At 39.4% G+C, this 68,527-nt stretch overlaps 1 protein-coding gene across 5 annotated transcripts; it reads right to left on the bottom strand.

Annotated features, from left to right (window-relative positions):
- Positions 1-12,494: 12,494 nt before the first annotated feature.
- On the bottom strand, positions 12,495-64,480 carry arhgef28a (Rho guanine nucleotide exchange factor (GEF) 28a). Of its 5 annotated transcripts, none has more exons than XM_081613379.1 (36): positions 63,981-64,480; positions 59,350-59,404; positions 52,479-52,623; positions 52,018-52,392; positions 49,496-49,685; positions 48,582-48,771; positions 48,023-48,086; positions 46,382-46,428; positions 44,992-45,064; positions 39,920-40,029; positions 39,608-39,849; positions 39,339-39,513; positions 39,153-39,249; positions 38,654-38,749; positions 37,675-37,717; positions 36,249-36,350; positions 35,573-35,696; positions 34,681-34,816; positions 34,553-34,608; positions 34,405-34,465; positions 34,138-34,273; positions 33,937-34,052; positions 32,412-32,558; positions 31,859-32,109; positions 31,667-31,792; positions 31,464-31,581; positions 31,113-31,361; positions 30,926-31,002; positions 30,664-30,842; positions 29,187-29,278; positions 28,897-29,082; positions 27,744-27,955; positions 27,049-27,096; positions 24,873-25,391; positions 20,616-20,865; positions 12,495-15,121 (listed from the first exon to the last, which is right to left on the bottom strand). In XM_081613379.1, exons 2-36 carry the CDS (start codon positions 59,380-59,382, stop codon positions 14,964-14,966), a joined length of 5,223 nt encoding a protein of 1,740 aa, XP_081469505.1. In that variant the 5' UTR covers positions 59,383-59,404; positions 63,981-64,480; the 3' UTR covers positions 12,495-14,963. The 5 variants fall into 5 exon arrangements, with proteins under 5 accessions (XP_081469505.1, XP_081469506.1, XP_081469507.1 ...); XM_081613380.1 differs by lacking the exon at positions 63,981-64,480 and adding an exon at positions 60,638-60,662; XM_081613381.1 differs by lacking the exon at positions 38,654-38,749 and having other exon boundaries at positions 63,981-64,479.
- Between the last annotated feature and the right edge of the window lie 4,047 nt (positions 64,481-68,527).

The following is a 68,527-nucleotide window of genomic DNA, read 5'->3' as shown; positions in this document are numbered from 1 at the left end:
GGATTTAGGTGGGTATTATTGTTAAAGTAACTTATTTCTGCTCCTGTTCTGACCAGCATTGTCATTCTGATGACCGAGAATGCCAGTTCGGTCAAACTACTGTCTGCTCAAACTTTATAATTATGTCCACACTATTTTTCTCAAAATATGCTGTTTGCTAAGCTCATATATGCATATTAATGCTACATGTAATGAAAACTGCATCGTGTCCACATCTCTATTTTGAGTTTCTCTTACTCTAAAAACCAAGATGCACCAACGTTTAAAAGAGTTTAGTATGTCAATAAAAAAAAAAAGCATATCTATTCAACACATTACCATTAAAACTGCAATTTTAGTCACAATTTTAATTTTTAGTTTAGGCCATCTGTTCTAAAATAATCAGGAATTTCAAGACCATGAGTCTCCAGACACAACTTCATCATCCATGGTAGAATCATCTTTTACCCACTTTTTTCTAGAATAACATGATCTAAAATTGTTTTTTCAGATTCATACTTTCAAGACAGCTTTTGGGCTCCAATGTATAATGAGTAATATGTGCCCTTTATGTGCAGCTTAACTTTCACACAGGAATAAAAATCAAACTATGTCAGATACTGAGCCAGTTGTTTTATATAAGCCGGATGGCCATTTGGCCAAGGTGGCATTTGAAAGTTTTGAGGAGGCGCTCCAGAAAACAAAAGTGACTTATACGTCAGCTGCATTTTAAATGAAGTCTCCATCTTTACTTTAAAACCTGTTTTTGTTTAGCAGCAAAAGTGAAACGAGTGCGGACAACAAAAAGGAAACATTCGAAGAGAAATGTTTCTGACAGGCGTCAACCAGCCCTACAGTCATGAGACGCCCAACTCTAGTTTGGTACCTACTGCGGTAAAGTGAATTGTGCGGTAAGGAATGTTTTACCTTTCCCACAGGCTGGGTGTAGACTGGAATTTTTCTGAGGAACGGCAGCTGAGCAAAGGTGGTTATTATTACCAAGTTAAAAAGTGGAAGTGGATGTCTCAGAGAACGTAAGAGTATGACTGGGATTAACAAAAGACGCGTGTAACCGTCAGTAAAAATCTAATTGTTTGCGTCCATTTAGTCAGTTCTGGTTTACACATTTCATCAAGTACTGGTTGAGTATTCAAGGTACTAAAGCAACCATGAGGTTGTTATTCCTGAAGATTTTAAATCAGATTGCCAGAAAATGAAAATCAAACAGCCTGAATCAAAATTTGAAAGAGCAGTAAGATAAGAATGTCCAGTGATGAGTCATTTTGGGGAGGGTAGTTTTTTGTTTTTTGTTGTTGTTGTTTTTCCTTGCAGTCAGTACAAAAGGTTGACTAAGTAGGCTCTTAGTCATTTAAAAAAAATTGGCTCCTGAAACAATTCAACCATCCTTATATCACGACAACGACACAGAGGCTGGATGACAAACCTGCTGCCATGCTAGAGAATTACATCATTCCACCTGCTTTGTAATGCAAACAGTATGCAAGCTGTCTGTTTAGCATCGGCTTACAAAGCCTGCCGGATTTCAGAAGGCTGTCGATGGCCAAAACATTTCTCGTTTGCCGTCTTTAATCCTAAAAAAAAAAAAAATCAAACATGGGGTTTTTGATTTAAGACACATTTGTTGAAAAGATATAAGTATCTCCTTACTTTTGTTTTTAACCTTCTCCTACTACACTTCTATTTTCCCCTGACGCAAGTCAGCAGAGGACATTTTTTTGCATCAAAACCTGAACTCTTACGAATGAACAAACTAGAACCGCCAGGCTCAGAGCTCAGCAGCGTCCTCAGCTTTCTTCATTGATCACAGGGAGACCGGACCCGTAACTAGGAGCAAATTGCCCTTGAAGGCTGTAATTGTCGGTTCCACTTTGCGCATCCATGGACGGAGATAAGCACTGACCTTACTCTCACCTATTCTAATGCCCAAGTGTTCATTTCACCAGGTCAGCATGTTGGGGGCCTGCCACTTCTGGAGTTGTAGTGGGGAGAGGGAACTAAAACTAATACAAGTAAATAATTTTATGGCGCTCAAGCTCCAAAACTTTAATAATCGGAAGCACGCCATTTGCTCTGGTGTCACTAAAAATTAGCATAAGGATTTGTTGTGAGGCATATTTTACTAAGTGGGTTTAAAATATGCCTCACTTATCTCATTAAAGCATAAATAAAATGTGGGGAAAGGACTATGAGACATGTTAAAATAAGGCAGTTTGCATTTTTCCACTTATGATTCCATGTCTTACACCCTGTTAACTCAGACCTTACTACTATTCTCCTTTTATTATTTAAGCGTTACAATCTCCTAAATGTTCTTGAATATAACACACATTTTTCTTCTTGCTGAAATACTTTTGATTGCCATTTAAAGGTTGAACAGCTAATATTTAAGTGCAACCAACCCTAACCCATCGCATGACCACTTATTACATCATGTCGTACTGAATAGACTCAACCCGACACAAAAACTCCACTTATCCATGACTCAGTAAATGAAGCGCATTTTGCTCACTGTCTCAAACAAAATAAGCTCTCGACTGTCCTCTGTAATTTGAAAGGACAGTAAAAAGAAAATAAGGGTCCTTTAAAAAAAAAAAAAAAAAAAAAGAAGCGGGTGGGTCCTCCTGTTGAGGATTACCCCACTGTCACGGTGCTGCATCCCAGTGAACAGCTCATCCAGGAGCTCGCACGAACAACCGCCGCACGCGCGTCTTCCACTCCCTCCGCAGCGTCGACAGTGTGACTCTCACCTCTTGGAGCGAAACCGCAATTAAAGGAAGATGCTGAACAAATGACCCCAACCTTGGAAGTCACAGATCAAAAAATAGTTTTTACGTTTTGGGTACAACCTAAGCCACAAAAGCAGGCATCTTTTTTCTTTTTGTGCATGCAAAGAACATCAGAGGATAAATTGATGACGCTGACGACAGAAGGACTAGAGCGGTGCTGACAGGACGGCAGGCCGTCAATGAGCTTTTTGTAGCAACAACACAAAGAGGAGAGAGACACTATTCATGGCAATAATCCGGCCGTCTTAAACAGTAAGCAGACTTTTCTCACCAGGTTACCGCATTGAAACCACAAACCCTGATGATTTTTAAATTGCGTTTTACGTAACAGGCCAACACAAGGCCAGGCGTAAGTGTGAAGAGGAACAAGCTAGAAAACAAATACAAACACGATGTGGCAAAAAAGAAGGTGTACGGACCTACTGCTATATTGACTTGCATAGAAAACAATGTGTGGTGAGAAACTAACGCCAACTCCACTCTAAAACATGGTGGTGGCAGTATTTAGATATGGGTTTACAGTCTCCTCATAATGGGTAATAAAACTGGAATGACAGAAAAACATTTAGAAAGCTCAGGAACCTGCTGAATATTGATCATTTGTTACAAGTAATCAAATGAAATTTACTCAAGCAAACATATCAAGTTTATTAAGTTGTCATGTTAAGCAAAAGTATAATTAGGTAAGTTTGCCAAACTTAATTTGATGACATGTAGCAAATTAACTTTTTTTTTTTTAAGTTGGAACTCTATTCTCCTTCTTCAGAGTATCTTGCAGTGGGAAGAATTCAGATGTTGCATTTTAATTCCGTTTATGTTTTGCGCATTTTATTTTAATATTATGCAAAGTAAAGAGTCTTTCAAAAGACTGGCGCTATAAAGAGTGCTTAACCCATTTTGGGAGTATTTTTGAAAAACAGCACTTAAACCACAAATTGTGCAACAATGACGCATAATATTATGACCACTGACTGGTGATGTGAATAGTTGGCACCTGTTAGTAGGTATGCTACAGTGACAGCCGTGTCCTCAAAGTTGACATGTTGGAAGGAAAATGGACATTTATAACCAGACAAGAGTCAAATTTGACAGGCAGGACGATTATGAACCTAATGAAGATTTGTCCGTGTCATCTAATCGAACAAACCAGCTACTGCAGCTCAAACTGCTGAAGAGGTCAATCCTGATTCTGGTGGGGGAAAAAAAGAGGAGTCAGAATAAACACTTGGGTTTGTGTATGAGGCTGCGGTGCAGCAAAGCAGTCCGGATGTTCATTCTGGACATGAGATTATGCTTGGGTCACTGAGTGCGGTTCATCTCTGATCTCTGTCTTGTCCTACTGTCGGCTCTGACTGCAGCGTTCTGGGTAACAGATGGCTAATTAGCATTTCTGCTACAGGAATCACCTAGGCTAATTTCCTTTTGATAACTATAGCTTAAATAAAGAACCGACTCTATTGACCTTGTCGTGTTAGTTGGCACCTACATGCTGAAACTTGGTGCTTAAGGTACCAACAGAAACCCTGAGCACATCCAGTCACATCCAGTCACTCAGAATACGGATTACAATGAGGCTCATTCAGCGTAGTGTTACTGAACAAGCAGTTCAAACCCAAGATGCTATGATGATTCACTCTAGACACACTAAAACTTTCCTCAATAGGCTGTTAATTTCAAGTAAAATAAATTGTTAAGCGGAAAGCACATTGTAGCCCATTCAAAGGATGACTAATCTGTTGTAATAAATTGTGTAATGAATTCCAAAGCTAAAGCCAATTAACTTTTTTTTTCTTTCCTGTCGGTACACCTCGTATCACAGTCTCGTGAAGTTTTGATAATTAGTATTGAGATGTGGTCAAAGACATACATCAGTATTATGCAACTGAATCAGTACCTTGCATCACGCAGATGGAGCAATACAGACGTCAAAAGTCGGTTACTTCAGGAACAAAAAGCGTCCAACCAGAAAGCAGCAGGTTCGTTAAATTTTAATGAGATTTATGCAGAAATTTCCAAAGAAGCGGCGTAACGACCGTAGGCCTCTCAGTGCTGCGATCGAATCACAAATCAGAAGCAACACAGTTGCCACTTTTCCACCTTATAAAACCAGCATCCAAGTAGTAACCCGGAGCCGCTAATGGAGGCTTTTATTTTCTTTTCATGCTTTGATTCGGAAAACAAACGCAAGTGCCTTTTGACAAATAAAAACTTAAATGAAATGCATTAGGAGTTTACAGCTTTTCCGTGTTGACGTTTTAGGCTGGTAGCTCATGATAGTCGCATTCATTAGGTTAATTGGTCTCCATAAATTGCCTTTTGGTACATGCATGTGCATGCATGTGTGTGTGCTTGTCCTGTGATGAACTGCGTACCCTGCCTCTCACCTCTGGAGGTCGGCACCGTCACTGCAACCCTGCGAGGTCAAGCGAGTGCAGATGAAGAGTGGACGGGTGTTGTCTAAGAACAGGATCTTGAAGACCCAGTAAACGGGCACATTATGCAGGGATTTAACCCCTTGTTTGTAGAAATGGGGTCCAACCGACCCCACACACGTAAAACCTGTATCATTTTCCACAGTTCTCTACGTTTGCCTCAGTCCTCGCACGCACAAGGGTTAAAAGAGTTCACATGAGGATTTGTGTTTGTCCGTAGTTCGTGAATTGCTATTGAAGAACAATCCCAGTGGATTTAGAGAACTAAATTCAGGCAGAGAATTTTTGTGCAAATTTAACCCCAACTTGCAATGTGTCGTGACCAAAATGGCCGACGAGGGACATGCGGACAGCATGTCACAGTTAATGCAACGTTACATTTACAGTTACTTTTTGATTATTTCAAAGCCAGAGAGTGGAATATGCAAGGTGAAAATATCTTACCATGCAAGCTCAGACAGCTGGTGCATATTAAATATCTTTGTATTTTATGAAGTATTAGTTTAGAAATAGTGAACATTTCATTGTGCTTATTTTGTATGTTTGAAACGGATTTGAAAACCATTATTTGTAATAATAATAAAAAAAGGATAAATACATTGTAGCAATAAAGCCATAAAATAAAATACTGCTTTTCATAGTAAGTGGAGGAGGATTTCTCACCACTATTCCCTCTGTTAGCATATTTGATGTTAGCTAGCTTTGCAGTGAATTATAAAACAGCAGCAGCAAATGGAAATCACACAGAAAGTTTTGCCCATACAATCAATTGCACTTAAGCGTAAAAACGTCATTTGGAGGACACCGTCTGTCACACCACACAAAACTCTTCGAGTTCATCTACGGTTCGTTTCATCTCTACAAAAGGAAGTTTGGCCCTGAAATCTCACTTCAAGGTTGTTGGTTGATGGAACAGGGTTGGGCTGCCAGATGCAGAAGCTGGCAGGTAAGTTGCTCTGGCTTTGCTCAGATCCAACCCGGTTGGCGCTGTCTGGTGGGTGTTGGAAATATGGGTCGCAATCTGCTCTGCTGGGGTGTTTTATATTTGGGAGGAGGTCGGTCTACTCTGGCTCTGGCTCTGGCTCTGGCTGGCATCTTCCCGGCACTGCTGAGGTTTTTCTCCCTTACTGTGAACTTGAAGTGACAGTGGCGGAGTTTGTGAGAAATCATTCATCCCGACGCTCAGTTACGTTTCCCGCATATAGCAGATCTTTGGGGAAGGTAAGAGCGCTCACTCAGTCTTTTTCTGTGTTGCAAAGAGGTTCCAGAAGTCCATCCAGCACATTAAGCATCAGTTTTTACTTATTTTGTCAAGAAAACCACGCCAAGTTTTCTTGACGTTTACTTGTAGCGTTTACTACAAGAAGTCAATACTTTTCGTAGTTTTCTTGATAAAAGAATATAAAATCTACACTTGTTTAGAGCCTGCAGGCTCATTAATCAATGAGAATTAGAATTACTAATACAAATGGAATATATGAGATTTATTTTCTTAATACATAGAACATTTTCTTAAAATAAGAAAATTTTACGCTCTTTCAAGAAATTCAGTGTCAAGTAACATTTTTCTTTACTTGAGATAATTTTTCTTAAAATAAGATAATATGTCTTACTCGTATAAGTAAAATTGGCTTGTTTTAAGTAAAAATACACTAATTTTAAGATATTTGTAGGTTTATCTTGGTTAGATATTTTTTCTTGTTTCAGAAAATCTTGACAAGATAAATTTTCTTGTTCTGTTGGCAGATAATTTTTCTTATTTTAATAAAATTATACCCTATTTTTGTGCTTTTTTTTCTTGTTTTTGAAAGGGGACGTTTTGCAGTGTGCAGTTGTAACTGAAATGCATTAAAATAGCTCACCATGATGGAGGGAGTTCTCTACCGAAATAGGATTATTGATTTCACGTTGGGTTTAATTCATTTACAGACCAAATTTTTCTTGGTTCAGTTCTGCGTTTCAGTTGTATTTTTGAAATTTTGTTAAACATCATTGTGAGTGGAGGGATTCTCCATACTTCCGGTACAGGATCAAATAGGAAAAAGTGTAAAAAAAAAATTTCTTAAAGAATTTCTTTTGGTTTAATGTATGAGTTCAACAATTATGTTGTTTGAAAAGAGCCCTTACATTTCCAGCTGTGTTTCCTCAAAAAGGTGGAGCAGCAAAAGGAGAAAAAAAAAAAACTCCATGTGCTGAGTAAAAAGCTGCTGGAGCGTACCATCTAAATTAGGAGGAGTACGACTTTTGAGAAGTTATGTTACCGTATTTTCCACACCTCACTATAAGTACTGTACTGCCAGACCGATCGCCTTCAACTTAAAAGCAACATTATATGAACTTCTTGTTGTTTCCATGATAAGGGGGTATGAGTTTGAAAACATCGTTCCTGCTGCTAGCATACTATTCTAAATGAAAATCATAGACATAATATAAGAATAGAAGCCTCATGGACCACTCTCGACTATTGTTGCTGATGAGATTTAGGGTGGCTGTCTTGGAGCGGTACAGCTCCAGCTGACGTTCCAGGCGAGAGGTGGGGTTCACCCTGGACAGGTTGCCAGTCTGTCGCAGGGCAACACAGAGACACACAGGACACACACACACTCACACCTAGGGACAATTTGGAGAGGCCAATTAACAGTCATGTTTTTGGACTGTGGGAGGAAGCTGGAGTACCTGGAGAAAACCCATGCGGAGAACATGCAAACTCCATGCAGAAAGACCGGGGCCGGGATTCGAACCCAGAACCTTCTTGCTGCAAGGCAACAGCTCTACCAACTGCACCACTGTGCAGCCACAGCTGAACTAAACTAAGGTCAAGCAAAGAATAGATTTAACTTACGGCATTTTTTGGACTTTACCCTTGTGCGTGCAGGACTGAGGCAAACGTAGAGGACTATGGCAAATGATACAAGTTTTACGTGTGTGGGGTCGTTTGGACCCCATACATACATACATACATACATACGTACGTACGTGCATACATACATACGTATGTACGTATGTACGTATGTACATACGTACATACGTATGTACATACGTGCGTGCGTGCATGCGTGCGTGCGTGCGTGCGTATGAATGTATGTATGTATGTATGTATGTATGTATGTATGTATGTATGTATGTATGTATGTATGTATGTATGTATGTATGTATGTATGTATGTATGTATGTATGTATGTATGTATGTATGTATGTATGTATGTATGTATGTATGTATGTATGTACGTATGTACGTATGTTCGTACGTACGTATTGGTACCACTTATTATTTTGGTGTTAGGTTTGTTTAAATAATGTTTATTTCTTGGCATTTTTTTATTGATTACCTGTTTTCTTTGGTGTGTCTGATGTAAAGTGACCTGAAGTTGTTAAATAAATCCACCTCAATCTTCTCTCCACCAGTCAAAGTGACTCTCACGAAAAGCAAAAGGTGTTCGATTTTAGAGGGAGAATAAATAAAGTGAATTCTGCTTCTGTAATCGAAAGGTGAAGCTAGATTTTCACCTCTTTGTGTTAGCTTCACTGTGTTAGCTTCACTGTGTTAGCTTCACTGTGTTAGCGTGAGAGCTAGTAGTTAGACTATGTTTTGCATTAAGTGACAAAACGCTATCGACTTTGAATCAGCCGAAAGGAGTTTAAAGAGATACATTGAGTAACATAAAATTTAAACCAGGGTTAAGAGGAAAGGTTAGAGAATGAGCTCCAAAACTAGATCCCTCTGTTGAATAATCTTTGGTAAATTATTCCACAGGCTAATGCAGAAGCTTACAGAAACCCCCTCAAAAACAACTGAATATCCAACAATTATGGATCCGGTTGTGGATTTCTGCCCCTCTGGGCGTTATTCTGAACAGTTTGTATTTATTCTGGACCTCGCCCTGTCACCATTTTTCACCCTAAGAGAAATCTAATAACCTGTATATATTCTGTGTATTGTTCAGGTTTCTCATAAAAGCATCCCTCGGTGGGATGCGCTTTAATGGCTGTTATTTATACTCGGGCCCGGGTGGCTTTATTCCGCGCACCCACAGAAATCATTACGCTTCCTCTTGGGGACGAACGGAGCGATGCACGTTTTACCCTTGCAGATGACTCAGCGGTAACACGGCTCTCCTTTATCGGCTTCGCCTTTGGTGTTATTGGTTACCCTCCACTAAGGTCATTAAAAATCAACTAAAGAGAGACATGGAGGACACGTACAGGGGTTTCTGAACAGTAATGAGGAGGGAGGAGATTTTAATTATTGGACTCACACGCACACACACACACACACACACACACACACACACACACACACGCACGCACACGCACGCACACGCACGCACACGCACACGCACACACGCGCACACACACACACACACACGCACACGCACACACGCGCACACACACACACACACTAAGGAAGTGATGGAAATGGATATTAAACTTTTTAGCTGTTGAGGCCGTTGAGCATAAAAAATCCAGGTTTTACAGAAAAACAGAGAGATTTTGTTTTATTGTTGTTATTATGCAGAGAAATAAACGTGGAGTCAATACTCTGGTGCTTTTATACTGGTAATCTGGACATGAAAAAATACATATTTATTATTATTGTTATTGTTATGTCAGACAATAATAAACTGTCATAAGCATGAATAGGTTTATTGACTCATAGAGATTTTGCAATAAACCAACACAAAGTTGTATGTAACAAAAGTCAAAGAAAAGCAAGATGTTTTCTTTTCTGTTTTTCCCAAAAAAGTGACGATGAGGTTCCGGCATTCAGCCCCTCTGAGTCAGTTCCACCATGGAGCTTCCCGTAGGCACAGATCTTTTTGAGATATTCGTCTCCCAACTTTGCAGCGAGGATGGTGTGTTTATGGTAATGATTGTTTTCCTCCACACGTGCTACTTTGAAAGCAGACCAACGGTTCAATTTTGATTTGACTAGAATGCTTTTTTGCACGTTTATTGTGCTCTCCCCTCCCCATGGCTTGTGGCAAAATGTCAATGGGACGTGCCATTCTGGGCGGACAAGGCCCGTCTCGGTAGGTTTGCAAGTTGTGCCACGCTCTTTCCGTTTTCACATATCGGATTGGTGAGATGTTCAAAAGCTTGGGCTGTTGTTTTATAATGTAATTTGGTGTGAGAAATCAGGGTAAAAAGAAGAGAAGAAAATTTTAATTCATTAAACACCAAAAAACTTAGAAAACAATGCTGTTTTTTCATTCTCTTCACAGTTATTCAGTAACTTGGATTGGATTAGCACATAAAATAATAAAATGCATTAACATTTGCGGTTGCGGTGTTCTGCAGGCAGCAGATTAAATTGCGTTGGCATATCTCCACTAAATGAATGCGAAAGCACTCAGTACAGTAAAACGTGCCTCTATTTCAGTCTCTTAGCCCTAATATTTCCCATTCAAACAGCTGTTCAAGTTTCCTTTTGTGCAGAACCACGGTCTTTAACATGGGGGGGTAACATTACCTAATCATTTCAAAACTGATTAGAGTCGTGTGTTTGATGCCAAGTTCGACTGGAGCTGATGGTACTGACAGTAAGCTCAATATGAACAGTGGAGGTAACAGGATGGATCCCTGATGGTCTGTTGAAAGCAAAGCGAATCAAATTCAAGGGTAACCGCAGACTAATGCAGTAACATCAGCATGCATAAGAAGTAAAAGCACTAATATACCGGTGTTTTATATTGAAAAAAAAACTAACATAGACATGTCCTTAACATTTAAGACCAGGGGTTAAGCACAACCCACATATGGAGGCCCTAGTCCTCAACGTGGCTGTCGCAGGTTCGTTTCCCAACCTGGCAACCTTTGCTGCATGTCTTCCCCTTCTCTCATTTCCTACTTTCCTGTCAATTAACGATCAAATAAAGGCCACTAGAGAAAAAAAAACAAAAAACATTTAAGACCAGATACTTAGATGTGCTGTTATTAAAAGACACAATCTTTTTTTGCTCCCTGTCTGATATACAATCAGAATAAATCGTTACAAATTACTAATAACTAAGTTGAATCCATTTTTAAATGGTAAAGCCTGAATGGAGTGTTTTAAGTTCCTGATGGAAACAGTGGAACTGCATTAGGCATGTAATTACGGACACCGTTTCAGATTTCTCTGAACATCAGGAAACTCCAAAATCTTGGCTTTGTTTTCTTCAAGCTAATTAGTCACTAATTTACTGGTCTGCTTCTGTTCAGTGTCTTTTTCTTCTCATGCAAAGTGCACCAGTCCCTCTTGGAGTCAATAACCCACATGCAGCTTCCATGCATCACCCTTTCTCTTTGATATGCAACTTCTCTTTATGTTGCAACTTAGATTTTGCTTTTTATCAAACCACAGAGAATGCCTCCAAATAATTAAGTAGTGAAATCTGCCTTTTGGAGTGATGGTTTCTTCCTCACTGAACGACCCTTCAGCCAATGTTGGAACAGGACTCAGTTTACTGTGTATAATGTCGCTCTCTTACCTTTCTGGTGGGATGAATAGATATATTTCTCTCAAAAGGATTTAGTATTTCTCAAGGACATAGAAGCCACCATGGCGTTTATGCGCTTAGCTAATTGTTTGATGAACATGACGCCTCTGGGCTTCTGAAAATCGAACCCAACGATTAACCAGACTTTTTTGATTGATAATTTAATCCCTGGCGTGTCGGGTGTGTTTATTAATCCCCGTGATGCAGTTTGAGTGAATGCAGCCGAATAAATATATGCCACACTTTTCAGGTTTTTATTTAGAAAAATAGTCTTCCTGCTCTTTTGCTGTCATATAAAATCCCCCAAAACATTAAAAAAAATAAAAATTTGACGTGAATGCTATTGCAAGGAACATCACTTCAAAAAGTAAACATATCAGACCAGATAAAAGAATGGCTGATGAGGAAGGATGTGGGCATTTACAGGTTGATTTAATATAATGAGCAGTATGTTCAGGTGGGACACCGGTCTGACATTTCTGCTCTCCTCTGACGGCAGCAGACACAGGTGGTTCATAAGTGGAAGCCTCAGCTGAGAGATCTTTCTCCGACCTGGATTTTCTCTACTATTTAAACCAACAACATCATCAATAGAATGTTTAAAAGTCTCGGGTGTTTTTTTTTTTTTTACTGACGGTGACTGCGATTCCAAGGTGCAGTCAGACACCGAGTCGTTGACATTCATGCACCTGGTCTGCCACCTGTCACTGCTGGCAGCGGAACAGCGGCCAATCGCGCTCACATCTGTCTGCACCCATGGAGACGCCACAGTGAAATCAAGGACACGATGCCTGGGGTGATGTTTGTGGCTACGCCACTCGTTTGTGCGGTTTTATTGAAATAGTAAAACAAAAGTGGATTTTTATTTAACATGCCACAAGGAAAACAAAACTCTCATCACGGAGTCCACAAATGACATTTTATCGACACGTGTGACTATTTAACGCTCATGACATGACAACGTTCACACAGTTACACAATTATGTACAATTCAACTTTTTAAGAAAAAACAAACTAGTAAAACATAAATTGTTATGCAATAAATAAATAACATTTTCTGTACATTTTACTAAATACCACATTAAATACTGCCACTGCTTCACTGCCCTTGCAGCAAACATAAAAGAAAACAGAAAAATTGAATAATTTTCTGCCTTATGGTGTATGTAAAAACAACAGGACACGGCTAAAGCATTGGCACAAAGCTGTTTTAAGAAAGCAAAATGCTCTGGAGAAACAGCATGCAAATGTGCAACATGAATATTCAAGTGCAATCGCTCAGAAGTAAGCAAAACAGCATCAGGAAGGCAACTTTGTATTGTTCTCGACACTTAAAAAAATATTCTCAGGGTGGTTTACAACCTGTAAGGCTTAACATGTTTTCTCTTTTTCATAAAATATAATAGAAGAAATGAAAGCCTTCTGTGCATGCAGGGTTGGGTGAGTTAGCAGAATTGTGGTTTTAGCTAAATTTTTGCTAAAAATGCCCAAATGACAAATTATTTTTTCCTTTAAGGCAAAGTGAAGGCAGCATCGCTTATTTACAGACCAAAGGTCTTTGTTAAATAAATGCTGTGCCTCATTTTGACTCCAGATGAGGTATAGCTTATGAGAATTTCTGAGAAATTGTTTGAAGAATATATGGCAATTAAAAAAAAAAAAAACATTTCGACCACACTGCCACCTTAAAGACTTAGTCCAGATTTTAAAAATTAGGTTCTATGAAGTTAATATCATAAAGATAACTAGAGATGGTTTCTGTTGCAGATATGTCATGTCGGGAAGTTTTTTAGAAAACAAAAGAAATCCTGTGTTTAAAGGCTAACAGCTAGCCAGAAACTGAGCTACTCAAAACAACTCAAACTGAAACTGTTCACATCCATTGAAATGGATGATATAAACAAAAACAGTGTAAAACGCAAAAAAAAAAAAAAAAAATTATATGGCAGTTTAAGTGAATCCTATTTTATTGTTTGTTAAACTGCCTTACTTTTCTATTCTGTAGTTACTCAGTACAGCACAATAAACAGTAGTCAATAATCATCAACTACTGTTTAAATATCCACTCAGTGCAAATCTAGAAAAGGTATTTTTAGTGTTTTCCTAAACCACTATGACATTTTTGGGACTGAACTTGTTTTACAACTGAAGAACAGAAAATGTCTGCTTTAATCAGGCCTCCCATAGCTAGCTAGAGGTTAGCTTCAGCCTTTGAGAAATATTAATCCCAATTTACATCAAATGGAGACATCAAGAGAGTTATCTGCAGCTGAAATATGAACAGCTTACAATCTGCAGTAACACTTTATTTGAAGGGGGTGATTAAGACTGTCATGACACTGTCATAAACATGACATAACACCTGTCATAAACATGAATAAGCCTTCATGAATATTTATGACTGTTGTTGTAAAGCGTCATTCCGTAAATTACGACACTTTTGATACAAACTTGACATTATTCAAAATGTCTTTGTTTTGACAACTTGACATTAACCAAGAAATCATTACTGATATAAATTTGTTATAAAAAGTATTACTGATTGTACTTTAAAAATAAGGTAACTTTATGTTATTAAAGGTAAAGTTTAAACAGTAATGATTTCTTGGTTAATGTCAAGTTGTCATGACAAAGACATTTTGAATAATGTCAACTTTGTATTAAAAGTGTCATAATTTACTTAATGACGCTTTATGACAACAGTCATAAATATTCATGAAGGCTTATTCATGGTCATGACAGATGTTATGTCATGTTTATGATGATGTCATGACAGTCTTATTCACACCCATTCAAATAAAGTGTTACCCAATCTGCTAACATCACCTCGCTTCAAAAACCACCAAACTATTTTTGAAGTAGGATTTGCAGTACTTGAAATGTTTGCTTCTACCGTTTCGTGTTAATCCCTGATTTAACAAGCACAGCAACACAAGGGCAACATTCCTCCTGCAACCATGTCAGACGCTACTTTTTCTTTAAACTGAGAGACAACATATGTTCATGGACAACAGGTCTGCTGAGCTGCTCTGTAATTTACTGGAGTTGCAAGGAAAAGTAGGACTTGCAGACACGCAGCTGACATTTTCATTGTCACAGGGTAGAGCCTAAGTTAAAAGATCTTTTTCAAGGGTATTAAACATAGTGCTCAAGAGATGAGATGTATGGGAGAGGAGATCTGCAGCGAGAGGCGTTTGACGCAAAACGTAAGATGGAAATGTTTCCGGGTGGCGTGTCGACCTCCTAAGTCTAACACGGCTCAACATTCACAGGAACACAATCTTTTCCTCCCTTCCCTCCTCCTGATCGCTGTCAGTCTCCAAGGAAACCAGCGTGCTCAGCTCCAGATGACGCTCACTGGGATGTGGGAGCTCCGGATCAGGGTCAGCTGTCGACATCCAGGTGTTACCATTGTAGCTGGACTCTGAGTGAGCACAAAAGAAAAAAAAGAAAGAAGACAGTTCAATTCCACACAGTAACACCTCAACCTAGATAGAAAGACATTAAATAAGCCTATTCAAAAGAGGGAAAAAAAAAAGCCTTTTGAGAAAGCTCAAAAGTTTACAGTAATTTTTAGAAGGTGGGTCAACCTTACACAAGCTTTTCACAACAGTGAGCTAGAATTTTGCCTGCTGGAACTGCTCTGAGTCAGATTTGTTCAAACATCTTTTCAGTTTTGCCTGAAGATTTTCTTATCAATCAACCACTTTGAAACTAATTTGGTGACATGATCAAAGACTCAGTTGTACCTAAGCTTTACCTTCCTGACTGATGTCTTAACATTTTTCCTCAAGTTCTATCCCTAAAGAGGATATAAATAAATTATTTACATTACTTAAACACATTTTGTGAAGTGCACCAGTCCCTCCTGGATCCAAACATCCCCACAACATGATGCTACCACATCCGTACTTCACAAAGTGTAATCTGGATTTTTTAAAATGCTTTTTTCAGAGGAATGGCATCTTTCCTTAAAGAAATGTGTGATTTACTGGGAATAAAATAAACCAGTCACTCCATTATGCAGAGTTTCTGAATATCTGCATTCATATTTCAGAGTCTGAAGACTCTGTGTTGAGTTCACACGTAAAAAACTCTTTGAAAACCAGTGAATTGAATTGACATTTTTATGCTTAAGATTATTACTGCTAATGCTCTAAAGGGATAGGATCATAGTTCAGCAAGTGCTGATAAATTATTTAACAATCTCGCCCTAATTAGCTAACCAGTGTATTTCTAATCGCAGTGTTGTTGTTTTTTAAGATCAAAGTACGAGGTTCATATAATAACAGATTCTAAAGCCATAAAGCATTGCCCTTCATCTCAACACTATCCAATTTATCATCCATTTATGATCATCTAAAACTTAGGACTTGACTTTAAGGAGCCCTGCCGGCTCACTCTTGATGACAATACAGGGTCTGAGATACTAAAATTATTAAATAATATGTAATTATTGTAACAAGCAAAATCATAAAAAAGGCAGTAATATGTGGGTTGCATGTAGCTGTGCACTTATGGTAGAGCTGCATCTTTATGTTTGTCTTAATGGTCTGGCTGTCTAGTATTAGGGCAGGTGTGCTGTCATGGTAACAGATGGCATGAACTATAAATTGCCTCATTGTGTCCCTGCAGGAAAGTGTCTCTGTTTGATTAATCATACAAGCGTCTGTTAGAGTCGCCCTCTCAGCCGCCACATGGTTGCTGATAGATGAGATATCAACGTGGAGCCAGATGATATAAACACTCAGTCTCTGTCATGGAGATATCCCATATTAGTAATATTCATATACGATAACATAGCTAGCAGCTTGCTTCAGAGGAAACAAAAAAACAAAACAAAAAACATGGTTAAGAATTAGAAAATGTATTTCCTACTTGGCAAAACGCTTTCTAAATAAAATATAAACTTCAAGGTGTAACAAGTAGGTTGCTCGATGTTGCAGTTGTCAGTCACATCAACCACATGTTTATGATATCGCTGTTTGTGGCTTGCTGTGGAAGGCCAAAAATACCAACTCAAAAAATGGTTTATTTTTATCCCACAGGGAAATTAAATGTTTTAGCTTGTATTATCCAAGCAAGGTGGTGATATCCAGTAGCAGTCAGGCTCTCAAACAGGCCTCTGACTGAAGACAGTTGCTGTATGATAGTGTCATGACAGTCGTGAAACTAACAGCTTTGTAAACAAAGTCCTACTTTGTTTACAAATTCAATTTTGACATTTATTGTGTGCTTATGTAGAATTTTTCAGTTTGAGATTTTTTTCGTCTCATTTCCACAAGTTAAAGAAAGTATGGTTGTTAGACATAACATATTTGATTTTCATGGAGGCGACATTAGATTTTTTTTTTTTTTACTTCCATGGCAACAACAGGACTTTCTTTATTTCCATGTCAACGCCAGAGAATGAAAAAGTAGCGGTCTCACATTTGTCACATTTTTACTTTAATTTTTCCATTCTGTTCACTTTTTTTTCCCCTGACTGAAGGACGTATGACTCACTTATGAAGCAGCAGCAGATAGACAGAACTCCGATTGTGTCGCTTCAAGCCCACATGCAGAAGAAACAATTAAATTAAACTAGACATTGTATAAAACAGATGCTCTTATCAGCTCTTTTGCTAAGAACCTTCCAAAAACAGATGAAGTCATGAATATTCATACCGATTGGTTTAGGAAGCACAGGTAAAAATGACAGACTTCAGATTCGAAGTAGGATCTAGATGCCTTTTTGTTCTGTGCGCTCACAAAAAAAAACTCCTTTACAACAAGCCTCTGTCGTCCCAACATATTTGGACATATGGATATTTATTTAACTACTTTATGTGCAGGACAAAGGGAAAAACAAAACCTACACCGCAAATTTTGTGACAGACCCGAGCCTCGGATAGGCGCGTACGTCTTTATGATCCGCAGAAACTTGGCTGGACCCATAAACAATACGATCGCTCCAAACACACACACTTAACTGGATACACTGAAAAAGGCACGAACTGATATGTCCTCGGTTTGTTCGATCAGACCGCATTTTTCTGCTGCAGTGCTTTTCATTTGTTTTTTTGTTTTGTGCCAGAGGGACTTCAGGAAAACACAAGATTGTATAATTTTATTACCCAATCTTGTGCAGAGCAATGTTGAGAAATTGAATCTTAAATCTAAATGGCTTGCGGTGAAGTACTCCATCTAGTTCAGCCAAAAGCAGAATGCTGGTGCTGTCAAAACACCCTAAAAGCGAAAGGATGACTTCATTATATAGTGCCTTACAAATACCCTTTGACCTTTTGGATATAATTTAGTGTTAAAGCAACAAAACAAAAAAAAGAAAAAGCATTGCATAATAGTAAAGTGGAAATTAAAAGTTTTACTTCTTTTTTTTTCTATGAGGTTCCAACTCATCCACATTCCACCATAAAGGTGATCTGGTTTTATCTTTTCCCGCTCTTTTTACTCACATCTCCGATCCTTTTCAGAAACCCGTGAAAAGGATGGCGACTCGTCAGCATCGTGTCGGTAAATTCCACCCAACTGCTTCAAAGAGATTACATTGTCCTGGATCAAATTATGGAAATCTACTCCGTGAAAACGGGCGACTCAGAGAGAAGTAGTTACATGCTAAGGAGATGAAGGGATGTGTGATCGTGTCTTGAACCGTGTGACGGCACAGTGGGGAATTTGCATTTGAAAGAGGATTTTTTTTTCTTCTTTTTCTCACTAAAAACAGAAAGTTCCTCCGCATGCCACGGAGGGAGTGTGAGGGTGAGGTTCAATCTAAGTGTAGTGACAAAGAAGCTCTTTAAATCTACATAAAGTAAGAGGATGGGTCTTTATAGGGGTGTTTAATCAAGCAGGAAATTAAGAAAAGGTCAATTATTATATTCCCCCTGTGTGGATTAGTTCGTTCCAGGCCCTTGTGGAACTCACTGAGCAACCCATTACAGATAAAAATGATCTGAAACAACCCTGATGCTGGGAACCGCGGCCTTCATTTCCCTCGACTTGTTAACAAGTAACTCGGGTTTCGTCGGGGCCTTGTGTGCGCTCGATAATGGGGAAAGGGGTTAATAAGCTAATCAATGAACGAGAGACAATAAAGAATTCCAGGAACTCGGGAGGGTGATGCGGGTAGCTCCCACCCCCGTTTCTGCGGAGGCGGACACTTGCGCCGAATGCAAACGGTTATTTTCCTCATCTGCGGTTTGCGATATCAGGATGAGAGATGAGGAATGTGAGAGTAGTGTTGCTGACTGCTGACACCTCCTGAGAGAAGAAACATAGATTAATTTGTGTGTGGATCTCTCATTCCTCTACCCCGTACCTCACACCTTCACCCCGCTCTCCACTCCCCCTCTGTCCGCTCACCTGCTGTGATGACAAGTCATGCAGTAATGAGTTTTGTAAAGATTTTTTTTTTCTTCAAGATCAATGTCCTAATCAGTCACCCGTCGCTTGTGAACTGTGATTCACATACTGTTGTGTCCCCTGGCAGGCGATAGATAGAGAATCCATTGATTTTTTTTCTCTTCCTTTGGCAGGGCTGGGGGGCGGGTGGTGGGGGTGATCAGGTGGAGGTGGTGAGACAATAATGTGGCGTGGGGGGGTTGAGAGGAAGGGCAGACGAGGCCTCACCAGGGATACAGCCTTGAAAGCTCAGTGTGCTCTCGCAAGCGTGGGTGAAACCAGTGAAGCTCCGCTGTGTTTACATTCTCACAGGCAGAACATTTCTCCTTTCAGCTGACAGGTTGATGGCAAAACCCCTCACTGTGCCATTAGCACCAACACACCTAATGGTGTTAGGTAAAAACTGAAAAGAAAACTGGAAAATGTAATCGGAGCCATTCGCTTACAGCCCTGAACATAAAATGTTGAAAGTTAAGTATTGAGAAGTTCTGCCGTGCACTTAGCATGTTATGCGACATTTATTTAATGGACATATTGGTGGGTTTTTAAATGCAAAACCTGGGAAAACCAAACAGTGAGAAAAAAGGAACACACTAATGACACAAGGAAGAAGGCATACAAGGAAGGAATGGGAGACAGAGGGAAGAGAAGAAAGTAAGAAATGGCACAAGGAAGGAAGGACGAGAGGTAGGTTAGGTAAAAGGAAAGGCGGAAAGGAGAAAAAGAAAGATGGGAAGGATATGAAGGACCAAAGAGAAAACACAAGGAAAGGACTAACAGCAAGACACCAGAAAGAAAGAAAGGGAGAAGGACAGTAAAGGACAAAAAGAAAGAAAAAACAATGACACAAGGAATGTATCATTCTTTCCTGTCTTCCTTGAGACAGGGAGGAAGGTAAGACAGCATAAAAGAAAGAGGGGAAAGAAGATAACACACAGACAGTGAGACATGACATAATATCTGGAAATACAAACATTTCTTTAAATTTCCTTTTCTTATCCAAGACAAGGCAAATACTGACCAAATTCTACAATTTCCAGATTATTTAAAACCACATAGGAGCTATGTTTGGTAAAGATTTTGTTGGATGCAACATAATATGCTTTATAGTTACAAAATAAATATATACAGGACAGCATCAGCTGTGCATTTTATAACACAATAGCAAGGATTGAACTCGTATAACACTGCAGTCTGTTTTATGAGCATTAAAAAGGCTTTAGATCAAAGTAGATATTTGAAATATTTCAATATGACTCATTCAATTGAAAAATAATCCAAGTCTTAAAAACAGTAATTCCTTCATTCAAGTAAATGGTTTACGTGCTACATGGTTGACGATAGGACTCAACTGAGTCTTTAATTCAAGCCTACATTACAAAAGGAGGCAACGAGATAACAACAATTGTCTGGTCAATGCCAATACATTTATTGCTAATTTAATGTCAATACTAATTTAAAGATATTACCATACAATAAACCAGCCTTCTATGTACAAGGTTTTAAGTATTTCTTACCACTGGTTGAGTGCTTAAGACTTCCCAAGGGATTACTGTAGATGTATCCAGTGCCGTGCGGGCTCGTGTCACCAGGGTACTGTCTGTTGTTAGATCTGTCCAACAGGCTGTTGAAACAATTGTGTGCCCTCGGGTCATTCTGCTTGTGGTGGAAGTGGCGATTGTTGACGCTGCTGCCGGCAAATGCCGCCTCGTTCACAAACACAGAGCCGTTACCGGAGTGCTGTCTGGAGTTATTTGGCGAAGAGGCCTGTCAGGCAGAGAAAAATCCCACCGTTACGTTTCAGGTTGAAAGCAGTGTGAATTCAAAGGAAATTTTAAGATGTTCCCACTGTGTCCCCAGCTGTAAAATATTCTAGCAGGATGAGATGTTACATTGAATAAGTAATAAGTAAATTATAGTCATTGCCGATGTAGATATATGTCACGGCAAATATATACAATGAAATGGTTCTGAGAATATCGATGACGAAGAATTTTCCTTTAGATGCAGGAGATCAAAGACCATTTAGGGCCTGTCGGTATTTTCAGATTTTGACTCGTAAAAAGATCCACATTTGGACGGAACCGCCAAGATACCTCAAGTCAGCTGTAGTTATTATGCCAGGCCACAAGATGGTGCTGTGATTTTAGAATGTCATGGAACGTGCATGTGTTTTTCACCTTTAGCTTCCACCTAATCGTAAATAACAACCTGTCTCAGTCTCCCAACAAAGTGCTCATGGAAAATATATTCCTCATCAAGAATTTTGCTAAGCTAAACTGGTTAAGTAGCACAATACAGCACATTGCTATTTTGTTTTTATCTGCTCGTGCATGCGTAGAATGAACCCTACTGCTGTGCATTCTAGTTTTCATGATGTATGAAAATAATACAAAAGTTGTTTGGACTTTATTTGCTGATGTTTTGAAATCGGTCTTTCAAAGTCAAAATTAATTGACTTCTAAAACACAACCTGTTACAGTGTATTCAATTTTATGAACTGACTGATAGACTTTTTTTTTGGTGAAAGATGTCCCTCTGGACCTGTCCAGGGTGTAACCCCGGCTACTCGCTCAATGACCGCTGGCGATCCTGTCTAGTGATCACGTCAACAGGGCTTTTCCACTGTTGAGTGGAGGCAGCACAACTAATTAGATACGACCTGAGAGCTGATGTGTGTGTGTGTGTGTGTGTGTGTGTGTGTGTGTGTGTGTGTGTGTGTCATTCGATCCGTCTCTGACCCTATGAACTACTGCCTTAGGCTAAACATTACCAGGGAAACATTAGGACCTCCACTGCCTCCGCTCGCCTTTGTGAGAGCACCGCTTTGTTACTGGCGACTAAAATAGATGAATGGAAATACATACAGTAAGTCTGCTCAAAGCAAGGAGAGCCTTATCAAATCTAGTCTACAAAGGAAAAAAAAAAGACCCATAGTGGTGTGTGTAAATTAATGAGGGAGACGGGGAATATTGTAACCTGAGTGTGCTCATTTGTCCGCCTATTGTGGTGTAGAACCACCTGCCAGCAGAGCTCTGCATACATGGTGCATGGAAAAAGTACTTATTTTAGGGGTGAAACGATTGATTGGTTTAATCATGGCAATTATGAAATAACTGATCTACTCATTTAGTAATCAATTAATAGTTGACTGGAGCATACGCTCAAAGAATGGCCAGTTGCGAAAAGAACAACATACTCAGAGCATTAAATAAGGCAAAATAAGTCTACACATGTGTTCTACTGAGAACTCCACAAATGGTATAGTTTTAGCTTCACCCGGTTCAAATTCTGTAAAAAATAATAATAATATCCAACTAAGCATCTTTTACTATTGAATTATTAATTTGGTAATCCAAAAAACAAAAAAACCATCAGCAGAAAGGGCTGAGCTTTTCACATGTTGACGTTAGAAGAATTTTTTCCGCTGCATTTTTTGCTACCAGTAATCTAGCATACACTAAAGGAACGCTGTGTTATTGAATTTTAGACATTAAAATGTTTAGTTCTTATTTAAAGAACTGAATTATTTGTTTATTCGCATTTTTAAATGCATTTCTAATATTCTACAAAAAAAAAAAAACAGAATGTGCCGAGATTTTTATTCGATTAAACAATTAACCCTCAAAATAATTGATTGTCCAAACTTCCAACTGATTTATTCATATACTAACTCATTCTACAAACAAAAATTTTAAGGTACATTAATGGGATTATTTTTTACTGGGTATATGTGGTTCCCCCACAAAGCAGTGCATATTTATGACGGGGAAAAAAAAGTGAGTTGCAAGAGCGGAGTGCATACATTTCGAACTCCCATTAATCGGTTACCCCAAAAACAAAATGTAGGACTATTAATTGCCTCCAATTGTTACTTCAATGGCAACCATCCCCACTGTGAAACATGGTAGTGAGAGCATCATGCTGTGAGGTGGATGAATGGAGTTAAAACACAGGGCTATCCTGAAAAGATACTGATAGAAGCTACAAATAATTGAAGTTTGGACAGAGCTTTAGCTTCTAGCAGGACAAAAACTCCTGTCAGACCTACAATGGAATGGTTTATGTCAAAGCAAACCCATGTGCCAGGATGCCTAGATAAAGTCCGGAGCTGAATTCAATAAGAAAGCGGAGACAAAACTTGAAAACTGATGTTCACCCGTGGTCTCCGTCCAATCTGACAACCTTTGAGTGAATACCCTTTGCAATACATTGTATGTGGTACATGTGGCACGTTGGTTTCATCATTCAAGCCGAGGTCTGTAGCGGTCCAAGAGAGCAGTGATCCTTTATCTTCTACGCCTTTTGGCTTCTGGGCAAATTTCAGTGAGGTGCTTTTCAAACAGAGTGTCAATAATTCAAGCCCTTTAGGACACAATTGATCAGTTCCTGGGGCCGCGTGCCTCGGGTTTTAATTATTTTTGTTGAAGCTTTTATTTGAGGCGGTTTAATTATCATTAATCATTGAGATGTTCATTGGCGAGCCGAGCCGCTGAAGCATGAAGACGAATGGCGCTGGGATTGCTCTCGTTATCACAGCTTGTACATCAAGGCTGGGTTGAGCTGCGGTGGAGGAAACGGGTGAACCGGTGTAAGCTGATAGCTCTTTGAAGAAGAAGAAGAATCTCATTAATGAGGTCACTGAAAGGAATACTGGACAAACTGTGCTTCACGACACCACTAGGGCTGGATGATGTGGCCGAAAGTCAATATCGTAATACATTGAGCAGTTCACCTCAATAACGATAAATGGAGGATAGCACTAACCCCCCAGGACTGATTTTACGTAATTATGTGCAAGTTAATGAAAAAAAAAGACAACTGAAGTTTAGAAGTAAAAAAAAAATTATTACTTTCCAACATCCTTACTCTACGACCACATCTATTGCCGGCGCGTCAAAATTTGAAATTTCCTCAATTTTCTCAACCTCACTGTCTCTTTCACTTCTTGTTACAGACGAGAGCGGGTGGAGTCAAATGACTAGAGGCGGTCCACATAGCGCAGCATCGTAAAGGGTCAGTACTATGTATGTTCCAGGCACACAGTGCCATTTTATATCAAAATAAAGTAACTGTGTTACCTTCATTTTTTATAAAAATGCTGTATGTCAAATGTAACTTATAATCATAATTTATTGCCTTTAAATTGTGTTTTAAGGAACTATTGCTCTTTCTGAAAGTCCGCTTTCAGGAAGTCATCACAACATGGCTCCTCTATTAATCTTTAAAAATGTTTTCACCAGCGTTGCACCAGGAAGTAGCTTGTGCAATGAGCTCAGCAGATGTGCAGTTCCACCAGGTGTTTGCTAATTGCTACTGGCTAGTTTGAAGGAGCTGCTCCGTGAGGCGGAGGCTCAGAAGCTTAGAAACTGCAGTTCTGAGTAGAAACCAAGTCTCCCCAGGTGTTTTGCATGGCTGAATGGTTGCCATGGGAGATTAAATTATTTATCAAACATGCATGAAAGAATCAGTTTTCAAGTCCAGATCTGTTTTTGATGAGGGAATAAGTAGTATAACAAGTATAAAATGATTTAAAGCTCAAAATCTTTGATTTTACATAATACTGCCCCTTTAAAGGAACATGAGCATAGCATACCTACGTACACCCGAGAAACAGAAAACCAACTTTTGCGTTCACTTTTTTATTTTTGTAACACTGAAAATACCGGCAAAATGATGTCAGCCGTCATAAATTTTGGTTTTGGTTCATTTTTGGTTCTTTTCCTCAAAGGGTCGAGCGTTCCTTTCAGAGGAATAGAGGTTGGACTCCTTACCTGCTGCACATCCAAAGGGATGACCAGGTGGGGTATTACGGCGGGCAGGCTGCTCTGCCGCCCGTGCTTCCAGGCCTGCAGCAGCTTCTGATGGTCCTCCAGACGCTCGCGCTCCCTCTCCACGCTCCTCTGCCCCTCCCGGAGCCGCTCCAGGCTCTGTTGGTACTCCTCCAGTTGCTCCTCTAGCTCCTCCCTGTCCTGCCTCAGCTTCTGCGCAGCCTGCAGGCACTTCCTCTCCCTCTCCTCCAGCCGGCTCTCCTGCTCCACCTGCTGGCTCTCCTTGGCCTGGCACTCTCGCTCCCAGCGCTCCCTCTCCTGGCGCAGCTGCTCCCGGAGCCGCTGGGCCGCTGCCAACTCCTCCTTGCGCTTCTCCAGGTTGCGCTGCTTCTCCTGCTCCTGCAGTGAGTTGCCGCGGAGGCCGTGGAGGTGCAGGCAGGGACCGCGGGGCGAGGCCAGCTCGCTCGCTTGCAGGAGGAGCTTCTGGACCTCGTAGCAAGTGTCCTGAATGGTTACGGCAGCCTGGGGTCAACAAGAAATAGTGGTTAACCTCACCATGAAGATTTATTCAGACATTTTGAGGTGCAAGTAGTCCGGTCACGATAACAAATTTTGCCAGACAATAAATTGTCCAAAAGTTATTGCGATAAAAATAATATTTTTGTTGTTTTTAAAAGGTTTCATTGGCTCTAGTGGCCTTTATATGATAGTGAATGGACACAAAAGTGGGTAATGAGAAAGGGGGAAGACATGCAGCAAAAGTCACCAGTGGAATCAGCGTCGAGGACTAAGGCCTCCTTACATGGGTTGTGCTTAACCCCTGCACCACCACAGCATTGTGTTTTGAGACCATGACTCAAGAATCAATTAACCTTAAATTCTAATGAACATTTAACACTTCAACTGTAAGACATGTTGAATATAAAAAAGTAAACAAACTAAAAGAAACAACAAAATAAAATGAATTATGAAGTTTCTCTAAACAAAACTGTCCTTCACAAAAAGTGGCTAGTTGAGACAAAAGCTTTTTGTCATGCAGTTTTTGGCAGAGAAGGAGAAAGAAAAGAAAAAAACGATACATAATGCAAATGGAAATTACTGAGCTCATTTTAATTTATCATGTGGTTAATTGATTTATTGCTTACTGCGACAGGCCTAGCAACAACAAAACAGAAACTGTTCATTTTGTTCTGCTACACGCTATACAAAAAAAAAAAGATTTTAGAAGGGCACTTTTTATTTTCTTCAGTGTAAAAAGGGCAGGCACTCTAGCACCTCCTAGTGTCTATCTGTGCACGTCCCTGCACATGTGCATCCTTGTTGCAGGTGATTTGAATGGCAAATTATAATGGAAATTATAATAAGGTTCAACTGGTGACCTAGTTTTTTCCCCCCCTTGCATCCACTTTACTGATAGAATCACTGGTTTTGGTTTCAGATGCACGAGGGAAAACAAAACTTTGAATATGAAAATCACATTATGATCAAAACACCTAAATCCAAACAGGAAAGCATACACACACAAAAGCCAAATGCAAATACAAACACACACACACACACACACACACACACACACACACCCTCTCTACATAAATTTACATTTTATAGCGAGAGAGGAGTGTGTGCATTGCCAAACAAAAGACCCTCCTGTGTTTCTGAGCAAAAATAATAATAATAATCATTTGGGGGGAAGAGCTCCTGTTGCTTGCTTCCTTTGGCTTCAAACAGTCAAACACACCGCTGTTGCTCTGTTTGTCAAACCTGCGGCTTCAGGTCTCTTCTGCAAACAAATATATCTGTGTGGTGGCTAAACATAGGTGAATAAAGTCAGAATCTACCAAAGAAGGTGTAGCTTGCAAATGTATATATTGTTTCGACTTTAACAAGGTTTTCTGGGATTTTTTTTACAACAAATAATAATGTTCTTTATACCTTAAAAGAATGAAAAGAGCATGAATTTGATACTGGATTTAAAGATTCAGTCTGAGCTACAGTTTTTTTTTTTAGATGAATAAAATAATAAGATTGATGAGTTATTATGGTACAGTTAAAGTTTAGACATAAAACTATGGCAAGACTACAAATAAAAACATGAGTATCTATGTGCAAAATTAGTTGAAATCACAAAAAAATCTGATTCCATTTTACAATCATGCACTACTTGTCGTTCTGCTCTTACCTGCAGACTGTAGAGTAACTGAGTCAAGGTTTGGACACTCTCAGCAGCCTGTTGGAGAAAAAAAAAATCAATCAAATGACAATCCAGGTCAATAAAACATGATTGTCTTTTAATGCAATATTTAACATCAGTGTCAAAATTATTCAAAATAACAAGCTGCATGGGGACTTCAAAATGCATTTCAATCATGGTAAGAGTAGATTCATGCAGCAATTGCGCCCCCTCCAGGCGAAATGCGTCCCTACAGCATCATTCAGGAGCCCCCATTACCTGACAGGAGCCTACAAGAAAATGACTCATTCTTATCGGTGTAATTTAGCTCACAGGTCATAAAGGGTGCAGAGAGCAGCACAAACGCACTAAGGGCTTTGGAACAAGCCTCCATATCTATTTTTAATGTCGCAGGATCTTTAAGAGCTAAATGGACTTCCCTTTATTACGAGTCTATCAATAATTCACAACATTAAGATTGAAATGTAATTCTAACAGACGGTGATCAATTATTAAAGGAACACCAGGCTGATATCTGTAAATAGGGTGGGAAAAAAAACAAATAAAAACAACAACCTGGGAGAGGCTGTGTTACCTCTGCAGCCCCACCTTACCTGAACTACAGCAGGAATGGGTGGATGCTCTTATTAACAATTTACTGCATAAAACTAGAAAAACAACAACAAAAAGAAATTAATTTCTACCTCGGAGTCAACTGTACTCTGGTGTTTTTTTTGCGAGTCAGACAGAGGCTGAAGGTCAAAAGTGTCGCTCCGGTTTCCCCCGTTTTTCTCCGAGGCGTCGGATGAGGGATCGGACAGAGCGGCGGGGCTGATGGGAAACACCGAGTCAGAGTCCTGGCTGTGACTCGACAGAGAGCGGGCCTTGGACGACAGCGTGGCTTGGAGGTTCTCAGCTGGAAAGCAAACAGAAAAAACAAAAACAAAAAAAACACATGGCTGAAATAAAAGAGAACGATCCTGAGCAAGAGCAGCACACAATGGAAAACAAAGTATAATATAAGCATGTTAATATTTTAAGAGACTAGTTTTTCTTTGTTTTTTTTTTTACATTTTAGTCAAAAATATAGATCGTCTCTATTTCAAATCTGCAACACTTTATCAAATCAGGGCTTGAGATTCATTAATCACACGACCAAAGATTGGAACCAGCTAGTTTATCTTTCATTGACCCTGATTGGCAGGTCAAACATGTAAAAAAATAACTTTTTTTTGCTCATTGGACACATCAATAGTCAGAACTCCCAGCATTTTTAGTCTATTAACATGTCAAGAAACAGCATGTACCCTGATGCACTATTTTCAAGTCAAATACAAACCTGATAAATATTAAGAAGTGTGCTTTAATACAGATATAGGAATAAACTTTCCATTCCTTAATTTCTGTTATATTTAACGCTACGACCTCTTTAACAATACTGCAGCATTTTTTTCTCTCTTTTGTGTCAAAAAGTGAATTCAAATCAAAAGTATTAAAGGTAGAAGTCTCCAAAACAGTAAAATTGTTCCTCTCTTATTTTGAATTTGTATATATGAAATATATATGATTATATATGAAATAGTTTTATTTTTTTTATGAATGTACTTTTTTAATCTTTTACAAAACGCAATACTGTCCGAAAACTCACTCTGAAAACTAAATTAAATCATTTAAATTTTTCAATATTGTTCTAGTTTGACAATCAAATCAAATTTCCTACATTTTTGGATTATTCAGTACTGCAAAGAAACCCTGTCTTTATGGATTTGTTGTGTGATATTTCAGATAAGCAGGCTGAGATTTGTATGTATCAGGTAAATAAAATATGGTTAGAAATGCCATACTGTTATGTCCCACCTTCTTGCAGAGCAGCAGCCAGTAGCGCAGCGGTCTGCGGCAGCTCCTCTGACTGAGGCTGCACCAGCAGTCGCGGCTCCACCAGCCCGCCGTCCGTCCTCCCGCTCAGCACGGACAGCTCTGTGTAGATCTGCAGCTTCTCCTCCAGGCTGGAGCAGATCTGCTGGTCTTGACTTGTCAAGCTCTCTGATACGCAGTTTCAGGCATTTCAAAAATTAGAAAAAGAAAAATGCCTACCTTCCAACTCCCGACGGCAGAATATACACAACACCTGCTTGGAACGAATTTACCTTGTAACTTGAGGATCTTCTGGAAACGAGCCTCAGCAGTTCGCTTCTCCTCTTCTGACTCACTTGCGTATTCCTCTGGTTCTTCAGGGCAGCTGAGTCAAACAATAAAAAACAACTAACAATATAAATGTTAAGTTAAACATTTTTACATTTGTCATGTTACAACTATAAATTCAAATTTTTTTTCCTTCTGGATTTTATATGACAGACCAGCACAAGGTAAAGTAGAAGCAATTTATTATGGTTTTGCACATTTCTTCCAAACAAATCTAATGTCTCTAAAGGTGTTTAGGATTCAGGTGTTTTTCAGATACACTCTCAGTTGGGCGACGGTTGAAACTAAATATTGTTTAACTTGTTCCATGTTTCCAGTGATAATTGTTATTATTATATATGGATTTGTTTGCTGTTGTAGTGTCTTGGTTAAATTGTTTTTTCCCTTTTTGCAAATTTAGAGGAAGATTTCTAGGGTGTTTACTAATGTTCTCTCTATGCTTCTTTTTCACTCTTTTCCCTTTAAACCAGGGGTCCCCAAACTTTTTCCTGTGAGGGTCACATAACTTTTCCCTTCTTTGGTGGGGGGCCGGAGTCAGTTTGTAACAGAAAATTGCAGGAGTGCCTAAATGTAAAAATGTATTGTTTTCCAGAAAGCAGAATCAAATAACTCTCTCTGGGTTCTTCACAGAACAAAAGTCAGGAAATAAATAATAACACTATTAATGAAATAAATAACAACCAAATAACCCTCTATCGGGTTCTTCACAGACTAAATCCAGGAAGGATTATAGTCCGCATTTTCCGAACTATGAGCCGCACCGGACTATAAGCCGCAACTCGTTTTTGTTATTTTTTAAAACCTTTAAACATACACATATAAGCCACATATAAGCCTCCAATTCTCATAATGATCCCAGTATTATTTTAAAAAAAACAAAAAAAATCTTCTTTTCCCCCTCAATTCTATTTAACTGATCAACAACATTCTCAAATTTCAATTCCTTATTAAAACCTAATTCCGTTTTAATGGGCGCTTTCTTCTTTTATTTCCAATTTTGACTTCCAATGATTCACTTCCTGCTATTGAGCCCCCTGGTGGTTGAAGAAAAATCCACATATAAGCGGCTTATAGTCCGGAAAATACAGTATATGGGAAAAAAAAATCTGAACGCTCTCTGGTATTGGTCAGGGGGCTGGATCTGGCTCGCAGGCCGTAGTTTGGGGACCACTGCTTTAAACCTTTTCCACAACTTCCCACCCCTTTCTTTTTTATCTAGTGTCCATTACATTTGAAATAAACTCAAAGACAAAATCTTAAAGCTTCGCTTGTGAAAGTATATATGTTGGACACACACTTTGACACAATCATGTCAATCCTGCACAATCAATCCTGCACATGACCATTGAATTTCGTGGTTGGAATGTAACAAAAACGTATTAATGCATCATGAGGCTCTGAAAGCTCCAGACACAAACCAACCTTTCTACGGCCTCTCTAATGAGCCTCATCCAGGTATTTCGCTCCTCTTTGGATGAAGTGTGAACCTCGTACATTTCTGGGCCTGCAGAAGAGGCGCTGATCAAAAACATCCCTTTCTCCTCGTTCGCCACTTCCCGAACTATTAACTTCTGCAGCGCGATGACAGGAGGCTTTTGGTCCTGTGGAAAAAGTGTAGAAAATGCCTTTAGTGCTACAGGCAAAGATGATAGTAACTCCCATGATATTTATTTGCTACACTCACCACAGCAGCAAATGTGTATTTCTGGTCTTTCTCTTGAAGGAAGACGAGTACATCTGTGAGGAGGAGCGCCAGGACATCTAGGACAGTCAACATAAGCAGAAAGTAATGTCACAAGATCAATTTCAATATAATAACTCAATCACATTAACTGTGAAGCAACAATCAGCAGGAAATCAGATATTCTCACCTTTAAGACGACTAGTGGCGGTCTTCCACAGCAGCATGCCCTGGTGTCTGAGCGTTTGACCCATCATGTCCTGCTTACGGAAGATGTTGCCGCTCTTCAGCTTGGCCACGCTGCGGTTCTCCATGCGGTTCCACACTTCCTGTAGCCTCTGGTGGCGCTCGTATTCGCTGACTCTCACGTCCACGGCCGCTATCACGTCCCGAATGTGAGTCAGGGCTTTGGAAAGGTTGGCATGCTCCTCCGTTTGCTCTGGAAGATCAGAAAGACAAAAAAAATGGAACAATTTTGGAGTGCTTGTTTCAGTCCCTGCAGTGACTGTAATTTAACAGCAGAGGGCAGTAGCTGCCTAACCTTGAGTATAGTGTAGGATCCTCTCCAGCAGCACTGGGTATTTTGTGATCCTTTGAGTTACCAGCAAAATGCATTCTGGGATCTCTCTCCGCCGCACCAAAGAGTTATGACCTTGTTGCTTTAAAAATGAATAGATTTTATTACACAATGTTTATCTCCACTAAATTGTAACGATGCTAAATAACATTTAGGACAAGAAATACCTTAATGAAGCTTTGAAATCTCTTATTATGCTGCATGAGATCCTTAAAAAAGGCGACTGCTTCGTTGTGATGACTGCAGAATTCTCCATACACCTGCTTCATTTTTTCTCCATTCTCTTCTGAAAACTACAGGCAGGTTTCATTATTACACTGGACTCTGCCATATTGGTAACTTGTAAGGTTGGGGCTAACCTGTCGGAGCAAGATGTCACCGATTTGCTGTATCAGGTAGTTCCTGTGACCCGGGGGCTGCCCGGAGCTCTGACGCCGCTCCTTCATGGCAGTGAAGAAGGCGTGGTGGAAGGCGAGCAGCTGGTCCAGGCAGGGAAACACCCGCTCCACCAACTCGGCGTCCAACTGCACCTCTTCCTTCATGCCTCGCCGGAAAACCTCGGCCATGATGTGCAGAGTCTGAAGGTGGTGGAGCTCAGTCTGCATCAGCTCTGTGTCGGGTCAAACGCTTGATCAGCACTAGCTACAAACTTCAATCCAAAGTCAAATATTGTTGTATTGTGAAGAAAAAAAAGAGATTTAACTAATACAGATTAAGGCAAAAACTTTTCTTTTTTCCTTTTTTTTCTTCTGCTTCACAACTATGCACAACTTTATATTGGTCTTTCACAACCAGTGGTGTCAAGAGGAAAAGAAATGCTGCACAAAAATGTTACTCAATCTGACCATTTTTTAAACAATTATGTGATTACAGCACATGAGAAAACAAATAATCCCTTTAATGTTTGCTTACCGTAAACAACGTCCTGCCTCTTGACGGCCCGCTTGTCTTGCCTCTTGCAAAACTTGTGCTCCACCGTCAAACTCCACGACTCGGCATCGTAATCAGCAGAATCCGCTAAAATGTTGCTGTGAGTCTGAATGTACGAGTCCACACAGTCTGAGGAGAGAGAAAGCTGCAAAATTACCTCTGATCGTTTTTTTTTTTTTTGTTTTTTTTTTACATAAATGGTCTTCACTGTGCTTTTAAAACGAACATCCGCTTTGATATGTTTTGTTCTCAGCATTTGCTTGCATTTTGAGCAAGAGCCTGTAAAGAAATTCAGTTAAAAAGACAAATTTATTTTCTCATCCTTATCAGTGACATCCACCATTAGCTGGCTGTGAGGGGAAAAAAATTAGAGGCTAACTTTGGAAGATGCCAAGCCTAATTAAAACGGAATTGTGCTCGACTCGGTTCAAAAGAAATGTTGAACTGAAGCAAAAGATTTTTTACCATCAGATATAAAGGGGTGAGATGATCAAGAATGTTGATTCTTAACACATTTTTGATTTTATAATGTCAATTTTATGTTCATTTAAATTGACTTGAGCTTAAATTTTAGTAAGACATTATACATAGTAAATTCAAAACAACGCCAGGAATAACTGGAGAAGCCACTGAAAAATAATTACTGAAAAATGGACGGAAATTTAATTCCCCCGTTACTTTCAAACCATTTGAAGTAAAAATGTGAAAATTGCTTTTTCTTATGTTTTTCCCCAAACATCTATTATTGAACGTCTTTTTTTGAGATAAGAAACTTGCTTTTTTTTAGTCATTTACCACGTTGAGGGAATGAGTGAAAGACTATGTGGGTTAAAAGAAACGCATTTCTTTTATAGATGTACAAAGGAATTGATTCTGACCGGAAAAAGCTGACTTTTAGGTTGAACGGACCCTCAAAAATCTGATATTATTTTGGTAGGAATAGGCAACAAATCCAAGTGTTAACAGATTATGCTGTTTTAGCAGCAAGACTAAAAGTTAGCCGCAGTATTTTCAGTGTCAGGGAGGTGTTTCAAAATTAAATCGATGTCAAAACACAAAAACTATACGAAACAGATTAAAATAAAATTTATTTTGCACACCGACATTCTAGCTGTTCTTTGATTCAATGTGGGTTGCCTTTTGGAGATTTTAGTTAGGGAATTAGTCTACTTTCTAAAAAATACACTTGGAAACTTTTTTTTTTGCAATTACAATAACCTAATGGCTAATTCAAGATGCAAAAGGTAGATTTAAATTTCAGCTCAACAGAAGTCATTTCACTAATAGAAAGTGGCTTATGAAAAATACAAAATATTGTCTGGTAATGATAGAAAATCTAGAGCAAAATATTTTGATGGGTGAAAAATTTGGATCTACTAACATTTGCATTAGTCGGTCAAAGCTTTACAAAGCAGGAGATCAAAAACCAACATAGATCCAATGCATGTCTAATTTTTGTTTTGCTTTGTGGATATTTTCAACATGAAGCCTTACTGGATCTCAATACCTTCTCCGAAGGATGACTCATTAGAGGCAGAGGAGCCCGGAGTTGGCAGGAGTTCCTCCGAATGGCTTTTCGGCCTCAGGGCTTCAGATTCTGCCTCTGAACTCTCGCTGAGCATACTGTACCACAAAGTGGAACACAGGAGTGTGTCATTACTATTATCATCCCATTAATCTATGTAATCAACTCCGACTGCTTAATGACCTGTCACTGTTGGGTAAGCTTCCAGGCAAAGAGCATGACTGCATCCCAGTCTCCTTCCTCTGCTTTGGAGTGAGGACAGGTTGAGTAGCAGAAATGGGGATCACAGAATGAGACGGACTGTCTCTCACTGTGAAGTCTGAGGGGAAAATAGACAAAGATCAGTTGTTATACTAAAAAAATAAATAAAAAATAAAGCAAATGGCAAACTTTTTTCTGCATCGTTTTGTTAAATCTGTAATGCTCGACTTAGACTCTGTAAAATCTTACTCTGTGGAAGAGACGCCGTCTTGCTTTTCTCCACTGTCATCGCACATCTATCCTGTAGTTTCTAAGCAACATATAAGAAAATCTGATTAGAGCTCTATTGAGACCATTTTATTTTTCAAGTAGAAAACCAAAGAAAAAGCGGACCAACCTTCAAGCACGGCGGGACAGACTCCTTACAGCTCTTATGGACGATAGCAGTGCAACCTGAGGGAGGAACAAACTACTGATGATTTCAGTCGGATGACTCCTGGGCATTTGAGTTTGCCTTTCACTCACCTGAGCAGTGCAGAAGCTCCTTCCCAGAAGCTGGTTTGTCACACACCACACACAGCGTGGGACCTAAACAGGGGCCTGTTGCAAACCGGTGGCCGTTCAGGTGCCTATCCTTGGTTTCTCTGTCCTTCCCTTTCCCCTTCGAAAACCATGCCAGAGACATAGGTGTCAACAGCCAAACCGTACAGATAACTACACCTACATCTACGGTGTAACAGTCGCATTAAAGACTAGCTTCGGAAAATGTCTTCTAAAGTTTCGATTTCACACGTTAAATATACCTCGAGACAGAGTGGGGGAAAAAAAAAAAAAGCATGGAAGCAATTCCCGCCTCTCTCCAAGCTGTAAGAAAAGTCCTCGGACTTGGAAGCAGACCAAAGTGTAAACAACAGATTGAAATCGGGGAGGGTTTCCAGTCCCTGTGCTGACTCGACAACCGCGGATTAATCATTGAAAGGAAAGAGGCCGGACACCATGTTTGGTCTGTCGCTCTGACCTTGAGTTATTCCCAGAACTGTTTCCTGGTTGAGTCTCCCAGAAAGTCAAAAGACAATCGCACAGTTCATACCAGAGAGCGGAGCTGGGAATTGTAAAGATTCAGCATCTTTACTGAGACTAAAACTGAGACTGGAGGTGGGATTTATTTTATTCAGTACAGTGCTATTGTTCCAAAAACACTCCATAACAGAGTTTGCACCCAGTTTATTGATATCATAATAAACCACGATTCTTATAACAGCTAAAAGTAGTAAGCCATACTGTTATTGCCTCTGCTTAGTTCCAGGTACTGCAGTCTGACCTGTTTTTCTCAGCAGTGGCAAAAACCAAGCACTAAGGACAACATTGATGCTGCTCCAATATGCATCCATAGTTGGAAATCTGGAGTTGGGTTTACCTTGTTCTTGTTGCGTGTGCTGGACATCCTGTTCTTCAGAAAGCTGAATGTGCGAGTGACTCTATACTTCTCTGACTCTGCCTTGGTGGGAATGTTGCACTTCTCCATCTCCTCTTCTTCAATCCTGCACAATAAAAAGGTCCCAAAGTTTTGTAACTCCAGATACAGAGTGGATGATTTTCATAAGGCAGACTCTAAATTGTCACTTTTTCTTCTTCTTCTTGGGAAATAAAGAAAACAACAAAGTCAAGCAGAACAAAAGCTGGTTTTGAGATAAATCTCCAGGTAAATGAAAAGTATCTGGTTAGTTTAAGGTGCAAAGGTTCATTCTCAAATCGGATGTGTTTTGGAGCAGGGCATTCCCGGAGAGTCAAAGCAACGACATGAAAACATCTCAAGAATGCTTTTTGTTAGTAAGTAAAACATAAGAAAACTGTGTTCCGCTTCTGCACTGCTGTGATGTGAGAACGAGTAAGAGATAGAAGCAGAGCTAAAGGCTAAAAACATCCGAGACGGACTAAGACGCCTGTGCATGCTACAGTCAGTGGGGGCTGAAGTTGCTCTAGCGCTGTTGGGAGCCAGACGGGGAAGGAGCTACCAGTTTTGTTTTGGGTTAGTATCTCCAGCTGCGGGACAGTCAGGGAGAGGTCAACAGAGGTTGGTCCCATACACATACTCTTTGAGAAACTCAGACAGGGTGAGATGCTGCAGCGACTCTGCCAGCTCAGTGCTGCCCTCTTCGTCAGCAGACTGGGCCCGCTTACGGAACCTAACCTCTCTGGAAAACACATGGACACACACACACACCCTGAAGCTTTGTGAAGCCATAGAAATAAAAAGACATCATACATACACTGCTTGTAAAATATTAAAGTTTATCTCTGCGATTTGCAGCCAGTATGATATCTTCCTTTAAGTCTAAGTAGTTATCCGGGAGAAAATGGATGTCAGTGAAATATTTGACTTTGCTTGTGTTGGAACAGGAGCCAAATGATGAAGTGAATATAAAGTATTAATAATGAAGTGGTTTTATTTTAGCCAGAAGCCACAAGTTAAACCATCCCCTCCTTTAAGAAAAGTCTCAGCAGCATCATGCTTTAGGATCATAGCTGAAGAGAAGGTGGAAGGAGTTAAATATCAGTAAATATAGGGTAATCTTTGATAGAAACCTATGAGAGGCTGCAAAATTTCTGAGGCGGAAGTTCACCTGTTGTATGTTTTGGGTGATAATGACCCAAAACATACAACAGGTGAACTTCTATGGAATCCATTTGAAAACATACAAGGATGAGCGAGTTTGCCAAGTCTTGCTAAGTTTTTTTTAACTACTGTATTTTCCGCACTATAAGGCACACCTAAAAACCTTCAATTTCCTCAAAAGCCGACAGTGCGCCTTATAATCCGGTGCGCCTTATATATGGACCAATATTGAGCCACAACAGGTCTAGCAACTACAGTAAGCAGCTGCCGACTTCATTTTCACTCTTAGAAGAAGAAGCGTGCGGTGCATGCTGGGATAGCTGTCAGACGCTGGTTTGTTAATAAAGTTTGACTGACCTATCTACCTACCCACCATCTAGAATCAGGTCGTCTGCAGGTCATGTAGCACCACATTCTCCACGAACATGCTGTGCGCAAACGGAGAAGGGTCCATCGTCCGGCCATGCCCCGGCCCAGTCGCAGAAGGCTCTACTCGCCGACCGGAGTCGGATTATTTTGTTGACACTCTGTTTAGTGCAGCTCCATCTAGTGGATGCATAACGTAGCTCCAGCCTCAACTGTAACGTCTATTCTATGCGCCTTATAATGCGGTGCGCCTTATATATGAAAAAAGTTTTAAAATAGGCCATTCATTGAAAATGCGCCTTATAATCTGGTGCGCCTTATAGTGCGAAAAATACAGTAAAATATTTCTTCTACTTGACAACTATACTCTGCTTTGTTTTGGTCTATCACATGCAATCCCAATAAAATACACGTATAGGTGTGGTTGTAATGTGACAGAATGTAAAAAAAAGAAAGAAAAGAAATTCAAGATATATTAAGATATTAATTGAAACTGCAAAGAAAAAAAATAAGAGTCCGTTATATACAATTAATACCTTTTATCATTGGGCTGCTCTGAAATGCTGGAGGCTCTTTGTTCTGTGGAGAGATGCAAGAGAAGCTGTTAAAGTTCTTGATGGGAAATAAAAAGAAAAGCTACAAAACCATCAATAATAATACAAAACCATCAATAATAATAATAACGCCTCAGTAACTTTCAGTCTTTAATGAGATTTGAAAATCATGATTGTTTGTGACGAAAGCAAACGAACTGTCTGAACTTCTTCATGCGTTCTAAAAACTGATCTGAGATGCTGATAAATGACAACTTCATCAAAACAGGAACAATAAATGTTAAAGCAGAAGCTCAATTTTATCATGAATCCTCTCAGATTACAAGAAAATAGCATGAAAAATTTTGCCAAAGTACGTCATGAATTTCAATTCATCCAACACTTGTAAATGGAGCTTTTACTCACATGCATTTATTTTCATGTCAGATTGTCATTTAAATTAAAAAGAAGCACCATTTAAATTCTGTCTTTAAGTTTTTTTTAAGATTGGGATTAACTAAAAGTAGAAATAAAGCTATTCACAGAAATAATAAATTTCTGTGAATAGCTATTAATTAGCTCCATTAATAGTTCTTATTAATGGAGCTAAATTCATGTCTTTTTAAAACATTAAAGAAAATATTCGCTTGACTGTCACCTAATTCTCCTTCTTTTCACCATCTAAATAAATTTGTTTTGCAGATTTTAACATTTTAGACATAACTATGACCTAAAATGAGATGGGAAGCCCAAAAGTGAAAAAAATAACAATCACACAGTTCTGCTAGCTAGAAATGTAAATTCTTATTTTCATAATTTTCCATCTTCAGATGTTGTGTCCTTGCATTCCCAAACACTTGGCCTCACTTACACACATTCACACACACACACACACGCATGCACGCGTCACGCACACACAAGTAGAAGTGCTCTCAGTGAAGTGCTGGGTGTGGTGTGGTGGCTGCAGGCGTCCAGTACTTACTGCCTGGGTGGAGCAGAGACAGAGACAGGGTGGATTTAGACAGAGAGAGCGCCTGAAGGAGAGATCGGCTGTGGCTGACGCTGTGGAGAACGCCATCTACAGGGCACAGTGGACAGAAGGCGGCTAACACAACCACTACAGGAAGAGGGTGCATACTATCAGCGTCAACAGAACAGTCAGGTTCCAGCAGAGAGATACGCAGCAGGGTTTGTGTTATTTGACAAATAGGGTGAATACTTTATATTTCTTTTTAGAAAATGTGGTGTTTAAGTGTGCTGCATTTTGAAGATAAATAAGATCAAGTATGGATATTTTCAAACCCCGTCAAGCTGCACTGTCCAACAACTACGTGAACGTGACTGTACTTTATATTAGTGTTAAGACTGTAGCTCACAAATTAACGCAACGTCTCAGATTATTCCATTAGTGGAAGAAAATGTCAGGAAAATTAGTGGTGTGTTAGACTGAAATGCTCTGGGTATTAAGCGACCGGGGCTACCTTCTGGTGTGTGGTTGTCCCTGGGGTTACGACTTGGACAGAACTTGGAGTACGAGTAGGAATAGGAGCGAAGTCGAACGCCGTCCTCCCTCAAGACCTAAAAACAAATTGAGGTAAAAATAAATAAATAAATACATAACAGATGTGAAAAAAAAATGTTTGTGAAAGTGCGACTGCTAATTTTACTTTGGAAATGGGTTCGCACGCCGAGGCCGACTGGCTCCGAGTGCAAGTGAGATCGAGAGCTGGACGTGGAGTTTCCTTCTTGTCTTCACTTCTGCCAACGTCTGAAAACAGCCGTGAAAGCAGAGACTTTGGCCCCGGAGCTTCTTCCTCACTGTCCACCTCCAGGGCCACCAGGCTGGGCGGCGGAGGGGGGACAAAAAACATCATAAGTACGTCATGACAACAGGAACACTGGCACGGAGAGACTACAACAAAGGGAAATGTAACACCTGATGTCGCAGGTTTCCAACGGCGGGCTGCTTGGCTTGGTGAAGGGCTGACGGCTCAGCCTGGTGAGGACCCGATCGACTGGTGAGAGAGAGACGGACCCAGGGAGGAGGCCTTCACGACGGCGACGAGGCGGAGGGGTGTCGGTCGCAAGAAGATCATCGGGGTCCCACAAGCTGCCATCAGTCCCCGTGCTGTCATGCGTCACATCATCTATTCTTACCTTAACGTCCTCTTCACAAGCCTGAAGTTAAGTACAGAAATGTTTAAAAAAAAGCTGAGGAAAGGATTAACTGAAAAAGGAAATGTACAACCTGAGTTTGCCGGGTGTGATCAGAGTCGTTGACGATGGAGAGTAAACGGTCCGAAGCCCGCTGGCTGAACTGGTTCTGAACTTCTCTGTCCCGTCTGCGGTGCCCATTTACTAAGACAAACACACAGCAAAATCTCATTACGCCTCCCAATGTGGTCTGTTAAATCTTCTCCAAATATTTGCTCGGTCTTTTTTTTTTATCCAACAATGCCAGACTGTTGTTTTTGTAGAGATGAAGGATTTATTACCAGACTGCCTGGTGAGAAATTACTTTCAAATTCTAACAATTCATCAGGACCTTAGCCAGATACGTGGATGTCCGCTTAGAGACCGCAGCTTTCAGAGTAATCCAAAGTAATACGACAAGTAATCCAGGAAAAAAACAACAACTTTCTAACACACAGAAATGCCAAACTTAGAGGACCGATTATCAACATGTCACATTGCTGGACTATTAAGATATATCTACTTTCTCCTGGCCCATGTTATCCCGTGCTTTATTCTGGTTCAGGATTTTCTTCTTTTTCCCTGCTTCACTCTCTCTTTGCACAAATGTCAAGGCTTAGAGAGAAGGAAAATGTTATGAGCTGCTGCATACCTACTCCTGTTTGACCTTTAAAGGATTGTTTTTGTAAAAAAAAATCTACACATCATCCTCGCCGACAGGCCCCATGTGTTTGGTGAAAAATAAGGTGGATTACATTGACATTCTCTGAGTCCGGGCCCTTTCACTGTGATACATCTGCTTAATGTTTGTGCTCACTCTTCTAATATAAAAAGGTCAGGTCTTAAATCTTGACAAGCCAACGGCTGGCCTCTCGCTGCAAATGATGTGCGCAGAGTGATAAAAGTGATAAACGTCAGCATATTATATTATATTACAAGCACATTTTGGACATCTATTAAAATTAGTTTCTCTGAATCCGAGGCAGCCAAACTATTTTCGATAACAGTAGGTTTACAGTAATTCTTTTTTTTTTATGTTGTAAATTAGTCCGTAGCGTAGTCTCTTTTTTGTTTATATTTTAGCTTGCAAGAATCTGTGTGCATCCATTTGTCTGTTACTTTGCTGCCGAGTTTCCACACTGAGAAAAAAATAAATGTCTCTCAAGAAAAAACATAAAACCTCTTCTAAAAAAATACATAAAAATTGAATTAATTTTTTTTTCCGCAGCAATTGTCAAAGAAATAACTGAGGATAATATATACCTTCTTTTAAAACTTTATTGTCTGAATAAATAAAGATTACATAATATTTTTGCACAAATCAGGAAGCATAAGTAATGAAAAATATCAGAATTTCAGAAGTTTGCTGAAAATGTTGTAAACCTGTGGATGCCTTAAAGAAATGTTTTAGGTTACTGAACTCCTATCATCATCTAAAGATTTGCAAATTAAGAGAGATTATTTTTTAATATACTATATCAAATGTTTGGTTTTAAAACCAATCACAAAGCTGGTGGAGACTTGACCAGAACAAGACTCAAGCAGTGAAAAAAAAATGTATTCAATTGAGTGGGAGGGAAAAAAAAGAAAGAAAAAAAAAACTTCCTGCCTGATTTCCTGTAGAACTATCCATTTCATAAACTGGTAAAAATGGACTTCCTACACTCCTTTTTTCCTGTGATTCATGTAGAAAAACAACGGCAAGCCGACATCGTTTTATTAAAATAAACAACGGGTATTTTATGTTTTGCACATGAAATCCTAACCTTCAAAATAACGTGTAGACACAATTTTCCAGCTCAGAACAATGTTAAAGAGGCTCCACACATGTCTGAATGGGCAGAGCAGTACTTGTGCAGTCTGTAAGTACGTGTGCTGTTGCAGCATATCAGCAGGAGTGGCAGAATAACAGTGTGGAAAATTGCCCGGTTTGATGAGTGCGCTTTCCACCCAGTCTTTGATGTCTGAACCAGCCAAGGCTGCACTAATGTAAAGGAAATCCTGGGCATCTCAGAGGCATTTCCTCTTTGCTTCTCTCACACAGTGAAGACCTTGGAGTTTAAACACGCCGGGGCAGATGTTTTAGATCCAGTCCTGTCCTTAACTTCTCCCATTTGCAAAGCAGCACGACACTCCTTTAAATCCGTTCTACAAACTGAAAAGGTTTGGAGCAACATTATAAGTAATAAACAGAAAGAAGCATATAATTTTGAAGTGAAGGGCAAATTCTGTTTTTTTTTTTTTTTTTTACAGATTTCTACTAGCAAAAATCTGAAAAGTGTGGTGTGAATTTGTATTCTGCTGCCCACGAGTTAGACTGGCAATTAGACTGGACCATTGTAACACATTGTAAAGGTGGTAAGCGTAATGATCATTTTTAACAGTTTTTGCAGTAACACTTTATTTGAAGGGGGGTTTATAATACTGACATGATGCAGTCACAAACACCTGAAGGAGTCTTCATGAATCTTTACGATTGTTGTCATGAAGAGTCATTCCGTAAGTAATAACATTTTTAATGCAAGGCTGCATTAAAAGTGCATTAAAAAAGTATCAACTTTGCATTAAAAATTTCATTATTTACCAAATGACAACAGTGATAAACATTTGTGAAGTTTATTACAGTATTACGTCAGTCTCATATACACCGCTTCAAATAAAGTGTTACAGTTTTCGGATAGGGAGTAAAAGTAACCTTTACTTTAATCTTCTTCCTTAATTGCAAAAAAATAATAAAAAATAAAGGAAAACAGTGTTTCCCTGTTTCCCTTTATTTCAGCCTTTAAATTACATGCAAGTTTATGTTGGTCTATAACAACATTTTTCCAAGCCTGTTCCTGGTAATCAATCACCAGGAACATGTGATTACCAGGTCATTAACATGTATGATTCAAGAGAATCATACATGTTAAAACATGAAATATACAGAAAGTAGAAGTAGAAGTAGAATTACGTCATTTATGCATTTGATGCAACAAAGTGTCCCGACAGAGAGTCTTTAGCCAGACACTTTTTCATTAAAAGCTTCAAAGTGTAAAGGAGAAGAAAAACAGCTTCTGTCTGCAAGTTTTGTTTGTGTAACCGAACGAGACAGGCATCTAATGGCTCTTTATAGCTGGATGTGCCGACTCCAATATTCCTTTCAAAATAAACAATAAAGTCAGGCATGTTTAAGCTCAAGGACTTTGGTTCAGAAACAAAATGACAATAAAAAAATAATCATCTTAATTATCCCTGCTGGTGCAGAAGTAGGAACACAATGACTAAGCTATTCTCGATCATCTGTAGAGTACTTAATTTACAAAAATAACAAATTCACAACTAGAGCTGATCCCCAGATACTTAAACTCCTCCACTTGAGGCAGGACGACCCCCCTGACCCGGAGAAGGCACTCTACCCTTTTCCGGCTCAAGACCATGGCCTCGGATTTGGAGGCACTGAGCCTCATCCCAGCCGCTTTGGGTCATGACCGAAAGAACGAGATCACGGGTACAAGCGGCCGAAATGGGTTTCCTCCGCAGGGTGGCTGGGCTCTCCCTTAGAGAAATGGTGAGAAGCTCGGTCATCCGGGAGGGACTCAGAGTAGAGCCACTGCTCCTCCACGTCGAGAGGAGCCAGTTGAGGTGGCTCGGGCATCTGGTAAGGATGCCTCCTGGACGCCTCTCTGGTGAGGTGTTCCGGGCACGTCCCACCGGGAGGAGGCCTCGGGGAAGACCCAGGACACGCTGGAGGGATTACGTCTCTCGGCTGGCCTGGGAACGCCTTGGGATTCCCCCGGAGGAGCTGGAAGAAGTGGCTGGGGAGAGGGAAGTCTGGGCCTCCCTTCTGAAGCTGCTGCCCCCGCGACCCGACCCCGGATAAGCGGAAGAAAATGGATGGATGGATGGATGACAACTAGAGCTGCTGTTTTAATGAAGAAAAAAACTTAGACATGAGTGATTTTGTGTGGCTTTTGAGAAAACTGTTGAAATGATGTACATCAGAGGCTGTGATCTGCCAAGATCACAGGCTCTGTGTGTTTCTTACACAGCGTGCCGTTTCCCTGAACACAAAAATAAAAACTTCAGAATCCTGAATCTTTCACGTAACATCCCAACAAGCATGCAACGTCTTTCGCTTGCAGAATGAGAAAACGTGAGGAAGGTTTGGAAAGCACTATGTCTTCATCCTCCTGCTTTTGTATTTAAATACAACCACAAGCAGAGATATGAAAATCTTCCCTCCGTCCGACCCGAGGGCTGGTGACAGATTGGTCTCTGCCGGTAGACGGAACGTCACGGCGCTTCGCTCCAACAATAACTGACAGGCACTGAGTTATGTCGGCGAAACCGGAGGAACTATTATGATCATCCTAGCAGATTTGGAAAGAAACAACAACTCTGGCTACCTCGCATAGATGCAATAACAACTAAAGCATTTGGATGACAGGACACAAAGGGATTTTAACTAAAAAGAAAAAAGAAAAAACATTATCCTAAAGTAAGCATGTTGTTAAACTCTGAGGCTTTTTAAGCATTTTAGCTTATTAACATTCCAACTCTCGTTCCTTAGTGCTGACAGCTCTTCCATCTAATCGGGGAAGCTGGGGGGGAGGGATGGCAGGGTGACAACTCTGGGGGGAGCACAGAGAGGGAAGAGAGGACGAGACACCCAGGTCAGACTGATTCTGAGTGGGACAAGTCTGACCCCATTCCCATCTTTGTCCCGGTGATGGGGCAGATTCCTGGACTCTGGAAAACGACTCGTTGTGGAGTCCGAGCAGGCTGGACACGACCAGAACAGGCTTCTAGATCCACCAACCACTGCAAGTCAGGCAGGAGCGCATCCCTCTCTGCGGCTGCAAAACAGTAGCTGTATTGATTTCCAGTGATGTGATTCAAAACAGAAGCCCGGTTGCACATCGCGCCAGTCCTAAAATAAAAAAAGGATTCCAGCCGGTGACGGTGTACTGTTCCTACACCCCCGCTGTTCTCTGCAGCCACAAAAATGTTGTTGTGTTCTTTTAGGGCTTAGCTGTTTGTCATTTCAGACAGAGACGGGAATATTAGGTTGTTGTGGTAAAATGGAAGAAGCTCAGGGAGTGGGATGAATACATCTAAATCAGGAGTAGAAGGGGGAAGAATTACCAGGAAGCGACGACGAGTTTTCCTCTTCGCTATCGGTGTCGATTAAAAACAACGTCCTCAAATCTTCAAAAACCTTAAAAAAGGAAGGAACACAAAGGCACACAGAAGAGATGAAAAAAATTAAACACTGTCCAGGGAAAGTATGTGCCTTTTTTTTAAATATATTTTGCTACATTACTACCTCAAACGTCAGCGTACAAACCAAAACAAAGTGTTGCATAATAGTTCAGGATTTTCTAAAACTTTCTACAAATAAACATTGTGGTACCATGTTCATATTCACCCTGATCTACTCTGACACTTTGGTGGCCAACGTCCAAAACTTTAAGTGATGCGGGGAAGCCAACATCACCCAAGCCCCTAAACGCATCGTCAGACAACGCTGAAAAACTCTGTTGCTGTTTAATTATAAGCAGTTATGAGGAATGCTAGCAAAACCTGAAACTGTTGCTGTGCAACACACTGAACAGGTTGTTGCTAGGTAACCAAAAGAGTGAGCGAGTTGATACCACCAACATCATTAGAGGTTGAGCAGCTAAAGCCTTTCCTCAGCCTATTTCCTCCAGAATGCTGTGTGGTTCTGGGTGGAGTTCACTCCATCAGACGTATTATCTATTGATACTAATCACGTTTCTATGGCGATGTATATATGATTATTGAGTTAGGGCTAGTTTTGACACAGTTCAGCCGAATAAACCCAGCTTGGAGCCGCTAAGGCTACATGACCTTGGGAAAAGACAGCTAACTTTTTAAAATAAATATCTACCTTTTCTAAAAGAAACATTTTACTTCAATTTTGGAATTTTAAGTAAAGAAAAACATAAAACTTTTGCCCAAAAAAAGCATACAATTTCTTCTGTGGAAAATGATGCAAAGAATATTTATAAATTCTAGACGAAATACAAAAAAGATAGAAAAAGAATAATGCTGGTGCATTTAGTTCTGTTGTGGGGAGTTTAATTCAATTACTGCATCGAAATTTTTTTAAAACCTCTGAGAACTGCATTTATTATTGTAACAGTATTTAAAACATCAGTTGGTTCTTTATCATTTTTAGCCCACTTAGGAAGGTTGCAAACAAATCATTTAGAGAATAGCATATTGCAGTTTCAGAATGACCTAGTCAAAGTCCACACCTAAATCCAAGCAAGAATCATTGGCAAGAATGAAGCCTGACATTCACTGATGCTTTCAGAAGACGTAACTGGCTTTCAGCAATCTTGCACTGAAGAATGGACAACTTTTCTGACTTGCATTTGTAAAAACTTTCAAAACCATGAATGATTTAAGCGTAATTATTGTAATAAGGAACAGTTGTGAGAAAAAAAAGCTCTTGCAAGGCACTAGAAAAGCAAAATGTTGAGACATTTGTTTTTGTAAGAATACTCACGTTGTCCACCATCTCTTTCCCATCTACTTGAAGCTCCTTGGTCCCACCTGTGCCAAAAAAGAAAGCATTAAACAAAAGGTGCTGAATAAAACACCTCCACTTAAAATTAAACAAAGCGAGTCGTGTAGAAAGAACGGGATCAGGCTCTCTCCTAACTCTTCAGTCCACAAATCCAAAAGAAACAAATGGGATGTTTTGTCCGTCCGCTGCGGCCAGTCCTGAGAAAGAACACACACTCCCTGCTGAGAAGTTGTTATTTCAAGAGAATTAATGAACTGCTGCAGAAGTCGGGACAGGGTTAAGGTCAATACTGAAGTACACTTCCTGCCTGCCTTCATGAGTCGATACCACTATCTGCCATCTCTATGGTAACCAGAAAGAGTGGCTCCAAGTTACATGGGGAGATCTAGCCACTGACAGATATAAAAAAGGAAAAAAAAAAAAAAAGAAAGAACTGATCAACATCTTTCTCTACGTGGGTTTCCAAACCAGCCTGAGCATGTCACACAAAAAAGGAGGTGGAGTTTGGACAACACAGAAACAATCGACTCGTTTTCTGTCTTTACGCTGCACAGGGACGTCTCCTTTTATGGCGTTTGTTAAAAGTTTTTTTTTTTCTAGTTTCTGCAGGCTGCAAGTGATGGATGTTCGACGATCCCGGTGTTTGCACAAATGAATCTGCGGTGGTTTGTTTCCTACAGCTCTGCGGTGAAGCCTGCATGGTTCTTCCCATCGCCAGCCGTCTGAACAGGACAGTGGGAAACACAAGCTCTTAAGATGATAATTATTGGCACTAATCTAGAGTCCTCTGATTATTACGTTGGAACAAGTCAAATGCTCATTTAATCGGCGCGACAGTACCGTCTCCCAGGGTCTGCACGGAGTTACAATGGGAAAGCGAACGTACACAAATCACAGAAGCTTAAAACGTAGGAGAGTGACGCTGATAAACCGCTTTAAAAATGAATAAACGCCAGAATGAGTGTGAGTCTAGAGTTATACTGTTAGATGCTATATCCATTCAGACACACGTTAGACTCCAGTGGGTCAGGAATGTAAGAATTACAGCTGAGTAAATCTTGGATTTTTTCCAATTTCCATGTTTCTCTCTTTTACAAATATTTTCAGAACCTTGCTTTTATTTCAAGTCTCATCTGTGAGTTGACCTGAATTCAAACTTCAGTTAAATACAAGATGTGAAAACAAGACAGCATACCCCAGAGGGTGAGGGCATTTATTGTATCATTTATCATTTATTGTCTCTTGTCATGATAAGAATTTTTATTTATCGCTGTCACAATAAATTTCAGTCAGTGTTAGAAAAATACATTGAAATTGGACTTTTACTGTTTTCCATCGGTAAATTTGAAAATATGATTAAATGAAGTGCAACTTTTCACAATATTTTTTAGCACCAATGTGATAAAAATCTATTTCTTACTTTTTTATTTTTAGGTAACTGCATGACAGCATTCATAGCACCACACACATCAAATTTTTGTCTTGAAAGGCATTTTTATTTTAAATAAGCCGCAATTCAATCAATGCAAAGCTACAACGCCTTCATTTTATGTGCAGCTAAGTAGCTACTGTATGACTTATTCACCGCGTAACACCAAAAAGGAAAAACAAAACACTTACTTTGATCATCCAGATGAGCTTCATTTTTGTGGCACTTCTTGTGTTTCCTTCTCAGACCGTTGATCTTGAACAGAAACAAATATTCGTGTTGTAAAACTACCATAAATATTACGCTAAATGCTTTTGCTTTTAAGCTTTTCTTTGTTTTGTATGTGAACTACAAGCATGTCAAAGTAATTGCTCTCCTGTTGAAGTTGGTAGCTCATGGTAGGTTAGCAGTTGTTGACTTCTAAATGCATTAAGTTGTTGTGGATTTCATTGACGTGTGTGAGAGTAAACGGAATACCACAATTGTCAAATTATATTTGAAGATCCCATTCCTTTCCACTGTGATCACTTAAAAACATCCCAAGAAAATACGCTTAGGGTCGTAGTGGGAATGTTACAAAATGTGGAAATACTCAATGAATGTAAATACTTAGTGAGAAGGCAATGTGTTCATGTTGCTGTATCTCCATGGCAACCAAACCATGAAACATATCCATGGGCAGAAAAAAAAAAACAAACAAGGTTAGAATAATGAATCAAACTAATAGTGTTCCCTGTGGTTTCACCCCACCTGTCTGCAGATTCTGTGGTCTTCCAGTTTTTCTCTGAGAACCATAATGGCGTCCTGGGGGCAGCCAACGGGAGCCTGTCGCAGAGTGAGGAAAACAGACTCTGTTCCTGGACAAAACCTCAACATGCAGGAGCTGTCAGCCCACAGACAGAAAACACCCGGAGGAGGGCCTACGGGAGCCTCAGAGGGACTGATGAAGGGAAAGAAAAAAAGCAAACAAACAAGAGTACTGAGTAAAACACTCTGTGTGGATGTTAACAGGAAGTAGGGTTGTGCCAAGTAGTTGCAAGCAATATCTAACTTGCTCTTGCTAATCACTATTAAATTATATTTCTTAGCAATAGAAATGCACAATTAGTGTTTCACAACATATTTATCTCCAGTTAAAATCTTTCTAACTGTACAGTAGCTTTGTCAGCAGAATAAATACTGCAGAATACATTCAGCCTCTCAAAACAGCCACAACTCTACAAGTAGGACCAAATATATGTAACATTTTTTTCTACTTCTTCTGCAGTTAACTTTCCAGCTCAAATCTCCTAGGGTCAGCTGGTTCTTGACAAATGTAGTTTATGTGTTTTTTTCTAAGTTCTGTTTACACTCTGCCTGCCCCAAAAAGCCTCCAGTGGGGATCTTACAACCCTGGGGAGAAGCGCTGCCTCGTTGCATTGGGAGGTTTCACAGTCTACATACAGCAGTACTTGTTTTGCAGCTTGAGAAGCCTTTCAGGTGTTGCTTATTATCTAAGTGCAGACGTAAGTAACTAAGAAAGTCAGGCTTTCTTCAACTGGATATAACTGAGATTTGCAAAATAAGAATATTTACTTCAGCATTGTGTATTTCTCCAATGAGGAAAATGTGCTTGCAATAATTGTCCCACAAATTAGTACATTTCATAGTAATCATAGTATTACACTGCCAGGTCCCTGAAGGTGGAATTAAATCTGTCCCCCTGAGCCAGCTGGAGTGGAGTTTCCCCTTCCTCGTTGGGTAAGCTCGGCAATGTTTGGCCTGCAGTTTGGTGAATTAGGAAGCAAGTGAGGTGGACCAAATGCAAGCGGACAGCAAGGCGGAGGAGGGCTTCTTTGTGATGATGTTCATGACCTGCAGAGAACAGACAAAACAGGAATTCAAATGTTAAAAATTTAAGCTAAAGTTAGAATTTTTTGTACATCAACAGTTTCATTGTTCATCTCAGCAATAGGAAGCCTTACAAATGTTCTCATTTTGTCACTTTGCAAACATCCACAGATCTTTTTTCTTTATTGAACTTTTATTTAAATTCTTTTATTTATTAATGGTTATCATTTACAACCTGAGACTGAGATTTATGTGATAGATCAACACAGAGTAGCGCATAATTGTAAACAGAAAAGATTTTATATACACTAAATTTAAAAAAAAAAGAACGGTTTTCCTTTCACTTGAAAATTGTGCACTTATTTGTATTTAAGTGTACAGTGATCCCTCATTTTTTGCGGGGGTTGCGTTCTGAAAATAACCCATGATAAGTGAAATCCGCGAAGTAGAGTTACCTTTATTTTTTACAATTATTAAACAGAATAATTAAATACTCTACATTGAAACCAAAGAACAAAACTTGTTTTCAGGACAGCGGATGTGCGTGTTCATCAATCGGGCCTTAATGTCATGACATTAAAGCGTCTCCTCCAACCCGAGAGATTCACAGCTGTATCTACGGCAGAGCCATGGATCTCGTCAAGCGAGCCTCCGGTCAGGTTTTGCGCTGATTCTGGCCAGTTTTTTCCAGCTGGCTTTCAAAGTTTTCAGCTTTCATCTCCTGAATGGCCAACCTGCATTACTTATATTTAAATACCGTAATGTTATTGGTATACAGGTAGAGAAGGAGCTCGGAGACTGTTTAGCCAATCAGGACGCAGAACACAATGCACTGTGAAAAAAACAGCACAAAAAAATCGGCGAAGCAGCGAGACCATGAAAGGTGAACCACGTTATAGTGAGGGATCACTGTAATGCATAAATCCATTTGAAATACATTGACTTAGTTTGTGTTGTAAAGGCACAAAATGATCTTTGCTAGCGATTACGTGCAACTCACCGAGTTGTACACATGATTCGATATGCATGTGTGGAATCTGTAGTAATAACACGTGCAAAAATGAGGAATGAATAACTCGTAATTATGTCAGTTCCAAACAGTAAATCAGCAATATTACGACCCAGAAAAATTGGATGTTTCACTGAACACACACCTGCAGTATGTGTCCTAAAGGCTGCTGCTCAGTGGAGTATGGGGGACTGTAAACATTGGCCCCTCGACTCAGCAGAAACACTTCAACCTGCTCTCTCTCGGCTGATACTCTGCGTCGGTAAAGTGCAACAGATTCTTGGTGTATTTTTTTTATTTTCTATTTTTAATTGTGATCTCAGAGAGAATTTTCAAAAGGATTAACAGCATAGGGGTCTTTGGAATTTTTATTGTGCAGAAATGTGAAAAAAAAAAAGAAAAAACAAGTTAATCCATTATCAATACAGTTGCAAAAATAAGAATTTCCCCATGGGCTCTAAAATAGAGCGGTTAATTGTGACCCAGTTTTGTTCAAACTGTGGCGAGACAACACTGCCCAACGACTTCATGAAAAGGTCAAACAACAAGAAAGTTATTGTCAAAGTTTTGTTTCTGCAAACAACAGACTGAGAGGCCACCCGTGTGGGGGATGGGCTGGGGGCAACAGCTACTTTGCATCTGCACCTTGTGTGTGTTTTGCATGGACATTTGCTTTCTCTAAACAAATTATGGCCATATTTACACTCTGCTACACAAGGGCTCTTTGTGTCCTACATTTCAGTTTGTCGGCTGATGTCTGCCTGTAGAGTTTTTTCTTCCCGGCGGTGATTTCTGATTTGTATAAAAAGAGTTAGGTCGCAATTTAGAAGAGTTAGAGTGTTGCTAGCATCTAAAAATACTCCAAAGTATAATTCATAGTCCATACATCCATTTATCTGGAATAGTTACTTGTGCATTATTAGAGTTAAAATGTTAACTCTAATAATTTTGAGCACATAACAGCTAATAATTTTCTGTTTTATTCTTTGAAACTTTTTGTAAATGTTAGCAGCCTTTTCAGAATCTTGCAGTCAAGCTGAAGATATACATTCTCCAAGGAATAAGCATAAGGACCGCTCTTTCAGTAATGTTAGCCATGCTAACAACACTAGCTGTTGAGATAAAACACTGGAGACAATTTAAAATTTGAACTCTAATATTATACTTTAGCTTAAAAATAGTGAAACATCATTCTACAGTAACTATTCTTTTCCACACTCAAACTCGTCTGGGTTATCAGAGATGTCAAAAAGCATCAACAGCCAGGATGAAGCTACCGGAGTGTCTGTAAACTCGCCTGTATGACCCCAGCGCGTGATATGCACGCCTGCCATCCTGTTACATTACCTTCTCCTTGCTCCCTGTCAGAGTTTTTCCACTGCTGAGGGTATTCCATGTTAGCCAGGGCCAGAGTGATCTTCTCATCCAGATGCTTCAGGTCAACATTATCCCCTGAACTTCCTCTGAGCTGGGTCTCCATTTCTCTGAACTCTAACAGTCCACAGATCTCCTGGTCAGCTGCCTGCGCCAACAGAGGAAACCTCCTCAAGACTTCCCGATAGCTCTGAGGGGCAAGCTGGTCCCTGTCCCCCCTAAGGTACTCTGCTGCATCCTGAGCAGTATCCCTAAAGTATTGAAGGAAAGCTGTACACCCATAAGGATAAACTCCATTGTTCGTGGAGATGTAGGCTGTGACGGAGACAACTTCCATGCGATCGTGACCTGTGGATGAAAAACAAAACAACATGTTACAAAAACGGCAGCCAAAGAGACAACGAGTGTCACCCAATGATGTTTTAAGTAATCACCTGGAACGGTGAAACAAAGACTCCGCTCGTCGCTGCCTCTTTTTGCGGTGGTCACGTGAGTAATACTGGAGCCTTCTGCAACAACATAAAACTCACCGTCCTCAGGGGCTGTTTCTTGCAGCAACACGCAACCATCAACTTGTCCCTAAGATGAGGAGAAAAACATCCATTCATTTAAATGTCTTTGCAAGGCAATCAGAACATGTAACTGGGGATAACAAGGCAAGGGTTGGTTTCTTTTATCAAGGTCTACAAAGGTTTTAAAAAGGGTTTCAAGTACTTTTACAAGGGGCCAGAGTAAGTGCTGGAATGATTGGTGTTTTCTCGTCTGTACAGGGGATGACATTGTGTCCCAGTAAGTCCCAGACTTAGCTTTAAAAGGTTCTCTGCCCCTCACATTCATTTTAAGTGGACCGAATACAAGACGAAAGAAATTAATAAAAAGAGAGAAAGTGGAGAGGACACAGCATAGGAAAGAATGAAGGACATGTGGAGGAAGAGAGGTGCTGCACAAGACATCAAAAAAGGCTCCTGAAGGATCTTTGAGTCTTGAGAGAGTAGGATTGTCATCATCAGTGTTTTCAATGCTAAAAGTGCAAAAGACTGGTTTGATGGGTGGGATGCAGAAACCTCCCCTGTTTACAGGGAATTAGTGCAGTTGGTGAGTAACTCTTGTAGCAATATATTTGTGATCGAAAAAACCTGAGTCTCAAAAACCAAAAACGCTGAAGGCTTTGACATCAAAAACTTGGTTTTCTATATCTGCTGCAATCCAGAGAGGCTTGAGATCCTGGAGACGATCCAACTACATTCATCACAATTGTTCAACAAAACTTCATATTGCAATAGAATCATCTTTATCTAGTCAATGAATGAAGAGTTATTACTTAAGCCCACTAGCTTAAGTAGGGGTAGGAAAAACAGCCGCCTCACTGTGGGAGCCAAGACTCTAGCTGCCTTTCATCATTGTATACAACAGGGGAAAAAAATCATGGTTGACGTAACGACCAGTATCTGGATCGCACCTCCTGTGCCTTGTGAAAGAATAAGACAGTTGGCTCCAGGAGTCGTTAATAAGACTCCAGACTGATGTGATCTATGGCCTATTGTCCACTGTGTTATCATGACAACCTGATCCATGATCAGTGAATAATTCAACACCTAAACTCTAGCTTCCCATATGGTCAGATTTTCAGGTGAGGCACAAAATTACAACGGAAATATCCAAGCTAATGATAAAAGTAATCAAGGCAAGATGCAAGACCAAACCATAACTCTGTCTTAAAATGGCATGGCTGTACAATATGACTGAACTGTTTTAATCCTATCGTTGCATCCAAACATGTGGATGACGAGAATCTTGACGTGTTGTTCACCATTCAGGAGCAAAACAACATCAGATCTGCCGTCCGGTCTCCAGGAAACCAGCAGTTATCAAGTAGAGCGCTTTGCTATGATCCCCTGAGTGCGACACATGCGTGACGTCAGGGGAGAGAGACCAGCGCCGCTGGAACAACAAAAACAGCTCCGATAACAAGCAGTTCTCCTTAGTGAGAAGCTGCCTGATGTCAGTTTTTCTCCATATAGGATTACAGCTCAGACACAAATTGTGTTTTGTCTTGGAGAGAAACGTTGGCCGGCACAGCTTTTTTTATTATTGTTATCCTTGTATGACTTTTAATAAGAATTAGGCTACACAAAACATGAATGATCAAATCAAAAAACGTGCAATAAAAACAAAACATCATCAGGACTTCAAACTTGCTCTGACGAATTTCCCCCTTAAGTCTTAAACTCACAGATTAAGCAAGAGTCTTATATCGTTTACAGTGGCAATTCAGAGAAGCGTCCCAACCTGAAATAAACTTGAGGATCTGTTTGGAGCGCAGAGAGTGACAACCAACATCCTATTCTCAAACTCTGCTGATTTAATCTGACGTGAAAACAATGACGGCTGTCGGCCACACATTCTTTTCAGTTCAAAGAACGCTAACGGCTAAAAAATAACTCAGAAGTAAAGTGCCCTCTCCACACTCATCAGAGACCAAAAGCCCTCACACTAAAACTTCTGTGAACAATATAGAAGAATAAATAACGTATGATATATTGTATATTGGATGAGTAATGCATTCCACTGAGACTAGAAAGTGCTGTGCATGCTGTGATGCTGCTCTGCTCTCTTCTGTACAGCTGTGCATCAGTTTGAGCAGAAAAGCATCTTGGTAATTATTTATCCTGCACAGTTGGTGTCAGAAGTGGGATGTTTAGCAGAAAGTCGCCAGCTAAACCTTAGAGTTGAGTTCTGTCTCTTTTCTGTGGTCGTCAGAGATCACAGGAGTGACACTGGCCTGGTCCTAGGGGTGTGCATTTATCATATCGTTTACTTTTTATCGGGAAAAACTTTGAGAATTTCAAATTTAGATGTATGGTTATCTAGACAAATTTAAAATAAAAACAGAAAAAGGATGATTAGATGCAGTTACTGTGTGCAGTTTAGGGATATAAATCATACTTCTTTCAGAACCTTAGCTGACACCAGTGTCCTCCAAACAGTTATGTTTTTTTTTATATACAAGTAAATGGTGTCCAAGAGAAGCCTGTTTTAAAAGAGAATGTGGTACTACAAATGCTGTGCCATGCAGTTATCGGAAATAAATTATAATATTTGTGATTGAAATCATAATTTTTATTTTTAACAATGTAAAACACTTAATATGACACAACTGAACAAATATAGTATATAATTCAATTAATCTATATCTATATTTCTAAGTTTTTTCATTCTTTTCTCAATAGTACCAAAAAATATGACAATAAAATTCTAAGCCTGCCCCAACCTGGCTTCATTTATTTTCTGGGCCCACAAAATCAAAGCAGAGTTTATAAGAACCTTGGGTACAGGACTTGGCAAATGAATTAAAGAACATTAAAATAGTAAACACTTCTTGTATAGATATGCACATTATTGTAACAGTAATCTGGGATGTGCTCCTGGATTACAAAACCATTCAAATAGAGAATTAACAAATCAAATGCATTGAACATCTCCTGTTTCATAATGTCAGAGAGAAATCAAGCTTCTGCAGTAAAACATGAATACTTATTCAAAGGGATAATCAAAAAGCCTTAAGCAGGTATTTCAAGTATGCGACACTTGCTGCAGCAGGTACAAACGTTCACCAGCTTCAGGCAAACAATATTTTTGCTTTTTTTAAAAATACCGTTTATTGCTAAACACACATGTTCAGTATATGTACTGCTTATTTAAATTGGTGAAGTGCAACACAATTACATAATTGCACAATTACTTTGCACTAACTCAAAAGAAACCAGCACACTGAAACATGCAGCTTTAGTGAGATAACTGACTGTATTATGACAACCTTACCTAATCCTTGTCTATTTATGAAAATATGACTGGAATCCCAATTAATAACTGCGATGACGACATGATTAAAACTAAATTCGACAGTAGCTACTCTAGCCTAGCTAGAAGAAGGAATGTTTTTTTTTTTTTAGAGGACTACTACTCCTACTACTACTACTGTGCTTTGTTTAGCTCAGCGGTCCCCAAACTATGTCCCGCGGGCCATATCCGGCCCACCTCCACATTTGGTCCGGCCCCCTGAAAAATACCAGAGAGCATTTTTATTTTTTTTTACATATACCGTATTTTCCGGATTATAAGCCACTACTTTCTTCCTAAGCTTTGAACCATGAAGCTTATAGCTTCCACATATATGTGGATTTTTCTTCAACCACGAGGGGGCTCTTTAGCAGGAAGTGAATCATTGGAAGTCAAAATTGAAAATAAAAGAAGAAAGCGTCCATTAAAACGGAATTAGGTTTTAATAGGGAATTGAAATTTGAGAATGTTGTTGATCAGTTAAACAGCATTGAGGGGAAAAAGAAGATTTTTCATTTTTTAAGTAATACTGGGATCATTATGAGAATTTGAGGTATAGATATTAGGATCCAGTAGATGGCAGTAGAGTAACAACAATGGATGCAAGCTGCTGTTGAAATCTAAAGAAGAACAGGAAGAAGAAAATGAAAAAGAAGAAAGCGCATATTTTCATTTAGCACATGCTAGTAGCAACACAAAGCATCAGCACTTTTACTGTTACACTTATCGTTCGGAAACTACCGTAATCAGTTCAGTTAAATCTAAACTTGGCAACTTTTTCTTTTTCAACCGTAATAAATGTGATATTCAATTGACCTGTTATGACTCAAATTTTTGGTGTCCGCCCCCCTCTGCTGCTGCTTCATTGCAGTGGAAAACGTGGAGCGGCAGAGATAACTGCAGCTTATAGTCCGGAAAATAAGGTATTTATTTCATAAATAGTGTTATTTTCTGGATTTTTTCTGTGAAGAACCCAGAGAGGGTTATTTGATTGTGCTTTCTGGAATACAATACATTTTTACATTTAGGCACTCCTGCAATCGTCTCACTTTTTCTGTTACAAACTGACTCCGGTCCCCCACCAGAGAAGGGAAAAGTTATGTGGCCCTCACAGAAAAAAATTTGGGGACCACTGGTTTAGCTGGTGGAGGAAAGCTGTTTAAATTCTTAATTACCGTATTTTCCGCACTATAAGGCGCACCTAAAAACCTTCAATTTCCTCAAAAGCCGACAGTGCACCTTATAATGCGGTGCACCTTATATATGGACCAATATTGAGCCACAACAGGTCTAGCAACTACGGTAAGCAGCCGCCAACTTCATTTTCCCCTGTAGAAGAAGAAGTGTGCGGTGCATGCTGGGATAGTTGTCAGAACGCTGGTTTGTTAATAAAGTTTGAAAATATATTTAAAGCCAGGGGGGCGGCAGGACGGGGGAAGAGAGACAGAGACTGCGGTGGCAGCGTGTTGGTTGGTCTGTGTTACCCAGAAAGCAGTTAGGCACAATATCACAACACCGCGAGTGAAACAACAACTGGGGCAGACTACTATATAAGGAACTCGGGGACCACTTTTTTACAATTGTGGATGTGTAATAATAGGGTACGGAACAAATTGGCAACCCAAACTGAAGTGTCTATTCTATGCGCCTTATATATGAAAAAAGTTTTAAAATAGGCCATTCATTGAGGGTGCGCCTTAAAATCCGGTGCGCCTTATAGTGCGGAAGATACAGTAATTTGCATTTTAGACAAACTACATTTTTAATTAAGTCATTAGATATTCTTAAGCATTCAAACTCTGTTGCTTCTGTATATTTGTCACTTTGCTATTATATTCATTCAGTGATGTTTTTCCAAATAGTAGACCTGGTTGTCACACAATTACACAATAAAATTGTGTAATTTAATTGTAAACTGTTCTGTGAAGGTCCCAGAGTTTGTTTATTTTAAGAGAAGATTTGTGAAGATTGGTTCCTTGGCATCATGAAGACCAAGGAACACATTTTCTTGTTTTTTTCTAGAAAATTTCAGAGCTCAATCTCAAAATTTCTCTCAAATTTTTGACATTTGGATCTCTGAAATTTCCTTGTCCTTTTTAGAAAAAGAAGAAAAAAAAAGTTTAGTTGAAAATTATTCCTCCTCTTTATCTGTTTACAACGGCCCATTGTCATAGTTATGTTTGATTCAGACAACTAAAACATCACTTAGCTGTTTGTTTCGGAGGGATTTCTTTCAGTCTACTTTTGAATTAACAAAACCTGCCTGGATATGAACTTGGAACATCTAAATACCTGGAAATGAAAGCTTAAAGCTAATCTTCGTCTTACATTTAATTTTCTTGTGAAAGCCAGCGCGAATCACAAAAGCAATCAAATGCGTCCGTTACTTTCAGAGGGGGGACTGTAGACCTGGTGGAGCAGTCGGCTCAATTAAAACCCGCTTCCTCTCAAACTCCTTCTGCCTGCACGTAACTGCGTCCACTTGTCCATTGATCTCACAAGTATCTGCAACTGGCCTGACACCATGTTACATCTGTGAAGGTGCCCCATAAAACTTTACCAGGCGTGTAACAATTGAGGCCTTTATACAGCGACGGCGCGCCGCAGCTTGTCTGCACAAAGCCGGCCATTGAAATCTGGATCTCATTCAGCAGCCGGAGTCGCTCCTGTTGAGCCGTGTGACCTTCCAGGTTGGAGACGCCACTTCCTCCAACCGGAGAGGCACTGGAAGCCATAATGATTCACATGCCTGGCTTTCAGACCTTGTTGAGTCTAGGCATAGGGTTTTTTTGCTAGAGGGGGGTAGGGGGAGGCCATCGTCTCTCCACCCAACACCACCTTTTTTTTTTTTTGCCTCCTGAAAGCGGTGACACAGCAAAACAAGCAGACACTCTGCTAACAAAAAAATCTGGCATCGTTTCAACGACTGGCCCACCCACGTTTCCACACTCACACAAGGGCACGGGAGCACCCGGGCGAGAGAGAGGAAGAGAGAGACAGCAGATTTGGAAGACTGAAGGGGAAAAAGAAGGTAAATTGAAGAAATAAAAGTATTACACGAAGGAAAAACTTTGTCCCACAATTAACCAGACACACCCAACTGTTAATGTACATCCTGTATATCTTTTCACCACTTAAAACCTAAGTGGAGTTGTCTTTAAAGAGCCAAAATCCCACTCTGACGAGTTTATTCCTGCACCGTGGCCTTCGTGTTTAGGAGAAGTCATGCTTTTAGAGGTTATGTTCATTCGGTGAACAGCTTGTTAAAGGTCTGGCTTCCCTTGGGACTAAAATGTTCCTGGCTTGGGTTTCATCAGCGACACAAGTCTCAGCAGTCAACCAGTGCTTGGAAGGCTAGTTCTTTGGGGACAAAAAAATAGCTCAAAACTACTAATAAATAAATAAAAATCATCCAGCAGACTTGCACAACATGTCAAAATAAAAACTAATTGTGCAGTTACTTACATATAAAGGAACCTCTTGTCTGTTCACCTCCATTTTCCACCCATCCACCAAATACCTGCAGATGAAAGAGTCAAGTTAATCTAATGTTAAGTTAATAATAACATCAGAAACCACAAAGCTGTGGGTGGCCTGGACCCGGTCTAATCTATAACCCATGTTTTCTTCAGACCGCACTCATTTGTTCTTAGTTGTCTGGAGGTTTTTTTTTGTCAAGAAGCATGAAAAGAAGAAATAATTATACCCCTCTGCGACAAATTTATTCTTGGTGTTTGATATTTTGAACATTTAATGGTTATAAGCAAATCAGAAATGGAGGCAAAAGGGATAATTCTGCTTGAGCTGCTGCAGTGAAAGAGAACAAAGCTACTTTTGAAAGATCTTGTAAAAATTAGATTAGCATGATCCTGGGTTACTTTTATGATATCCAGCAATTTTTATGAGAAATTCTATGTTGCTCTGACAAAGATTTTTTGCAAGATCCCAGATTACTTTCAGCTAGTTTCTGCAAATATGTTTTTTTCTTACCTCTTCCTATTACTTACATGTTTCCAGTGTTTCCTGTCCGTGGTCTGAAGCTACGCGTTTGCAAATAAAACAACATCTCGCTAAGGTAACTCGGAATACTGCGAAATGTTTTCTGCTACCCTAAATGTCACATAACTGGAGGAGATTCTCCTTGAATTACTGCAAAGGAATCTCAACCTGAACCTTGTACAACTTTTGCAATATCTCAAAAATTAACTCAGCATTATGTAGAAAAAAAAAAGAATATGTTAACACTAAAATCCTAATTTGAGGCTTTTCTAATATCATGCAGCTCTTTTTTTTATTTAAAGATTGTCGTGTTCAAAATATAGAAATAGATAGTAGCTTAAAAAAGTCATACTGACGTAAAAGTGAAGCACCTCTTAATTTTTTTTTTTTTAATTTTGTGAATGCATGAAGTTGACATCCAACACTTGAGCCTGTAGAGCTGATGCTACAGCGGCTACACTGTCTATCTGCTCTGACATGGTGAGTAGAGCTGCATCTTCTGCTCAGATGTAGTCAGCCATGATATCCTCAATTGAGCATTTGGCTGCATACTAACACTTACCAACAGTTTGATCATAGGGATAGACAGGTTTTTCTTTGTTTTTACTTGTTTTTACTTTACTATGCTAGGCTAATAATGACAAAGACGAAGCAACATTCTCCTGTTGCTGTCAAGCTGCTTACATACGCGTCTAGAGTTGTTTTGTGTTATATAGTTATGAAGATTTTTTCTTTTCTTTTAAAGTAATCTTACAGCTGACGTTGTGTCCCAGACTCTCTTTTTCATTAGCTGTTGTAACACACATTGTTTATTGGCAACTCTGTTGTTTATTTTTAAGATGTTATGAGGAACAATTGCGAAACCTTGCAAATGCTGCAGAGTACGTTGCTAAGTAACCAAAGAGTGAGTTAGTTAAGGCCACCCACCTCGTTTTTAGCTGGCCGTGAGAGATCAGCTAAAGTCTTTCCTCTGCCTACATACCCCAGAATACTGCGCAGTTCAGTGAAATTATTGAACATTCTTTCAGACGAATTATCTATTAATATTGATCATATGTCTTTATATGCTTTAAGACAAAACTAGTTTGCAAGTAACTTTTCAACAATATATAGGACCTTGTTTTTAGTCAAAATTGTCTTAAAATTGGTTAAAAAGTACTAGTTCCATTGGCAGATTATTTCTATTATTATAAGACATTTTTTCCATGTTATAAGTGAAATAATCTGCCAGTTGAACTAGTAAATTTTCATCAATATTAAGGAATTATTGAACTAAAACAAGCAACTATTTTTTTTGTCATTGAAAAGTTATTTGTAAGTTAGTTTTGTCTGATTTCAAGCGCACTAAGACAAAAATACTTCTCCATCCATATTTTGGGAGTTGCGATTCCCTTTGAGTGTTTTTTTTAATGCATCTAAACCTGGAAGGGCTGGGAAATAACACCCTAGAGCACTAAGGTTCCTACCAGGTTTGCACACTATAAAGTAACCAAGACACGTACAGCATTTTCAGGAGAAGATACCACAGGCAAGGGTGTCTCCGATTTTAATATATCAGTCAACAGGTGAGTCAACATTTCATATTGTAGTGTAAACATTGGTGCGGGTTGACAGGCTCCACCCCGTCAAGTCAACAAATGCGAACACTCCGTTTCGCTTTCCTTTACAAAAGCTTTAAAAATAAAAGGGCATGACCCGAAAGCACCCGTTCAAACAATGAAGAGCCGCCTGGCTCTGATCTTATGGAGTTTGCCAACAATTATCGTGATGTCTAACCGTCAGACGATCAGATAACCAAACCAAGACAAAAAAACAAAATAAATCACCTTGGGAAGAGGATGAGTTGCAAAGACAATTCTTTGTGTTTGTCATTGTCCTGGCCCTGAGTTTACAGTGACTCAGAAACCTGAGCTGGCTTAGGGCCATGCTCCCCCCGGAACCCAGCGTGGGAAAAGAGATTACAAGCACCAGAAGATTGCACGCTGTCAAAAGGCATTCAGTGAGCGTCTTTGACAGCTAAGAATGCTATGCAAATGTTCTCAGATGTAAGCGAGTACGCCCTGCACTTTCTTGTCAGGTGAAGCGGGATTGGATTATGTAATTCCTCTCACATGGCAAGCTGCCACACTGCATGAAAAGAAGTAGCTTTAAACTAGCTCCCTGATGCAATTACACCTTAATGTGCTGCGCATTTCACACGCAAGGAGGAGACTAACACGGCGCTAATGATCGCTAACATGATCATTAAGAAGAAATGATGCAAATGTATCAGGAGTTTTCCTCCCGGTTAACTGTAATGCATTCGTCATATTCAATGCTGGAAACAGATTTTGGCTTCACTTCAGAATGTAAACAACCAATGACAGATGCTATTTTAAAGATGCTATCCACTAATGTATTTTTCTCCCACTAGCAAATCTAGTTACCACTCAAACACTAACTATGTTTGGATTTCTAATGTAGGATTTCACTGAAGGCATTTGGAGTTAAGAGGAAAACTGCAAACTCTGCTTAGTTTACAGTTTGGTCGATGACATCACAAGTTGCACAAGAACCGAGCTTGATCAGCTGGCAATGATGAAGATTGTGACAGATAAGTGACTCTTTGCAGATTTTGAGAGAAATCTGGATTGCATTAGCATTGTCGCCGATTGACAACTCAGTGTCTGCGACGGAGTTTGAATTGGGTGGCTCCCAAGCCGAGATGGATACTGCTGCTGAAGCAAACTGCGACAAGTACAGTGACAGTTTCCTATTTGAAGCTTTCCCTATGATTGGTATTCCCGTGTATTTGAAATTCATAAATGCATTTTTGAATTTCATGTTGCGTCATCATCACTCTTACGTGATTTGTCAGTACAAAGGAAATGAGTGCATTTGGATCTCATATTACTTGAGTTCATTAATTGTGGAGTATTAGACTTTTTTGTCTCATTTCTTTCCTGTGATGTTGACTAGAAAGATGGAAATGGCATAAAATGTCCTACAGGTACAAACTGCAAAAACACAACATCTTAAAAGTATTTTTGTCTAGTTTCTAGTGCAAATATTTCATTGCACTTAAAATAAACTAGCATACAACTAACTTGCCAGCAAGATATTGAAGGTTTTTTTTTTGTTTTCAAGATAGATAAGTTTGTTTTGAGTAAATAATTTAATATAAAAATTACTTATTTCACTAATATATTTTCCCATGTTAAAGTGAAATTATCTACAAGCCTAACTAGTGCTTTTTCAATATTTATATTCAAGAATTATTCACTTAAAACAAGCTTATTTGTCTTGCTAAAAAGTTACTTTTGAGATTTGAATATGTGAGAACACTGAAGAAATTTCAGAAAGATTTGACAAAAACAGAGCACTGTTTGTTAAAAATACCAGGACAGACTGGAAGGGAACTTAAATAAAATTTTTTTTAAAAGTGCTTCTTGTGATGTCACTAGTCTAAATGCATTCAAAGCAGAACTAGCACGGATTGTTTTTGTCAGAGTCCTTGTTTAAAACACCGATTATAGTGAAATCCAGAAATGTAAACTGGTACTTCATTACCCAACTGGGTTTTATTGCCAGCGCTCAACTAAAATACAAACCAATGGATAATAACTTTAAAACTGCTTCACGTAGCAAAACAAACAAACAAAAAAACTGACCATAAACAGGTCAGTTCAAGACACTATCCCTAAAGTCTGATTGAGTTTTACAGAAAAATACGGATCGAAGCTTCAAAACATCGTCAAACAAAGAAGCCTGTGGAACATCATCAGCATCGAGGCTTATTCATTTGGAACAATAAAGCGACTTATGCTGAAAGCCACTCATGCAACCTCCCAAATGCACGCGAACAAGCAAATGATGTGTGCAGGATCACAACAAAGAGTGGCTTGTGAGAGAAGCAACTCAAGCTCCGCTTCTTACCTGTGAACGCACCGGTCTAAACAGATCAATTAAACAAACGCACGCGAGCTAGTTCATTAATATTAAAGCAGCACGAGGAAAAAAAAAGCGAAGCTATCTAAAAAGCTGTTTAAAGCACCGTTTTGTTGTGTTTTTTGTTGTTGTTTTTTTTCCTGCATGAGAATGACTCAGTCTGCCATTACCTGCTGTCGTCTCCGCTGTCGTCTGTCGCAGAACTTTCTGTTAATTCAGTCTCGTTTCGGCTCTCCGTACATTCCCGCAACTCTCACGCCCTCATTCCGCACCAGTTGCTTCGGTTTCATCCGCGGTTTTTTTCTTCTTCTTCTTCTTCTTTCTTTCTTTCTTTCTGTACTGAGGGGAAAAAAAACTAAAGTCAGCACGAGGAGTTAATGTCTGCAGGTGTCGCCGTGCAGGGTTTACTGCTTCCAGGCTGCTCTCCTGTGGTCCAGCCCCCTGCCTCTCTCTCCGTCAGTCACCGGCTGCAGCAGGAGGACAGAGGAGAGAGACAGGACGAATCCCACGGCCCCGTCACATGACGTCTATTATTCATTTGTACTTTGCCTACTACGTCTGGTCTTACATAAAGCATTTTTTGTTATCTTATTAACATTTTTAGGCAGTAAACAGTCAAATGTTATGTTTAGGATAGTAGGCATAACTACTGTACTTCTAGGAATAGTTTTGCTACACCATATTTCAATTACATACAATTTAAATTGAACCTAGTGGTCAAACAATGCCATCGAGTTTAGTTTATTGTTCAGTTTGGTAAAAATAAATGTCTAAGGAAACCCAACAGAAGCAGAATGCATCAACTCACTGACTTCCTGAATTGTCATAGTTTCTCTGATGGATGATAATTGATTTTTTGTTGGTTTTTTTTTTTTTTACTTTTTTAAGCTTATTTTTATTCTGCTCTTTAAAATACCAAAATTTGCACATAACTTCATATTTCTGTCTATCCGCTGCTAATTAAATAAGATAATTATTAAATAGTTTTAAATAGCCTTTTTTTTACTACTTTCTTACTCCAGTCATTTTTGTCAGTTTCACTTCCACTAACTTTAAAAAATATTGGTATTATTACATTAAATAAAATTTTTTGTTACTTTAAACACCTCTAATATTGTTTTCATAACTGCCATATTGTAAATTTCAACTAATTAGAGACTGTTATGACATGACTCTTACCATTATTATTGCCTCTGTTTGTACACACTTGGTGTCCAACTAAATCCATGTTTCCTTTTGTAATTGGATTGTCATAAACCCACAGAAATAACTTAAACAAGGTAAAATTCTTTTACCTCTTTTATATATATATGAATGATCAATTTGACTTACACAATCAAAACAGATAAGCTGAAATTAAAATTTGGTTTAATTTTACTTTTTAAGTAAAATAGTGTCTGGCGTAAAATTACCGTCAAAGAGTGCAGAAAATTCTTATATTCTGACACTAGCTACATCTCCTTTTGTGCTAGCAAAGATAAACTTCACCCCGAGATATCACTGAGAGTGACATTATTTTAAAGCTTAATTTCACTATGTGGTTAAAAAATAAAAAAATTAATACCTATTTTCCAGCAACAAATGTGGGCCAAAGAATGAGATATACCTTTGAAGAAACAATCATAGTATGCAATAGTCAAAGAATTTGATGTATGTCAAAAATGTATGCAAATGTTTTTGTTTCTCTGCAAATACATAAGACTGTTCACACTTTGCAATTGCATTTGATACCTCATAACAAAGAGATCCCCTATAATCTTTTAAAAGCACACTGCAAACTATGGCTGTCACTGTAAGATTCAAATAAAATTCTCAAGCATACTTGAATGTTGTTCCGGCTTATCTGGAACCACGCAAGCTGATATCAAGAAGACTAAAAGCTATCACTGAATTAGAGGATGCTGCAGGCAGCAGCAAAAAAAAAAAAGAAAAAAAAAAAGAAAAACAGGTTTAGGGCGTACACACACAGACATTTTACTTCTGACTGACTTTGTTGTGGCAATAAAAAAAAAAGCCTTCTTCAAAAATCCTTCAAGCATTTGTTTCATAAAGTCAGACTTATGAGTCCGGGTGAGGCAGCAGCAGATTCTTCACATCTGAAGAAACTTTTAATTCAGCAGACGTGTTGAAAGACGACATCGGAACCGGTTTGGTCAGTGTAAACAAGCAAACACGAACAATGGCGCCATGATGCGGTAATACTCCCTGTCACACTACTGCGCCCTGGCACTTGAAAAACTGAAAAACGTTATCAGGATGTATTTCAGACAAGAGACGAGTGACATCACCTACTGTGAAAACCTGAAAGTAAGATTACTGGATAGACATATCCAGTATGTCTATCCAGTAAAGATTAAAGATTTGGTCCAGTACATAAAGCTTTTCTGAATCCGATTCATTTTTTACGTGCTAATAATTAGAGATTTTTCAAACCCTTGGAAGAGCTTGTGTTATGCCACACCAGCCTTCAGTGATGTTATTTGGCCAAAAAAAAGGGCAACACTTGTAACAACAAAAAAGCAGGATTGAAACACGGTGGTGGCAGCATCGCTGTGTGGGAGTTTGCTTGTTTTTGTTTTTCAAACAAGACTGGGGAGTGGAGGTTTGCAAAAGTCGACTAAAGATCTTTGCAATGCAGTGTCCCTTCATCATATCTGCAACGTTTGTGACCAATCACAAGTGAAGGGAATTTCAGTCATGCTGGTGTGGTGTTCAGGTACAGCAACAAATGTGGGCCAAAAGGATGAGATACACCTTTGAAGCAACAATCATAGTATGCAATAGTCAAAGAATTTGATGTATGTCAAAAATGTATGCAAATGTTTTTGCACACAAAATTTCAAATTTCTGACAAAATTTCAAATTACAAGCCAGCTCACTTTCCACATTTTGTCACGTTCTAACTACAAAATTCAACACAGTTTGTTTGGAATAAATACGAAACTTAAAGATTTGAAAAATGTTTTCTGCATTTGTATCCTAGCCTGTTTGAATCATTACTCTGATTAACATTTTTGCTGCAATTACAGTTCTTTTACTGTGTGATTCAACCAGATTTTCACATCTAGGGGTAAAACATTTTCCCAAATTTTCTACATTTCAATTAGATTAGATGGAGAAGGTCTGCTTAAATTGAATTTTAAGTCTTACCGCAGAATCACAATTATGAAGGAAGCAGGGGTACTTGGAGAGACTCTGCCAGTGCACCCGGAGACCATGCTAACAATTGTACTAATGTACACAGAGGAAATAGTGCCTCTTCTAACCCCAGTATTTCACTGCATTCAGTCAGTATTTTTGTATTTTATATTATAGTAAACTGTTCTGGTATTTTGTTTAACCTGTTAATTTGTCAGAAACAGTATTAAAACCATCTTTCAGATCAGTGCACCAAATAAATCACCAGGCGTTTAGATTGGGCTTAACTTGTAAAATGTGGCTAAATGGTGAAGTTTCCTCTGCCGTGTTTGACTGTTGACATGAGGTGTTACTGTGTTTGGTTTTCACCAACCGTAGTGCTGCACTGTACTGTTTACCCAAACATCTATTCTTTGCTCCTATTTGTTCACAAGGACATTGTTTGAGATGTATTGTTACTTCACTCTGATCAAATTCCCAAGTATGTCCGTTGTTGCCGTATTCTTTTAAGAGAGAGGAGACCTCCTGATAATCAGTTTAAAAAGTTATTTATTTTGTGTTTTTCTGGCTATTTTATGATATTAACATTGCTTTATATAGTCTACAATGTGTTTTTTGGCTCTGTTCCTTGAAAATAACAGTTTTACTGGAGGAAATGTGTCATGAATCACTCCCCACTGCATTTTCATCCACCCACTAACCAACTCTGAATGTTTTGTTTGTCTTATTCTGTAAAAAGATTTCTTACAACACGCAGCTTAAAAATAGAGTCCTCAGAGACTGATAAGAGATGACAGTTTCTTTCTTCTTGATCATCTATGTTGTCTTTCTTGGTAGCATATTAACGCTTTTATGTCATCATAAGTTCAAAAAATACTTTTTTCTCTGTTATATGTATGGTTTCAAAACCACTAAGATATAGTTTTTAATTAGTTTTCTCCATACACGTAAAGCCGATATTCAATGATAAATTTAAGATAAATTCAATTTCAATTTCAAGGTAACATTGATTTTTACCTTGACATTGGCGCCATCTGTCGGTAGAATTGTAATTTCAACGGCATAAATTAGGTAAATTTTTGCAAAAATCTTCAGATAAAATAACTTTTTTTCCAGAAAATGTCTAACTTTAGCACTTCGCTCAGTATCTTGAATATTTCTTTTCTCACATTTGTCAAAGGAATTTAATAAAACAGGAAGATGCACCACAAATTGCAAATAATTGAAAAAGTTTCATGTCAAAATAAACGGTCAAAATAGATACACACTGAGCTTGTGTATCTATTTTGGTGCCCCAAAATAGATACACAATAGATGGTGCCCCATATTTCAATCCTGTTTAAAATGAGATCTAAACTAAGGCCATGTACAGATTTGAGATTATTATTGGTGAACATTTGATTTTACTATCCATTTTCCATCCATCCATTTTCTTGCACCCTTTTTCCCTCAGTGGGGTCGGGGGGGGGGGGGGGGGGTGCTGGTGCCCATCTCCAGCCAACGTTTCGGGCGAGAGGCGGGGTCACCCTGGACAAGTCGCCAGTCTGTCGCAGGGCAACACAGAGACACACAGGACACA

Source organism: Poecilia reticulata, chromosome 12, assembly GCF_904066995.2.
Source record: "Poecilia reticulata chromosome 12, P_reticulata-male-v2, whole genome shotgun sequence".
NCBI lineage: Eukaryota > Metazoa > Chordata > Actinopteri > Cyprinodontiformes > Poeciliidae > Poecilia > Poecilia reticulata.
This window is presented reverse-complemented; position numbering and strand designations above follow the sequence as displayed.

Bases quoted from the DNA above. Each gene is read 5' to 3' on its own strand.
- arhgef28a (XM_081613379.1), bottom strand. From the start codon at position 59,382: ATGGAGGTGAACAGACAAGAGGTTCCTTTATAT. The intron at 34,817-35,572 runs GTAAACCCAACT...TGGTTTTCGAAG, and splicing joins GCACACGCAACAAGAACAAG to GGGAAAGGGAAGGACAGAGA. The intron at 15,122-20,615 runs GTAAGAAATACT...GTGCTCACTCAG, and splicing joins TCTTAAGCACTCAACCAGTG to AGTCCAGCTACAATGGTAAC.